Source organism: Chiloscyllium plagiosum, unplaced genomic scaffold, assembly GCF_037043375.1.
Source record: "Chiloscyllium plagiosum isolate Xiang-an unplaced genomic scaffold, Cpla_swu_hap1 HiC_scaffold_19, whole genome shotgun sequence".
NCBI lineage: Eukaryota > Metazoa > Chordata > Chondrichthyes > Orectolobiformes > Hemiscylliidae > Chiloscyllium > Chiloscyllium plagiosum.
This window is the reverse complement of record NW_028270157.1, coordinates 18,241,185-18,313,273: the sequence shown is the minus strand read 5'-3', so window position 1 is coordinate 18,313,273 and position 72,089 is coordinate 18,241,185. Positions and strand designations below refer to the sequence as shown.

The 72,089-nt window shown below is 45.0% G+C and overlaps 1 protein-coding gene across 1 annotated transcript; it reads right to left on the bottom strand.

The window, feature by feature from the left end:
* Positions 1–17,551: 17,551 nt before the first annotated feature.
* On the bottom strand, positions 17,552–51,312 carry tmem263 (transmembrane protein 263). Its single transcript, XM_087997553.1, has 4 exons — positions 51,292–51,312; positions 39,693–39,767; positions 32,526–32,595; positions 17,552–18,692 (listed from the first exon to the last, which is right to left on the bottom strand). Exons 1-4 carry the CDS (start codon positions 51,310–51,312, stop codon positions 18,406–18,408), a joined length of 453 nt encoding a protein of 150 aa, XP_087853679.1. The 3' UTR covers positions 17,552–18,405.
* Between the last annotated feature and the right edge of the window lie 20,777 nt (positions 51,313–72,089).

The following is a 72,089-nucleotide window of genomic DNA, read 5'->3' as shown; positions in this document are numbered from 1 at the left end:
GTGTTGGAAAGCTTCTTCAGAATTGCAAATTATTCACAAGGTCGGGAGCTAAACAACCAGAACAAACCAGGAAAAAATTCAAGTTTGAATTTCCAAAAACTATTCACGGGTCAGAATGAGGTGCACATGACTTACCATATAGCCAAGCCAATATATACCTTACACCAATAAATATTCCACATTATCGGCTAAAAAGGGTGAATCTGTGCTGCATCGGGGTTAATATCACCAGTAACATAGCCAATTATTGATGCTTAGGCATGGTTCCTGTACTCAAATCCAACAATTCACCATCCATCTGTGTGGACCTTGCACAGTTGAACACGATTATGAAAAGGGAGATCTAGCCCATGGTGTCTGCAATCAAAAGCCTCAGAAAGTTTACAAACTGTTCATGTCTTTACCAAGTTGGATGTAAACAGTGACTTCGAGCAGCAATGGTTAGAAGAACAATCCAATTACTAGTGACATTTATCTGACCCTTTGGATCATGTTTGGGCCACCACTGGGAATTGCCTCAGCCTCTGAGATTTTTCAATATACTGTCACCATCCTTTTGGAAGGCTTTGGAAAGGTCACCAATCACATGGACAATGTGCTCAATTATGGATCTAAAACTTTGGAGATTGAAAGGCAGTACTGAAACTCTTGCCAGCTGTGGGCCTTACATTTAAACACAGATATGAGTTTCCGAAACCTAGCTTCAATTTATTAGGTCACATAGTGTCAAGGCTGACTCCCAGAAAATCAGTGCAATGAAGAATATTGTACCACCCCTTCTCAATACAGAGCTTCAATGATTCATGGACAGGATCAATCAGTTAATAAATCAACAGGTTGTTTGAATAATTGCTCAAGCAAGACTAGGCCTGGTACTGGGATGAACACCAATCAAGTATTTCCAACAATCACTTCAACAGAAATGCTGGCCCACCGCTCTCCATACTTGTCCACCATTGTTACATCTGATGTGTCACCCATTGCATGATGGGGCCATTCTGGGTCCAAATTTGGCATGATGTTTCTAACAGACTGGTAAACAATGCATCAACGACACAGACAGATAGAGAGCAACAGTGTACTCTCATTGAAAAATGAGTCATTGTTTTTACCTGGACATAACTATTGCATTATGCCCTGGGACTCAGGTTTATTGTTCATGAAGTCAGACTTACCTTAGGTCATTAGTTACTCTGATAAGCACTGAAGAATGGATGAAAGGTGCCATCCAGAATTGAGGCTTTGCTTCCAATTCCTGAAATTTGATGCTCAGGGTACATCCAGAGTAAATAACAAGTGACTGTAGATGGGTAGGAGATTACACTCCTGCTGCTCCCATTTCTTCCATGGGCCCCTTAACCATGTCTCAAAGTGGTGGAGATCGAAAAGGTGAGGGAGAAAGACAGTCATTACCATGGCAACCGAGTCATGAATTACAATCATCAGCATCAAACACCAGAGCTACAGGTACTCCAGTCAGGACAAGTCAGTGTGAGTCCACTGTCAGTATCAGAATGACCAGGCTTTGAGCCCTAATTAGCTTTGATGAAGAGTTATCTAGACTTGAAACATCAGCTTGTTCCTCTCCATGGATGCTGTCTGACCCACTGTGGTCTCTAGCATTTGTCATTGTCAATGGGAATAGCTCGGCTAACACACTACATGGTTCCAGTGCCCCTCTGCATGAAGACAGTAATTCTCGGCCTCCTCCCAGGGAAATGGTAGCACCATCAAGCTGACTGGTCAACCATTCCTACAGTCTATCTCAATAAGTCAGGGATGTGTGGTGAAAGGGTTAAAATTGTGTCCCAATACATGTGTAAATCTAACCGAAAATGGAAGGTGTCGCTTAGTCCCGTGTGAATCTTATTACACACCTTCCCGTGTGAATCTTCTTATCTGTATGTGACCAGAATGGAATGTGTTTTTCAGCCTTGCTCTGCTGTTCACATGAATGTTTAGATCTCGAAAAGAGTATATCAGCTGGAAAAGTCTCCAGTTCGGTAGAGTCTGCTCCGGGGTTGCGTTTAACCGCCGAGCGTGGGTTGTTGGCAACCGCTCTACGAGAACTGACGGCTCCCAGTTCCGGTAACACGTAGAGTGAGTATAAACCAGACCCGTTGTAAGTACGAGACCTGGTTGTGGCGACGCTGCGGGGAATAAAACACTTATATTCTAGCAGACTCGCCTCTTGGCTGTTTGTTCTGTGTCAGACTACTTTCCTGCGAGCCTGGTCCTTGACCTTGAGAATTTTTTAAAACATTTTGGCGTAGTCGGCAGGATCAATCGCAATTGAGGAAAGATTTTGATACAGAACAATGTTTTGGAAAAAGGCTAAGAAACCAGAGGAACAAACTGTGGAGGTCCCGACCGTCCCGGGATGGCATGGACCGTGGCATGGCGTGGAAGTTTGTTTGAGAAATGGTGGGGGGCGACCGGAGAACTGGGAGGCCGAGGGCGTAGGAACCCCAGGGTCGCTGCTGTCCACCCTTGAGAGGATCCCAGTCCTGCCGAAGAACCCCTTGCCTGGGGTACAGCGGAGGATGTGGGCCTGTGCGGCGGCTTGTAGACAACAGTCAGACAAGCGCCAAAAAGCTGAAGCAGAATTAGCCCTCCTGAAACATGAGCAGGGACTCAGTTCGGGAGATGCCTCTATGTTGAGGCAGGAAATTATGAAGTCAAAAGCTGAATTGACAGCATTAACTGATCTAGCAGGACAAACTATTATGTATCTGTCTGCTAAGAAACGGAAAGAGAAAAGGAAGGTCCCTCGAACCCCGGACCCAGTACAAGTACGGGCGTTTGTAGCCCAGTTAAATAACGGGGATCGGTGGGATATCGATCATTGGGATGGGAACATTTGGGGAGATTCAGATGATCAGTACGAAGAGGACCCACCCGTACTCCAAGCTAAACCAGTGGTTAGGAGAAAGCAGGTTCAGAGACGTCTCCCAGTGCAACGGGAGGTAATGTTAGATGAGGAAGGAAACCCTATACGGAATGAACAAGGGGAGGCAATTATGCATGAATTACCGCGGGCTCAGCCTCCTGCAGAATTCTCTGAATTAACGGAAGACTTCACTACCGATGAGGTGCTGTTTATCACCCAGAAAACCCGACGTAATCCTGGGGAGCCGTTAGAGCTATGGCTAATTCGGCTCCTCGAGGAAGGGGGGCAACAAGTGCAGATAGACTATCAGGATGCTCCCAAGTTTGGTGGATTAGCAAAGGATGCTGCCATAGACCTGGGGTACCGCAGACAAGCCAAGGATATGGTAATAGATCGCAGTATGGGGACCTTATTTGGGATGTATGCCAGGGCAGTGGCCGAACAGTATCCCTTCCCGTCCGATTGGCCCCCCTTGGAAGGAACTTGGACAACAATTAAGGAAGGGGTTCAGAGGCTAACCCGTTTGTGTGTGCGGGATGCCCTGTTGCTGGGAGTGCTGGACGAGGTAGATAACACAAATGTTAGTAGACAGACTAGAGACCACCTAGTGAAGACTGCCCCCCCCCATTATAAACCACTGTTATTAACCATAATGTTGAGTGGACGGGGAGAAACCCTAGGAGATGCCCGTAGTATGATGAGGGAGATGGGTGGTTTGGGGGATTGGGGACCCACAACCCGTGCTTCTCAGGGGGGCACGGAGGGGCGTCGCCCTGAGGCTCGGGCAGGGGGAAAAGTAAACCCTAATCAAGGAAGTAACCAAGGCCCCTCACAGCGTGCTTTGTGGCAAGCTTTGATACGGGCGCAGGTCCCAGCATCGGAGATTGATGGCCTACCTACACTGGAATTAAAAGACTTATGCAGACGAAAGGGACTGAAGGTGTCCCGGGTAGAGACGGAGTCCCGACCCACTATGGAAGACCTAGTGGAATTACTAACACAAAAATGTCAGACACGGGGTCCGGTTGTTAATGAGCCTCGAAGGGGTAGAACTTCCACTTCCCAGCGGTGGGAATCCTCGGAGGACGAGGAGGAGGAGGAGGTACGGCCTCCCCTCCGAGAGTGTTATAAAGTGGATAGGCGTGGCCGGAAACCTAGTAAGAAAGACAAGAACAAAGAAGGGCGAGGCAAACGTCTTTACCCAGTGCTGTCTGGGGAAGGTGAATGGGAGGAACAATAGGAATCGGGCCAAGCCCCAAGGGTTTGCCCACGAACGAGCCAATGGTCAGCAGACGACATTCGACCTCATGTATCATTGACTATCTATTGGCGCAAATCCGTCCAAACCGTTATGGCTCTAGTGGACACAGGGGCGGAGGCCACCTTAATCTATGGGACGCCCCATAAGTTTAAAGGAACCCCAGTCACGCTGGTTGGGCTGGGAGGTAATCTGATTGAAGGAAAAACAGTACAATTGCCCCTAAAGATAGGTACAATGCCCATTAAAACTTATTCAATTATCATTACACCGGTTAGAGAATGGATCCTGGGAATGGACATTCTGGCCGGTTTAACACTTCACCTCCAACAAGGGAAGTTTGAATTTGGAATCACGAAAATGGCTTTGCGCTGTAGGACGGTGTTAGTGGGAAAGGTTAAAATGGACCCCTTCCCCATCCCGATCGCCGATCGCGTAATAAGTCTTAGACAGTATAGGATTCCCGGCGGACATAAAGAAATATCCGCCACAATTAAGGATTATTTGGAAGCGGGAGTGCTTAGGACATGCACCACGGCGTGGAATAACCCCTTATGGCCCGTACATAAAGCCGATGGGTCATGGCGGATGACGGTAGATTATCGGCAACTAAACCGTCACACTCCGGCCTTGACGGCAGCGGTCCCGGATGCCGTCACTATTATAGGACGAATCCAACATCATCCAGGGGTGTGGTACGGAGTAATTGATTTGGCTAATGCCTTCTTCACAATTCCTATTCCCGAAGATAGGCAGGAACAGTTCGCATTCACTTGGGAGGGTAGACAATTCACGTTCACGCGATTGCCCCAAGGATATCTGCATAGCCCTACTATCTGCCACCGGATAGTTGCAGAACACTTGGCTGCCTTTAAAGTGCCTGACGAAGTGATGATCTCGCACTATATTGACGATATGATGATACAGGGGACAAGTCAGAAGCAGGTTCAGGAATTGCTGGACCAACTGGTTCAACATATGCGAGGATATGGGTGGGAGATCAACCCAGCCAAAATCCAGGGTCCCTCACAAACGGTAAAATTCTTAGGAATCGTGTGGAACAAGGGGGAAAGGGAAATCACTGCGAAAGCTAAAAATAAGATTCAGGTCTTTGCCGTCCCTCACACCCAGAAGGACGTGCAGCAATTTATTGGGTTATTCGGATTCTGGAGACAGCATATTCCCCATTTAGGACAAATTTTAAAACCTTTGTATCGAGTTACGAGGAAAAAGGCAGCGTTCGAATGGACGGAGGTCCATCAAACTGCATTTGAAATGGCCAAGCAAGCGATACAGCAAGCTGTATCCTTGAGAAAGATACAGTCAGGACCTGTAGAACTGCAAGTCTCAGCACAGGGGGATTATGCCAATTGGAGCTTATGGCAAAAACAGGGAAGAACCCGTAAGCCATTGGGATTTTGGTCCCGAAAATTACCCCCGGCAGGGGAACGGTATACCCCCTTTGAGAAACAGTTATTAGCATGCTACTGGGGCTTGGTGGAAACCGAAGCCCTGACCATTGGACATGAAGTGATCATGAGAACAGCTATCCCTATTCTTCCGTGGGTACTTAGTGACCCCACTACCCACCGAATAGGAACTGCCCAAGAGAGCAGCATCATTAAATGGAAATGGTATGTGTCGGAGAGAGTGCGGACTGGACAGAAAGGAGTGTCAGTCCTACATGAGCAAGTGGCGGAGGCCCCTGAGGAAGGGGAAAAACGGTTTGAGGTGATTGAATACAAGGAATCACCCGTTAAGATGGGAAAACGGTATGATGAACTGACCCCGGATGAACAAGCCACGGCTTGGTTCGTAGATGGGTCAACCCAATGGAAAGCGGGACAGCGTAGATGGAAAGCTGCCGCCTTTAACCCAAAACAAGGCACTACCCTAGAAGAATTAGGGGAGGGAAAAAGTAGTCAGTGGGCAGAATTAAAAGCAGTGCATATGGTAGTCATGCAAGCAGGGGTCATGGGAGTTTGTTCTCTGACTCGTGGTCAGTGGTTAACGGCATGACACAATGGATGCCAACTTGGCAGGCCAATCAGTGGATGATCCAGAATAGGGAAGTATGGGGTAAACAGTTATGGGAAGATATATGGGAGAAAGCTCAATACCTGGTCATATACATCACCCACGTAGATGCCCATACATCTCGAAATGATGTGGAAGCTCTACATAACCGATATGTGGATGGTATCGTCCGAACCATGATTGTGCAAAGGGGCACCTCAGTGGACCTAGCTAGATGGGCACACCTTAAGGCTGGGCACTGGGGAGTGCAAGGAACCTTGCAATGGGCTCGAGACCGAGGAATAGATCTTATGGTAGATGATGTTAAGACTGCAGTAAACCAGTGTGAGCAGTGTCAACATCAGCGGCAGGGAGTGCCCCAACACATGATGGGACATATCCATCGGGGGGATGGTCCGGGACAGAGCTGGCAAATGGACTTTGTGGGTCCCTTACCCTCCTCACAAGGATGTAACCACATATGTACAGCTGTGGACACTATGTCTAGGGTTTTGGTAGGCCATCCCTGTCGTCACAACAATCAACAGGCTACCTTGTGATGTTTAGATTTGATTGAACAATTTTATGGATTGCCCATACAGGTCCAGAGTGACAATGGCTCCCATTTCACAGGAAGGGCGGTAAAGCAGTGGTGTCACGATAACCACGTGGAATGGGTTTATCATGTACCCTATCACCCACAAGCTGCGGGACTTATAGAACGAATGAATGGGCTTCTGAAGTCCTCACTACGAAAAGCAGGAGGTTGCAATGACTTAACAGGTTGGAAGAAGCAACTAATTCGGGTGGTGAAACAAATTAATAACCACCCATTAGGAAATGGGGTAACACCCTTGAATAGGATGATACGAGTATGTGATACCCCAAAGACTCAGCCTATTAAAATGGAAATTCGCTGAGGAAGCTGATATTCCCGTAAGGGCCACGCCGGCTTCGGCTGGACTGGACCTACGAGCAGTAACTGCCCAGACTTTGATCCAACAGAAACCTACGGTGATTAAGACCGGATTAGGATTGATTTGTCCCCCTGGAACCTATGGGCATATCCTCCCACGGTCGGGACTGTCACTAAAGGGGATTGATGTGATGGCAGGCGTAATTGACGCGGACTACCAAGGGGAGTTGGGGGTGGTCCTGGTCAACATCACTGCTGAACCTTACGTGATACAGAAGGGGGACAGAATAGCGCAATTGGTCATTAAGCCATGTAACCTTACAACGGTGGAAGAGACGGGAGCTCCCGTTACGGTTACTGAGCATGGGACGGGGGGATTTGGGTCTACTGACACTAAGGGGGCCAAGGTATGGGTGCGCCAGACGACCGGCCCCCCCAGGCCGGCCGAAATCATAGCACAGGGGAAGGACAGTCTGGTCACCATTATGTACCCCGGGGACCCGACCTGGGCAAACGTCCCGGCGAACCAGTGCTACTTACGTGAGACCTAAATAATGTTGTAATTGCTATGCACCCGCAGGCTGGCCCTCCGCCTTGAACATGGGGTGGTCATGGGGATTGCGACTCCTATTGGCGATGTTCGCGATCGGATGGCCACTCCAGGGCATCGGTATCACGGCCTGGACGCTGGTACCGGTCGCCCGCCATGAGGTGCGGTGGGAGGCCAGCAGCCAGCGACGGACGCAGGACAATTTTACATGTGAACCCGGTCAGCAGTGCGTTGTTCTGACTCTCACCAGCGACTGTCAATTGTACACGTGTGCACAGTGCTACATGCGCCGGGATGGGGAAAAATATGACATATCGTTCATACCGCCTAATTGCACCCTGGTGGTAAATGCCCAAGTCAAGACGTGTTTGTGGGACCGACGCACCCAGACATGCGGGACAACGGGGACTCATTGGAGCGTCACAGCTCGGGGGGAAGATCTGTGGCTGCGCAATGCCACCGATATTCGGAATCGTCATCGATTCATGTGGTTAATAATGGTACTGCCCTCGACGAACGCCCCGTCTGAGGCGTTATTAAACCCCACGCGGGGCGGGCCAGCACCGAAGAGGGGTGCCACGGGGGGCGTGCGGTCGCATCGAACACAGTTGGCCCCTATTATGTCAACTTGTCAACAGATGGCCCGGGCGGTACTGCACACTGATGTTCATTGGCGGGTACAGTTGCCCCTCATACCCGAGTGTCATACCAAGAGGCGGCGACGAGCGTGGTACGACACCCTGCTGGGAGGCGCAGGAACTGTTATGGGTATCTCGAATGCCATTGACTCTGAGGTAACCCGTACTAAATTATCTAACACGGGACAGGCCACCTCACAAGGACTACATACTATTGGAAGGTGGATGCCATCCGTAATGATGACTCAAGGAGAGACAGCTGAAATAATGATACGATCTCTGCAATGGGAACTGGATGTCTGGGGTGCCACTCAGGAACTGTTTGAGAACATTACGGCTCAGTTAAATTGGACTGCCTGTCATATTCAAATGTTGCATGCTCAAATACAGAAAGAACGCTTTTTGCGTGTGGTAACATCCCCCAATGTACAAGCGTGGAGGGGACTATGGAATGTATCTGAGAAATTGTGGATGATAACCCATCCAGAACGAACATGGTGTAACGCAACTATGTGTAACGGATACTTTGTTACCATGAATGTAACCCACACTGTTACGGTCTGTCGATATTATGTATTACCAGTGATTACATCTTCTGGATATTATTTTCTGAAGACAAGGGGACAGTGGTTTAGCCCAGATACCAATATTACCTATGATCTGTCCGCTTGTGAACAGACTGATCAGGGGAAAACTTGCCTACTGATGGACAGGTATCGGGACCCTTGCTTGACTAAGGGAACGGCCCTGTGCGAATGGACTGTTGAAACTCCAAGGGACATGATGTGGCAGATTGGGCCACACACGCTCTGTGTGACTACCAATAATCCACATCCTATGCTTCCCTCAGCACCGTTCTCGGGATGCCTCTCAAATGTCTATCAGTGGCACTGGCAGAATCAGACCTATTTGTTGACCACTTATAGCAGTGCTCGCCACTTTACCAAGGTGCAGTGGAAAGTGCTGATGAATCCTTGGAACATTTCCCTGGATCGGTTTAAGCGAGCATTGGACCGATCCGAGGAGCTTAAGCAGATATTACGAAAGCATCAAACCAATGTCACCAAGGTTACGGTGTCTACCTTTATACATGGACAGGAGGTAGTACATGCTGCCCGTGTAGTGGACGTGGAGTCAGCTCATCATTGGTGGGACATATTGAGTGGTATGTCCTCCACTGCGGGGACATTCCTGTTCCCACCCTTGTCGATCCTGGTAGCGGTCCTGGTGATTTTAACATGCTGTAATGTCCTGACTTGCTTGTATATTTGGCGTGTACGTAGGCGCTTGTTAGAAAGAATACATATGGGCATAATGTAACACATGTATTGGGCCAAGCAGTGGAATGTGGTGTAAAATTATGTTCCAATACATGTGTGAATCATAATGTAACACATGTATTGGGCCAAGCAGTGGAATGTGGTGAAAGGGTTAAAATTGTGTCCCAATACATGTGTGAATCTAACTGAAAATGGAAGGTGTCGCTTAGTCCCGTGTGAATCTTATTACACACCTTCCCGTGTGAATCTTCTTATCTGTATGTGACCAGAATGGAATGTGTTTTTCAGCCTTGCTCTGCTGTTCACATGAATGTTTAGATCTCGAAAAGAGTATATCAGCTGGAAAAGTCTCCAGTTCGGTAGAGTCTGCTCCGGGGTTGCGTTTAACCGCCGAGCGTGGGTTGTTGGCAACCGCTCTATGAGAACTGACGGCTCCCAGTTCCGGTAACACGTAGAGTGAGTATAAACCAGACCCGTTGTAAGTACGAGACCTGGTTGTGGCGACGCTGCGGGGAATAAAACACTTATATTCTAGCAGACTCGCCTCTTGGCTGTTTGTTCTGTGTCAGACTACTTTCCTGCGAGCCTGGTCCTTGACCTTGAGAATTTTTTAAAACAGGATGACATCGGTGAATTTGAGGGGTGGAGTTGGGTATTGAGATATGTAAATAGCTTTGCTCATAGTTTATGGGGCAGAGTGAAATTGGGAGGTGTAGTTATTACATGGAGCATAGCAACACCTTCGTCACTCAAAGCCAATTTGCCAACTAGTTAACACAGTGTGATCAGGCAGTATAAATTATTGTTCCCATTGAAATTTGGCATTCTTGCATCTGTCCTGATGAGACAAGATGCAAGGTTTTGAGGTTAGATTTCTTCTTTCAGCAATATTTAAATTAGTAAACAATATAATTGGTTATTGCAAGTAAATATCACATCAATACTGAACCCAATCAATCTTTGCAGTGAATATTTAATAGGACAATGTGTATAAAAGTATGAGGGGCACAAGCAGAGTAGAAAGGGAGGAACTTTTATCCTTTCGTAGAGGGGTCAACAACTGGGGGCCTCAGCTTTAAGAAAAAGAGGGTATTTGAGGAAAACATTTTTCACCCAAAAGGTGATGGGTAGTTGGAATTCGCTGCTTAAAAGCATGGTAGAGGCTAGAACTCTTGAGGCCTTTAGGAAAGAATTAGGTGAGCACTTGAAATACCATAGCATACAAGGTTAAGGGCCAAGTGCTGGAAAATGGGATTAGGATAGATATTTTATGATCAGTACAGATATGATGGGCTGAAGGGCCTCTTTGCCTATTGCAAAAACTCTATGACTCTTTGATTCTAGGATTTAGATGACTAACAGCATGGTGTCAGGTATCATTTTAGATGACAATCTTTTTTCAAAGTGTGATAAACTAAATTGATTAGCGCAGATAAATATTGATAAAATAGAGGTTATAGTGCAGTGATTTCCAGAGTTGTTTGATGAGCTTGTAAACAAATCAGAGGGCAGGAAGAGAGTCTTATTGATTGCCAGAATGCATGCACCTCTGGTGTTTATTGCTGCCGAGGTTGAATGTAAATATGTCTTGTGGACTGAGTGTTTCTGTCGGGAAACAAGCCAGATAATTTGTCACCATTCCCTGCCGTGAGACAAAATTCTGAGTTTGTTCGGCAATGTAGCTTTTCTCCCCCAAGGCGTGAAACAGAAAAAGGAAGAGCATGCATTAGAACTCTGCTTCATGAATGTTAAATTTTCCAACCTCTTAATATTTCTCTGTGCAATTAGTACAAGATTGGCACAGGGCTGTGAGAAAGTTGGACATTGAGATTAGTTTGTGATTGTTTCAGAGATGTGCAGAAAGAGCAGTACAGCAGGGCTAGTTTGACCTTAATAGGTAACTTTAGGAAGAGGGTGGATAAGCTTAGTATTGATCCAAGGCAATGGGGAGAGCAGGGCAGTAGCATTAGATTGGAATTGGTAGAGTTATGTGAGAATGTAGGTTGGTGGGATTGGCTTGGGATTGATTGAGGGTTATGAGAGAGAGAGGAGGTGGGTAGTGGGTTTAGCTTGAAATTGATACAGGGCTACAGTAGAGATCAGGTAATGGTATTGAATTGCAGAGTGGATAGAGCTGGCTTTAACATTATCGGTTCCAGTGCCTAAGTCAACGCCAAGTGGTCCATCCAGCTTCAATTCCTTTGTTCAGACTTTGTAACATGTGATACAACTGATTGACTTGCAGGGCCATTTTAGAAGGTATGTAAGAATCACCAAATTACTGTTGAGTTACATGTAGGCCAGAACAGGTAAGGGCGGCAGACATCCATCCGAAAGGACAATAGGAAACAGATACCCTTTAACTGTAGCTCAGTGCATGGCATTCTCAATTCTGAGTCACCTAGTTACCAAATCAAGCCCAGAACCATTCTTGATGAAGAGCTTATGCCCGAAATGTCGATTACTCTCAACCCAAAACCATGACAAAGATTAAGCTGTTGATATGGGATGATACTGATGGAGTACTGCATGTTCGAGGTTTCATCTTTCAGACTAACTGTTAAACTGAGACCCTGTCTGCCCTCTCAGGTAGGTGCAAAAGATTGTATGTCTCAATTTCAAAGGAAAACAAGGGAGTTCTCTCTTGTGGCCTGGTCAATGTTCAGTCATCAAACAAGTTTATTTAATCAGGATCATATTGCCATTTGTGGGAGCTTGCTATGTACAATTTTGGCACGTCTTGTACCACAGCACTCTAAAAGAATACCTCAGTAACAGAAAAATGCTTTGGGTCCTGAGGATGAGAAAGGCGCTTTAGAAATGCAGTTTAATACCTTCAGTCACATGTCAGTGGCTGGAACACACATGAAACCTCCAAAAATTCCAAGACTATTTGACAGATTTACTCTGGAGCAATGTCCCAGGACTGTAGGGATGAGAACCCACTAATGAAAAGTCCAGTGAGGTGTGAATAAATTTAACATTAAATAATTGCACAGTCACGCAAGATCACAAGGATTCACCACAGGAAGTAGAGGTGGGTTACAAATACCATATTTAAAAGACATTTGGACAGTTATGTGGATAGGAAAGGTTTAGAGAGATATAGGCCAAATGCAGGCAAATGCGACCAGTTCCGTTTGCAAAGCCTGGTCAACATGGATGAGTTGGGTCTGTTTCTGTGCTGTATAACTCTATGACTCTACAGCCTGGTATGACCTCAGTCATGGTGCACTGTGAGTTTATTCAGATTTGTCTGTTGATGACCCAAAGAAACGGACACTGTCCTGCAAATCTTCAGATCCACCTGAATACCTAGCCCTAGAGTGTAAGAATCCACAGCCAACTGGTCACTTTGAGCATCCAAGAATCCACTGCCAATCCTTGATTCCCAGAACTCCCAAGTTTGATGATCTACTCTCGATGCACAGAGATAGCAAGCGACAATTCACGTCTGACTCCCTGAACTGTGCTCTCGCACCTGATCCAGTGTGTAAGGAACTGCACCTGGAACTCAATCAGAAGGCTCAAACTGGGATATTTGCCCAGTTAAATATTGGGGTCCCTTAAAACATGAATTTTCCTCGTATTTATTATGTATTATGTATTTTCATTGAAATCTCAAGCTATTAACTTTGCAAAATTCTCGTATATGAAACTAGAGGGAAGAATTATGAAAGTATCTCACTTTGCCTGGTTACTCCACTGGTATGGACCAGGTGCTGGCAGGTGGGACTAGATTGGGTTGGGATATCTGGTCGGCGTGGATGAGTTGGACTGAAGGGTCTGTTTCTGTGCTGTACACTTCTATGACTCTATGGTTACTCCCGGTTACGTCCCTGGGAAACAAGGGGCCCTGTGACCCTCCCTTTCTATCCAATTTGTCTTTCCTACTGCCAGTGAGTGGGACTTTGTACTTTATGGCAGAGACCCCGCCCACCTGGCTGGAGACCCCACCTGCTAAGCTGGAGACCCTGTCCACCAGACTGGAGACTCCGCCCACCTGGCTTGAGACCCCGCCCACCTACCTGGAAACTTGCTAAGCTGGAGACCCCGCCTGCCAAGCTGGAGATCGCCGCCCACCAGACTGGAGACCCCGCCCAACAGACTGGAGACCCCGCCCACCAGCCTGATAGATCATAAAGAACAGAAGGGAATAGAGAAACTCCGTAGGTCTGTCGGCATCTGTGGAGAAAAAGAAACAATGTGAATGTTTCTCGTCCAGTCCTCCTCTTCAGAATTAGTAAGGCCTACAGAGAATCAGAAGGTATTGCTGTCCGAAAGTGAAACAAGGGAAACCACAATGTGTTATGTAAATTAAACAAAGCGGACACAATGGTTGAAGTCTGACATTGTTAAGCTCATGTTGTTAAACTCAATGTGGAGTCTGAAGACGACAAAGTGCCTGACAGTGCCTGTCTGCACAGGTATGTTCATAAACTGCTGAGTACTTCTAGCATTTTATGAAAGAAGACATGTTGGTCGAAACTATGACAACATTTAGCAGAATCACCTGCAATGAAGTTTGGGCTGACTGTGAGATAATGGTATGGTAATTCCATTGTCAATGGACTAGAGGCAAAGGCTAATGTTTTGAGGACATGGGTTTGAATCACACCTGATGCAATTGAAATTCAACTAATAAAAAATCTGAACTAGCGAGTTAATCTCAGCAATGGTGTTCCTGAAATTACCATTAAAAATCTGCTGCTGGCCTTACCAGACCCACAGTACTGTGGCTGACTCCGAAAGGGTCTGGCAAATCACTCCATTCAAGAGCAAATAGGTTTGGACAACAAATGGCCACATAAGTAGGTAGGATGTTAGAGAAGGTGTACAGCTTGCTTGCCTTTAATGGTCGGGGAATCAAGAACAAGAGTCAGGATGTCATGTTGCAGCTTTAAAAGACTTTAGTTCGGCCACACTTAGAGTATTGTGTTCAATTCTTGTCATCATATTATAGGAAGGATGTGGAGACTTTGGAGAGGGTGCAGAAGTGGTATACCAGGATGCCGCCTGGATTAGAGGGTATGAGCTATAAGGAGAGACTAGAAAAACTCAGGTTGTTTTTTCTGGAGCGGCAGAGGGTGAGGGGACATTGATAGAAACCTATAAAGTAGTGAGATGCATAGATAGGTTTGACAATCAGAATCTTTTTCCCAGAGATGAAATGTCTAAAACTAGAGGGTATGCATTTAAGGTGAGGGGGGCAAGTTCAAAGTAGATGTGAGGGGCAAGTTTTTTACACAGAGGGTGTTAGGTATGTGGAGGCAGATACGATAAGGGCGTTTCAGGGACTTTTAGATAAGCACATCAATATGCAAGGAATGGAGGAATATGGACCAAGGGCAGGCAGAAGGGATTAGTTTAATTTGGCATCAAGTTCGTCACAACATTATGGGCTGAAGGGCCCAGTTCTAAGTTTAAGAATGCCCACACCTCATAAATGAATTTTTTAAAAACTGAAGAGTAACGTGGACATACTGCATCTCAAGGATGAATTTGTTTTTGATTAGATTACATTACTTACAGTGTGGAAACAGGCCCTTCGGCCCAACAAGTCCACACCGACCCGCAACCCACCCCCCAACACCTAACACTACGGGCAATTTAGTGCAACACGAAATGTTTCGTTCTCCACAGTGCACTAACACTACAGGCAATTTAGCATGACCAATTCACCTAACCTGCACATTTTTGGATTGTGGGAGGATACCCGGAGGAAACCCACGCAGACACGGGGAGAATGTGTAAACTCCACACTGAGAGTTGCCTGAGGTGGGAATTGAACCCGGGTCTCTAGTGCTGTGATGCAGCAGTGCTAACCACTGTGCCAGCATATCGCCCTCTCTCCTTCACTGTAAACACCAATATCTTATGTAAAACTATGTATTCAGATTTGTACTACACAGACATAGCTGCATTGCAATGCTGCAATTCTCAAATGATATGGAGCTGAACTTCCCATTTTGTGTGAAAGCTGTCCCTGCTCACAGTGCAACACAAAATGTATTCTTCTCCACAGTGCACCTAACATCAAAAACATGCTGTCCAACTTCGTTTCAAACTTAGTTCCTTTTGGAACTCATTGCTATACAGAAGGCCATGGAGGCCGAGTCATGAGTGTGTTTAATACAGATCGGTTCTTGATAAGTAAGGGAATCAAGGGTTACAGGAAGAAAGCAAGAGAATGGGGTTGAGAAACATATCAGCTGTGATCAAATGATAGAGCAGACTCAATGAACTGAATGGTCTAAGTCTGCTCTTCTATCTTATGGTATTAAGGTTGTTTTACTTGAAGCAGAGAAGGCTGAGTGCGGAACTGATCGAGGTCTACAAAGCTGTGAGGGCGATAGATAGGGTCGATAAGAATACACCTTTTCCCTTAGTGGTGGGGATTACTAGAGTTCTAGTGGGCATTGATTTAAGATATTTTCACCTAGAGGGTGTTGAGTACCTGGAACTCACTGGCAGAAATGGTGGTAGAGGCAGGCATCATTCTGACATTTAAGAAGTGTTTAGATTCACACTCAAAATGCCATTTATGACAAAGCACCAACCAAGTGCTGGGAAATTTGATTAGATTATAAAGATGTTTGATGACCTGTATGGACTCAATGGGATGAAGGACCTCTTGCTGTGCTGTAAACCTCTATGACTCTATATCTCAGCCTTATTAAATTTCAAGTTTAAATTTCAGATACATTTCTGGAGAGTGGCAGCATCTTTTGGAAAGCTGTGATCTGAGACCATCCTCCGACAGGAAGCCTCACTTGGACCTCAGTACAACTCCATAATGAACCTCTGAAGAGACATAAAGAATGCTGGTCATTACTAAAGGAGTGTCCTCTCTGTATGGGGTTCAGCTGCTGCAGGCTAGTTAGTGATGTAAAATGATGCCAAGAGTGTGGGTTCAATTCCTGCACCAGCTGAGATTTACCAGGAAGGATTTTCCTTCTCAAACTCTCTGGGCTGTGGTAACCCTCAGGTTAAACTACTGCCAATAGGTCAGTGGGATTGCCTTGGGATTAACTGAGGGTTATGTTTGTGAGAGAGAGAGTGCAGCTGGTGAGTTAAGCTTGAAGTTGATACAGGGCTATATGTTAGAGTTCGGGTCATGGTATTGGATTAGATGAAAGTGGGTACTGAAGAGTTGGAGATTAGAGTCAAGACTAGAGTAGTGCTGGAAAAGCACAGCAGGTCTGGCAGCACCCGAAGAGCAGGAAGATCTACGTTTCGGGCAAAAGCCTTTCATCAGGAGGTATTGAATTGCAGAGTTGATAGGGCTGGGTTTGTCATTAGCAGTTCCAGCGCCTAAGTTAACATGGTCCATCCAGCTTCAATTCATTTGTTCAGCATTTGTAATATTTAATACAACTGAATGGCTTGCCAGGCCAGTTTAGAAGGTGTTTAAGTCATCACATTGCTGTGAGTCTGGAGTTGCATGTATGCCAGACCAGGTAAGGTGGCAGATATCCACCTCTAGAGCACATTAGTGAACTTTAGCTGTAGTTCAGTACATAACACTCTCATCTCTGAGTCACTTAGTTTTCAAGAGAACCTCAACACCAGGACAAAGATGAAGCTGTTGGTATGGGATGATACTGATGTTCAAGATCCTATCCTTCAGACTAACTGATAAATTGAGGCCATGTCTGCCTTCTCAGGTGGGTGTAAAAAAATTGTATGACTCGATTTCTGGGGAAAACAGAGAGTCTCTCTTGAGGCCTGATCAGTGTTCACTCATGTATTAATATTATTCATTCAGGATCATATTGGTGTTTGTGGGAGCTTGCTGTGTACAATTTTGGCAGACTTCTTGTACCACAGCACTCCAAAAGGGGACCTCAGTAACAGAAAAGCACTGTAGGTCCTGAGGATGTCAAAGGCGCTCTAGAAATGTAGGTTAATTCTTTCAGTCACAGGTTGGTGGCTGGAACACACATGAAACCTACACCAGACAAATTCCAAGGTTATTTTACAGATTTATTCTGGAGCAATGACCCAGGACTGTAGGAGTGAGAACAGGTTGATGAAAACACCAGTGATGTGTGAATAAGGATGGTGAGTATCTGGAACTCACTGGTGGAAATGGTGGTAGAGGCAGGAACCTTGTGATGACCCTCTTGTAAATTACGCTCTTTAATGAGAGAGCATTCAAATGGTCTGTTAGGACTATGGTAGGACCACTTCACCTGTTTACAGTAGGGACTGAGCACGTTAAACCCAGGATTTGCAATTCATAGATGGTAGATATGGTATGCAGGTAGATGGCAGAAAGACAGTAAATTGGCATCAAGGAATAGAATTGGTGTAGCACAATGGGCCAAATGGACTCTCTCTACTCCATAACAATTCTGTGAAATGGATGAATGAATCATGATTTTTTAAAAATACACAGTAACTGATCATTTCATTCAAATAGACGTATTAAAAATAAGACTGGCCACTTTGCAAAATGATTCTCTGGTGTGCTAAATTCACCCAATTTCCATTCACTTGTCAATTACCTTTTGGTTTGTATTAACAAGTTTAAATCTTGCCACCTTTTCGGCAAACACTGGGTGTACCCCCCTTAGACGGTGTCCAGCTTTCAATACTACACCCAACCATAGGGATTTGCAAAGTTTATGTTCCCTGATTGCATTTCCAATCACCAGTAACGTGAAACCGAGAGCGGGGGCATTTATCACAAGTGCTTTTAGCAGCATTTTCCACACAAAAGTAAAACACAAATCGCATTTGGGCGCGATTAACGCCAGGGAACAGAGCCCCTTTTCTGTTTGCAGTCCCAGGAAGACAATGTGCTGCCCCACTTTCCCTGGTTCCTGCCCCCGGAAGCGAGTGGGTCCCGCCTTCAATCCGATTTGTCTTTCCTCTTGCCGGCGAATGGGACTTTGTTCTTAACAGCGGATCCCACGGCGGAAGCCCCGCCCACCAGGCTAGAGGCCCCGCCTCTGATGAGGCCGATGCCCAATGAGGGCACCGCGGTGACGGTTGTCCTGGTTACGGTGTAGCCTTTGATGCCCAGCCAGGCCACTCCGCCCATCGTGGCCCCGACAGCCCCCTTGGTCGCTCCGAGAAAGCCTCCGGCCACCCGCGACAGCAGGCTGGCCTGAACCTCCACTTGGTCCTTCTCAATGTCTGAAAACGGCAAAAACAAAATAGACATCAAAACCTGTCAGCGCCCTCCGAGTCTTCCAGAGTTAGTGTACATCGATACTAACTCCCTACCAACCCCAACCCTCCCTACTCCCTCATTGTTCAAATGTTTGGACAGAGTGCTAGATAATTCCTGGGCATTGCTGCAGAACAATATCAGGATTGCAGTGGATTAAAAATCCCTGCCCTTTATTTTGGCAACGGTGCTATACAGTATCGCCAAATCTAAGTTAGTCATATATACGTTTATATATGAGATTGTCATTACATAGAGGTTGTCAGTATGTATTAGTTTGTCTATATATATATATATATGTCTACATATATGAGTTTGTTAGGTTCTTGGGTGCCCACGGGCTAACTCTTTCATCTCAACTAAACTGACAACAAGCTGGCATTCCACAGATCCCCAGATGCTTTGAATTCAATCATGCACTTGGTCCTGCCTGCAAAGCGATCTTGGAATCTCGGTGTAAATCCATCACCTTTCCCCGTGCTCTGGTTAACTGGGGAAACACACAGAGTGAAGAACGATTTTAATATAGGCACAATGCTCAAACACTTGTCAAAGTTCCTCCTGAGAGCTGTTTGGTGCATGGATATCACATGCCCAGTCATATATTTATATCCAGCTCTACCAAGATCATTCCACATCGCATTCTCTGCACAGATTGTGGCAGTCTTTCTATTCAATGTCTCAATTAGAGACGAAGAGTTCCGAACTGACAATATCTCAGGCAGCCCGTGGGGGCACTTAGCAAACCAGAAACTGGGAATGTGGAACTGAACAGCGTCCCTTGGTGCAGAGCCACGTGAAAATCTCCCAGCGCGTAGCCAGCTCTGCATCGGTTTCAATGGGTGACTATGGGGAATTGTTACACTTAACTGTCTACAGCAGTGCGTGCAGGACCTGGATCCCAGTCAGACAGTGGAGCCTAAACTCTACCAGTCAACTTGCCAGAAATCAAACTCCCTTTCAGGGAGTTGTTCAAAAGTTTAACAACAAGAGCTTGGACAGAATGCTAGATAATTCCTGGGCATTGCTGCAGAACAATATCAGGATTGCAGTGGATTAAAAATCCCTGCCCCTTATTGATGCTCTTTTGGCAACGGTGCTATACAGTATCGCCAGATATAAGTTAGTCATATATACGTTTATATTTGAGATTGCCAGTACAGAGGGGTTGTATTAGTTGTCTATGTATATATGTCTCCATATATGAGTTTGTCAGGTTCTTAAATAACCACATTTGCTCAGGTTATCCTACATTTGCAACATGCCACTGGAGCAGGGTAATTAAATGAAGCATTGAGATATTTATACAGGGCATCGGGATGGGATATTTAAACAGGGCACTGGGGTGGGGTATTTAAACAGGGCACTGGGGAAGGGTATTTAAACAGGGCACAGGGATGGGGTATTTAAATAGGGCACAGGGGCAGGGTATTTAAACAGGGCACTGGGATAGAATATTTAAACAGGGCACAGCGGTGGTGTATTTAAACAGGGCACTGGGGTGGGGTATTTAAACAGGGCACAGGAGCAAGGTATTTAAACAGGGCACTGGGATGGGAAATTTAAACAGGGCATTGGGATGGGGCATTTAAACAGGATACTGGGATGGGGTATTTAAACAGGGCACAGGGATGGGAGATTTAAACAGGGCACGGGGCAAGATATTTAAACAGGGCACTGGGATGGGAGATTTAAACAGGGCACTGGGGCAGGGTATTTAAACAGGGCACTGGGACAGGGTATTTAAACAGGGCACTGGGACAGGGTTATTTATGAATCCAACTGTATAGCAATGGGATGGAATGTTGATCTCCCTATAGTAAGTCATCCATTCAAGGATAATTTTGGATGAGCAAAAAATGCTGGCATTGTCAGCGATACTCAAGTCCCATGAAAGAATAAGCAATGGAGGGTTTAGTTGCTACAGCATGGCAATTAGAAGGAACAATACCTCTAGTGTCAACCTGAGCTCATTGGGAGCAAGAGTCAAAAAGTGTGGTGCTGGAAAAGCACAGCAGGTCAGACAGCATCCAAGGAGCAGGAGAGTCAACATTGCAGGCATAAGCCCTTCATCGTTCCTGACTCTTTTTGACTCTGATCTCCTCATTGGGAGTAAGTCCCATTTGACCTATGTTGAGTATGCAATCCACATTGAGCTGCCAGTGTTGAGGGAGGGTTGCATTACTGAAGGTGCCAACTTCTCAGTGAGGCATTCTACCAAAATCAGCTGCCTGATCATTTGGACATAATTGGGAGAAGCTTAAGGAATTTGTCTTCTATTCTGGGAAAGATTCCTCTTTTGTTAAAAGACTGCGGCACATCTTAAATAACCAAGTGCTAAGAGTGGGAGAGTAGTGTGGCTGATTTCAGACCGGGTCAAATGCCAATCCCAAGATCTCTGGGGACTGCCGAAATGGCATCTGTTTCAGATGAGAGTTTGAGGTTAGCTCCATATCTCATTTACAATCAGACCACAGGTCGCAGAAACTAGGCTCAGTGTTTTAATGAAGCATACACACAAACACTCACAGTCTGTCTGTCTCACACACACACCACAAGGTTATAGTGCAACAGGTTTATTTGGAAGCACTAGATTTTGGAGCGCCGCTCCTTCATCAGATGGTTGTAGAGGTTAAGATCATGCTCACAGATTTATCATCTTTAATCTAACATTGTTTATTGTATCACATCTCCATGACACTGGACTCCTTTGGCTATAAATTCTGTGGACATGATCTTATTCTCCACAACCACCTGATGAAGGAGCAGCGCTCTGAAAGCTAGTGCTTCCAAATAAACTTGTTGGACTATAACCTGGTGTTTGTGAGATTTTTAACTTTGTCTACCCCTATCCAACACTGGCTCCTCCAAGTCATGACAACTCAAACACACACTCACACCTACGCAAACTTTCACTCACCCACACACAACTAAAGCACATTCTCATACACATGCAATTTCACACAAAGACTTGCACACAACTTACAAATACACTCTCTAACACACTGTCACACAAAGACTCACACGTGCTCTTACATAACTGCACACACACGTTTGCACACAGACACACTTCACATATCACTCTCAAACAGACACACACACTTTCACACAAACAGTGTTGCTAAGGTAGTGAGCAGGTACAAGGTGAAGTTAAACTGTTAAGTGAGCTCTTTGAAGAGTGAGAATGTGAGGTTGGGCGGATGCTGGCTGTGGTGTGAATGCCCAGCAGACCAGGAACATTTGAGGACAGGAATTGCTGCCAGTTGCAAATTCCTGCAAGTAAAGAGAATGATCTTGTGGCCATCTGCAGATTCCCTTCAAGGGGTGCTTCAAACAAACTTTGCAAGTGAAATGAACAACCACTGCCTGAGACGCTTTTCAGGAGCTCATGTCAGAACTAAAATATAATCAAGCTAATGGCGCAGTTCACCTACATTTGACATTTCTTCAGGCGATGAGATGTTACACCATGGCTCCCTCTGCCCTTTCTGGTTGATACAGAAGACCCAGTGGTGTTAATTCACTGCATTATTACAGTACAGAAGGGGACCATTGTGTCTGCACTGGCTCTATGAGCATTTCACCTTGGCATCAGTCTCCTGCCCTTTTTCTGCAAATCTGCAGCCTCTTGAGTTGAATCTGCCTTAATTGCTTTTCCAGGCAGTGTATCCCAGATCCCAACTACATACTGATGAGGAAGGTTGGGGCAATCTCCCTGCCCAAGGTTTATTGTTACCAAAAATGACTAAGATAGATCATCTGAGCGTTTACAAACTGGCTGTCACAAGAACGCAAGTAATAGAAGCTGGAGAAAATTATTCAGCCTCTTAAGCCTGGCCTGCTATTCGAAAAGATCATGCTAATCTGTCCTGAACCTCAACTCCTGTTTTGTGCTAGCTCCTCATAGCCCTCAACTTCCTGATAATTCATAACTCTATCTACTTCACCTTTAAATACTTTCAGTGTAGCCTCCCCAACTTCCTGGGGTAGAGATTGCCAGGTATTCACTATCCCCTGGAGGAGATGAAATCCCTTCGCATCTCAGTTTTAAATGAGCATCTCCTTATTTGTAACTAGATTATCTAGCGCAAGATTCACCCGCAAGCAGAGACATCTACTCTATCAAACCCCCTCAGAACCTTAAATTTATTTCTGCAATTTCCTTATTTGATTTGCTCTTGGGACATGAGTACCAACATTTATTGTCCATCCCTAACTGCCCTAGAGAAGGTGGTGGTGAGCTACTGTCTTGAACCACTCAGTCCATGTTGTGTGGAGACAGCCATAATACTGTTAAGAGTTCCAGGAACTTGATCCAGCGACACTGGAGGAGGGACACTATATTTCCCAAGTCAGGATGGTTTGTGACTGTGAGAGGACCTTGGGGGTGGTGGTGTTTCCATGTATCTGCTGTCGTTGTCCTTCCACCTGGCAGAGTCTGTGGGTTCGGAAGATGCCATCAAAGGAGCCTTCATCTGATATACCAGTTGTTATAACAGCAGCTTTTCAAGGACTTGATCAGATGCAAAGCATTCCGGGGCTTCCCAAGGTTACATGCAAGATGTGACATTTCTTTGCAAAGTATACCTGCAAGTTCATTCTCAAGGGTTTCTGCAAAAGTTAGCAGCATCGACGTTCTAATGAAAATGGTACTACTTAGTTCTGAAGTGCAGTGGCAAACTAAAATAAAACTAATAAAACACTTTGGAACGCTTTTTCTCCCCCATCCAAGTAGCTTCCATTTGAATGTAGCACAGTACTGAAAGTGCACTGGGCAAATCAAAATAGGAGAGCAATTCATAATTTATAACTGTACGGGGCATACATGTGCACCACAGAGATTTAACAAGGCACCTTGATTGTCAGACAGTTACCTTTCTAAACCATCTGAAATATTTATTGAGAACAAGGGAACAGAACAGTGGTTAGTGAGGATTGTTCTTTCCACTCTGCAGTCTCTCCGCATTATAATTGGAGTCTGCATTGCAGGATGAGTGCTGCACCGGATGCTCACTATTGTTTTGAAGTCAGATGTCTGCTGTGGAGCAGAGTGCAATTAAAGTTACTTTGGTGTTCCCTGTTGTCATGCTGTAGCTTTCAGGCTAGATTTCTCAATTCCCAGAGTGTTCTCTGGACGGCATGCACTTCCCTGACCTTTTGACAATCCCATGGATTGTCTGGTTTCCAGAGTGACTCCCAGCTTAGAGCCATAGAGGTTTACAGCATGGAAACAGGCCCTTCAGCCCACATTGTCTATGCCGCCCTGTTTTCATTTAGTCCCATTTAGCGGTGTGATTTTCCGTGTACTAATCCTAGATTGGCTTGATTCACTGATTGTGGCTGTAATGAGCCTGATGATCAAGCTGAGCGTTTGTGAAATTCAACTGAAACATTCAACAGTCATACAGCATGCTACTGACTAATAATCCAGAGGCCCTGGCCTCGTGGATTCAAATCTCACCATAGGATGGGCAACAGGTGGAATATTAATTCATTGAATTATAAATCTGACAGATCACAGACTGTCCTAAAAATGTCAGGCTGACTAATATTTTTGAAGGAATCATGTCTGCTATTCTTACCTGGTCTGGCCTACATGTGACCCACAGTGATGTGATGGCCTCTTAACTGTCCTCTGAAATTGTTGATAAAGCTACCCTGTTGAAGAGTAATTAGGGATGGGCAACAAATCCTTGTTTTATGGATACTCCACATTCCACAAAAGTATGAAGTCCACAGATTTAATATATCAGGAATCTTCACTGGAGATTATAATCATGTCAATCCTATACTTAAAGAGTCTCTCTAATGGGGAACATCACTCACCGTCCTGACTCGGAAATATACTGCTGTTGTTTCACTTTGGCTGGGTTGAATTCCTGGAACTTCCCTCTGTAACAGTACAGTGAACATAGCTACTCCAAATGGACTGGGGCAGTTCAAGAAGGCAGCCCATCACCACCCACATTCTCAGAACAAATGACAAAATGAGCACTTTAGTTGTATGTCTCAAACGTGATAGTCAAAGTTATTTGATTTTCTTGACTTTGAATTAACAAAGTGGTGAAAACGAGAAGCTGCTTCAGTCTAGATTTCCCAAGTTTCTTCACATTGTCTGACTCTCTCCTCAGTCTGGGTCACTCTCAGCTGTGAGCATCAATTCCCTCCAGACTTGGAATCAACCACCTTACAAACTTTTTCTACAAATTTTATAGATGGTGGGAAGTATAATCGGTAATCAGATTCCAGACAGCACAGATATTGGTGGCAATAGGCGTTGGCAGAAAGATGTCCATGTTTTGAGTTCATTGTTTGTTTTCTTTGTCCTTTCATGGGGTGTGGGTGGCATTGCTGGCAAGGCTGGCATTGCGTCCTATCTCTAACTGGCCTTGAACTCAATGGCTTGTTAGACCATTTCAGAGGGCACTTTAGGGTGAGTCACATTGATGTGGGTCTGGAGTCTGATGTTGGGCCTGGGAGTCCAGGGGTTTTAGGGCACTCGCTTTTTGGGAGGTTGCGCCAAGAATCTGTGATTTCTGTGCCTGGTCATACATCAGTCAGATCAGGTAAGGATGATAGATTTCTTTCATGAAAGGACATCACAACAATTAATGAAAGCTGACATGATTGCCATTACTAACACTAGCTTTCCTGATATTTTTAAATAAATGAATTTAAATTTCACCAGTTGCCGCGGTAGGATTTGAGTCCATGTCCCCGGTACCTTAATCTGTACCTCTGGATTACCAACCTAGTGATATTACCATTACTCTTCCATCTCACCCTTAATCTTTATGATCAGTTCTTGCAGACTACAATTCACAGGTGGAGGTATTTACATCGAGTATTGTGGTTAGTATCAAAGTAACTGACAGTGTATGGTCAGCAAGTTTCTAACCCTGCTCTGCATCAGCAGACAGCAATGACCATTCTCAAGATCCACCATACCACATCAAATTACTCAATTTAATTACACACTGTTTTAATGGATAGCACTATCGGGCAGCAAGAGGCCATCTTACTGAAACATTCTGAGGCTGGGAGGATGTTTTCCCTTTTTGGGAATCTAGAACCAAATGAATATGTTTCCAAATAAGGCCGCTCCCATTTCACATGGGAATGAGGAGGAAACCTTCCTTTCCAGAAGGTCATTATTCTGAAGAGTTTTTAGCCCCGAGTACAGTCAAGAATGAGTTAGACAGATTGCTGAACTCAAGTCGGGGGGGGGGGGGGGGGGAGTTATGGGAAACAGGCAGGAGCATAGAAACATATGAAATAGGAGCAGGAGAAGGCTGCTCAGCCCCTCAATCCTGTCCCACCATTCTATAAGATCATGGCTGGTCTGGCCAAGGCCCCAACTCCTCACTCATGCCAATTCCTCAATCACTCGATATTTCAAACATCTACCTCCCTCCCCTTTAAACACTTCCAGTGAACTAATCTCCAGAAGTATGCAGGGTAGAAAATTGTAGACATTCACTACCCTCTCTGAGAGAAGAAATTCTTTCACATCTCAGTTTTCAGTGATTATCCCATTATCGCTAGTTTGTGAAACAGGCCCTTTGGCCCAACAGGTCCACACTGACCCACCCAGACCCATTTCCCTGCCCTATTACTCTACGTTTATCCCTGACTAATGCACATAACCTACACATCTCTGAACATTATGGGCAATTTACCATGACCAATTCACCCTAACCTGCACATCTTTGGATTGTGGGAGGAAACCGGAGCACCCAGAGGAAACCCACGCAGACACGGGGAGAATGTGCAAACTCCACACAGACAGTCACCCGAGGCTGGAAATGAACCCGGGTCTCTGGTGTTGTGAGGCAACAGTGCTAACTACTGAACCACCATGCCACCACCTTCTGAACATCTAACCTGTCAAGCCCCCTCAGAATCCTCAGGAGAAAGTGAGGACTGCAGATGCTGGAGATCAGAGTCGAGAGTGTGGTGCTGGAAAAGCACAGCAGGTCAGGCAGCATCCGAGGAGCAGGAGAATTGACGTTTGGGCATAAGCCCTTCATCAGGAATGAGGGAGGGCTTATGAAGGGCTCTTGCCTGAAACGTTGATTGTCTTGCTCCTTGGATGCTCCCTGACCTGCTGTGCTTTTCCCAGCACCACACTCCTGACTCCTCAGAATCCTGAATGTTTAAATAAGATCATCCCTCATTTTTCTAAGCTCTAATGAATACAGGCCCTGCCAGTTTAGCTGTTCTTGACAAGTCGTCCCAGAAATCAGCTTAGTGAATCTCTTTTGAGCCACCTCCAATGTTAGTGTATCATTTTTGTAAATAATGAGACCAAAACTGTACACAGAATTACAAGTGTGGCCTTATCAAACACTGTACAGGTTTAACAAGACCTCCTATTTTTAAACTTTAACCCATTAGCAATAAAGGCCAGTATTTTCTTCTTAATTATTTGCTGCACCCACATTGCTAACATTTTGTGTTTCATGCACAAGGAAGTCCAGATCCCGGACCATATGAGCTCCTCCACCATGCCTTGCTTAGTCTTAAACTTACTTCATTAATTTCACTCTCCTTCCCTTACCTTCCTTGGGTTTACTTGTATTACTATATGATATTGGTCTGGACTTTTACTTATTTTTGGTGCTAAATAACATACAGTTATAGAAATGATACTGCTTTATACTCTGCCCCATCCTCCAAATCATTGATTATAGATAGTAAACACTCCAAGGCTTAGAACTGATCCTGATGGCACTCCCCGAGCAACATCTTTCTAAACTGAAAAAGATTCATTCATCCCGAATTGGTTTTCTGTGTGCCAATCAATCCTCAACCTGTGTTAATACAGAGGAACCTCAATTATCCAAATGAGATGGGCGGGCAGTATGTCGTTTGGATAATTGATTATCCGGTTAATTGTTTCAATGCCTCTCCTGGGGCTGGGAGTTTTCTGGTTTCCTTTTTCCTTGCTGTATCTGCCTTGCTCCCTCTCTCTGGCTCACAGTTTGTTTCTGAGCAGACACACACTTGTGTGTAAGGGACCTGCAGCATTGCTCAAGCCCCCCACTCCCCCACCCCCTCCCAATCAGTTCAATGGGACTGACACAGCGAGCACTTGATAAGTCTGCTCCGCCTGTTCAGGAGACTAGGCAACAGCACACTGCGCACGAGTCCCCACTCTCCTGTCTATCCCCACCCTACCCCCGCACCCCCCCATCCGCCAATCCCGTCCAACTCCCACCCACTGTCCAACAACCCCATACCATCCGCGCCCCCACTGTCAGCATCCCCCACCTCTCTTTCCCCGCCCCCCCCCCCCAACCCGGGGGCAGATGGACTGGACACCGACAGCAAGACTACTGCTGCCTTTTTGGGGTGAGTCTCATCAAAGTAGCGCGCACACACACAACGTTTTACTGCAACGTTTTGACAGGTTCCACCTTTGCCCTGTACAGGACAATATTGGAGAGATTATCTGGGGAAGAGGGGTTTAGGTACACCTCTGTGTAGAACTCCAGGGAAAGTGTGGGGAGAGAGAGGGAAGGTGGGCGGTCAGTCATTTGGAGATGGTACCTGGGCTCCCATCAATGTCCAGGACTGTTCTCGGCAGCATTTCAGTAAGCTGAGCTCGTTTTTAAACATTGTAAACAAAAGGCGAGATCAGTGTTAGAAACACCTCTTTGATGTAATGTTTCTATCGGGACCTCGAGATCTCCTTCAGATAATCCGAAATTCGGATAATCGATATTCGGATGATCAAGGTTCCCCTGTACATCACCCCAATCTCGTGTGCTCTTATCCTCTGCAATAACCTTTTATATGGCACATTTTTCAAATGCCTTCTGGAAAACCAAATGCTCTAAATCTAATTGGTTTCCCTACATCAACTCACACATTATATCCTGGAGGAAACTGGAGGTGAGGGCAAGACAGGATCAGCCTCTTGCAGACTGGCAGTGCAGGCTCACGGAGCTGAATAGTCCACTCCTGTTCTTATTTCTTACGTTCCCTGGATCCAAAGTTTGGGATTCAGACCGTACTCCAGAGATGTGGACACAATATCCTGGCCAGCTCTCCCATTGCAGCACTGACTGATTACAACCCACATGGAGATAGCATCACTCTCTGCTCCCATCCAAGGAAGGATTGGATTTAACAAGTCTATTTGAGAGAGAGAGATTCCAGGCTTCTCTCCCATGCCACACAGACTGATATTGTCCAAAAAGCACTATCTCACAGTAACAGATCCGTGAGGCAGCCTCACCGAAAAGCAAGTAAGAAAGGGGCTTCCCTCACATCCAACAATGTTCTGTACCCTTCTATGAAGGTCTAAGTGGCCCTGTGCATTCCTCAACAACGATCAGCCCAAGACTCAAACCAATCCCCACTGACTGTTAATTCATCAACCCCGAGCTAAGAATCGAACTAAACAGATTCACGTCACCCTGGATCCTGCTGGGCCAGACCCAGAGGAGCTGGGAACCTGAGGAATGCAGGGATATTTGTATTAGGGGCAGCACAGTGGCTCACAGCGCCAGGGTCCCAGGTTCAATCCCAGCCTTGGGGAACTGTCTATGTGGAGTTTGCACATTCTCCCCGTGTCTGCGTGGGTTTCCTCCGGGTGCTCCAGTTTCCTCCCACAATCCAAAGATGTGCAGGTTAGGTGAATTGGTCATGCTAAATTGCCTGTAGTGTTAGGTGTAGGGGAATGGGTCTGAGTGGGTTGCTCTTCGGAGGGTCAGTGTGGACTTGTTGGGCCGAAGGACCTGTTTCCACACTGTAAAGAATCTAATCTAATGTTCTGGCAGAGTGATGGCCCAAAGTAAAACAAACATTGTGGTCCAATGGCTCCCTCCGGTGGAAGTAAAGGCACTTGCCCAGCACAGAGCCTTTGATCATGAATGAGACCTCTCATTGTCAAACTGATTCCAACACTAACACCACGGATTTCCACATACACTCAGTGAGGAAGACACTAACACTTCACTAATCCTGAATCTCTGATGGCGCAAAGGGACTGGCCAAAGTCGAAATGGGTAGAGAGGTTGCTCTGGTAAAGAACTTTTGGCCAAATGCAAACTTTTGAATCAGACGCTCATGGGATTCAAATGCTAGTACAAAGATTTGTCCACAATCCAGTACACGCCACTGCACTTTCCTAACCAGGGAGTGTTGGAAATTGGGGTCCTCTAACAACTGAATTTTCTTATGTATTTATTGTGTTGCAAGGGATTTGATTTGAGAGCTATGTTCACAGGAATTAACTTTCCAAATTCATGGCGTGGGAAAACAAAGGGAAAAATACAACAAAATACAAAGGTCACAGTGCCCATTGAGCTTGCTTCAACAACTGATCTGGCATAAAACATACCCTGTTTTCTGTGTGTTATTGTTTGGGAAACTGAGAAGGTTTTGTTCTCAGAAGGAATGAAAAGTAACCTTCAAATGGAGGTGGGCAAGGGGACAGGGGTCACCCTGGCATCATGAGTAACTGCCCATGGGCATTGACCAAAAGGTGGACTGTGGATTGAGAAAAGATTTACAAGGATATTACCAGGATTGGAGGGTTTGAGCTATAGGGAGAGGCTGAATAGGTTGGGGCTGTTTTTCCTGGAGCGTTGGAGGCTGAGGGGTTTATAAAAATCATGAGGGGCATGGGTGGGTGAATAACCAAGGTTTTTGTTCCCCAGGGTAAGGGAGTCCAAAACCAGAGGGCATAGGTTTAAGGTGAGAGGGGATAACGTTTTTCACACAGAGGGGGGTGCGTGTATGGAATGAGCTGCCGTACGTGGTGGTGGAGGCTGATATAATTACAACATTTAAAAGGTATCTGAATAGGTATATGAATAGGAGGGGTTTAGAGGGATATGGGCAAAAAGCTGGCATATGGTACTAGATTAATTTATGATATCTGGTCTGCATGGACAAGTTGGATCAAAAGATCTGTTTCTGTGCTGCACAATATATCTCTATGACTCTATGACATTGCATAGATGGCCAGCATAGAAGTGCCTCAAAGCAGGGGTGGTATGGTGGTATAGTGGTTAGCATTGCTGCCTCACAGTGCCAGGGACCTGAGTTCAATTCCAGCCTTGGGTGACTGTTTGCATGTTGTCCTTTTGTCTATGTGCATTTCCAGGGATATGCACATTATGTGGACTGGCCATGATAAATGTGGAGTTGGGAAGGAATGGATCTGGGTGCGATGCACTGTGGAGAGTCTGTGCAGACTTGATGGGACAAATGGCCTCTTTCTACACTATAGGATAGTTCTGATTGTGGGGGTTGGTGTGAGTTTTATGGTGAGGGGATAAAAGGTTTTTTTTTAAGAGCAAGAGTGGGGGGGGGGGGCGTCTTCCATTGAGCAGGAGGTGCAAAAACAAGAAGCAGAATAAGATCTTCAGGTTATCCCAATGGATGCCTACTCCTTCAATGTGCCATCATGAGTAAAATCCCACGGGCAATATCACAACTTTGGCACCAAAATATTACACTCCCCAAGCACCACACCTCAACCAACCCAGTACAGGGAGTAATGGGCAGATCTGGCCCTAAATGCAGGATAACCCAGCTTCCTCCATGCTCTCAGGGATCACATCAACCCCACATTGAAGAAGTTGGGACTGTTCTCTTTGGAGAGAAGGTGGCCGAGAGGAAATCTGAGAGAATGGGGAACAGACTGGATAGACCGGACGGGGAGAAACTGTCCCCTGCTTATGAAAGGAACAGGAACAGGAGGGTATAGATTTAAAGATATTTTAAAAAACAAAAATGAGATTTGAGAAAGGAACACTTGATCACGCAGTGAGTAGTTAGGAATTCACTCTCTGAAAACTTGGAGGAGGCAGGTTCAATTGTGACGATCAATAAAGTATTAGGTGATTATTGAGATAGAAAAATATGCAAGAGATTGCATAAAAGGCAGGAGATTGTCTCTAGGCAATGATGCTCACTGATAAGCTAGTACAGACACAATACGTAGAATGGCCTCTGTAACAGTTCGATGATTCTGTGAACCCATGGGAACAACTTTAGATTAAAGCTGAAAATTCTCATGCTTTATCTCCACCTTTCACGAGATACCTATCAATTACTCAGCTCTGATCTTGCAGCAAATATGTTTGAGGACAATACCCAAGAACATGGAAACACGAGGAGACCATTCAGCCCCACTGAGCCTGTTCCACCTTACAGTTGATCCAAATGCCCCAGTTTCACTCCACATCCCTTGACATCATTATCCAACAAAATTCCATTCTGCAAAATTAGTTAAGCTCCAGTTGAACCCCATATCCAAATCCTTTTGAGGGGACAGAGCTATTTAGATTAGATTAGATTAGATTACAGTGTGGAAACAGGCCCTTCGGCCCAACAAGTCCACACCGACCCGCCGAAGCGTAACCCACCCATACCCCTACATTTACCCAACACTACGGGCAATTTAGCATGGCCAATTCACCTGACTTGCACATCTTTGGACTGTGGGAGGAAACCGGAGCCCCCGGAGGAAACCCACGCAGACACGGGGAGAACGTGCAAACTCCACACAGTCAGTCGCCTGAGTCGGGAATTGAACCCGGGTCTCTGGCGCTGCGAGGCAGCAGTGCTAACCACTGTGCCACCGTGCCGCCCACTATTTCTGGGACTAATTCCAAGTTTATTAACTGAGTTTAAATTTCTCCAGTTGCTGTGGCACCAGAAAATTAACTTGGGTCTCTGGATGACACTTCCACTGGCATTACTGCAATACCACTGCATTCCCTTCAACTGTGTACTATCAGTACAGCAGCATGCTCATGACCCACGGTCACTGTACTCACCTTCTGTTGGCAGCTCCCTTAGATATGAAGAGATGTCCTTCTGATCACCGCTTGCTTGTTCCATTGGCTTCTATCAAGAGCAAAATGCAAAGAAACATTTCCAATGGATTGAATGTTCTTAAGTTTAGCAGAGCTCCAGTGACAAGGGGGAGGGTTGATAAGGGGGAGCCAGTGGATGTTGTGTACTTAAACTTTCAAAAGGCTTTCAGTAGGGTCCCACAACAGATATTAACATGTGAATTGAGGGTAGTGTACTGACATGTGGAGAGAACCGGCTGGCACACAGGACACAGAGTAAGAATAAATGGGTCTTCTTCCAGGAGGCAGGCAGTGCCTAATGAAGTGCCACACACAGATCAGCACCTGAACCCCCAGCTATTAACATATACATTCATGATGTAGAGGAGGGAACTAAATGCAAGTCTCTTATGAATGACACCAAGTTGGGTGGAAGGCTGAGCTATGAGGAGTATACAGCCACACTTCAGTCTGGTTTGATCCAGTTAAGTGAGTGGGCAAGTGTATGGCAGATGGAGTATAATGAGGTTAACATGAAGTTATGAGGCTGAGGGGTGACCTTATAGAGATTTTATAATTGAGGTGCATGGATAGGGTGAATAGCCAAAGTCCTTATCCAAAGATAGGAGATTCTAAAACTAAAGGGTGAGAGGAGAATGATTTAAAAGGGACCTGAGGGGCAATGATTTCATGCAGAGAGTGGTGTGTGTATGGAATGAGCTGCCAGAGGAAGTGGTGGAAGCTGGTACAATTACAGCATTTAAAAGGCATCTGGATGGGTACATGAATAGGAAGGGTTCAGAGGGATATGGGCCAAGTGCTGGCAAATTTAGATTTAGATTTAGATTACTGTGGAAACAGGCCCTTCGACCCAACAAGTTGACACCGACCCACCAAAGCGCAACCCACCCAGACCCATTCCCCTACATTTACCCATTCACCTAACACTACGGACAATTTAGCATGGCCAGTTCACCTAACCTGCACATTTTTGGAATGTGGGAGGAAACCGGAGCACCCGGCGGAAACCCACGCAGACACAGGGAGAATGTGCAAATTCCACGCAGAGAGTCGCCTGAGGCGGGAATTGAACCCAGGTCTCTGGCGCTGTGAGGCTGCAGTGCTAACCACTGTGCCACCGTGCCGCCCATAAAATTAATCAGGTATTTTTGCACAAGTCAAGTTAAGAAACACGGGCTCGTCCAGGATTTGAACCCAGGACCTCTCGCAAGTCAGCACAGTAGATGAGCCTAAGCGAGAATCATAGCCCGAGACCAACGAGCCAGAGTTATGGGACTAGATCACTTAAGATTGAGGTAAGGAGGAATTCCTTCACCCAGAGAGTAGGAAGCCTGCAGAATTCTCTGCCACAGAAAGCAGCTGAGGCAAAAACATTGAACGTTTCCAGCAAGGAACTTCAGGCTTAAGAGATGAAAGGGAATTGGGAGAAAACACAAAAAAGGACAGGGTTTGAATGATCAGCCACAATCATATGGAATAGTTGAGTCGGCTGAAAGGGCTGCAGAAACTCCTCCTGCTTCTGTGCTGCTATGAGAACCCACTCAATGGGGTGAGAGGTATTTGGATGCAGCTTTGTTAAGGGGATAGTTAGGCTGAGCCATCACGCTAGGAGAAAGTGAGGACTGCAGATGCTGGAGAGTCAGAGTTGAAAAGTGTGGCGCTGGAAAAGCACAGCAGGTCAGGCAGTATCCGAGGAGCAGGAGAATCGATGTTTTGGGCAGAAGCCCTTCATCAGGGCATCACGCTGTGTTGTGCCGTGCTAGATTTTGACTCTATATAATGTTCTCAAACAAGGAATTATGAATTGCTATTTAAGCTGAAGAATTAATTTCTGTCTGGTCTAATTTTTGCTTATGTTTAGCAATTGCCTGCTGCCAATTGTCCAATGATATCTCGAATGCCTCAGTTGAACCCTCCAGCTGTGACATTATAGAATGACAGGGCAAGTTTAAGGAGCTGAAAAGCCTATTCCTGCTCCTAACTCATATCTTCTTTTGTTTTTGTGTTCTTTGTGCTGAATGGTCTCCTTCTATCCTGTATCATGCTGAATCTTTGATTCTCATCCTCCCTGTGTTGCGTACAAGTCAGCTTCCTTCTTATGTGGGAAAGATGTGTAGGGCAGGAGAATCTTGCTTTAGAAGTCAACTAAAGACCATCGTAGCTGGTGACTTCAACCAGGTCCACCTCCAGAACATGGTACCAAAATACCACCAACACATCTCCTGACCCACCCGAGGTTCGAACATTCTTGACCATTGCTGCACAACCAGAAGTGTCTGCCACTCCATCGCTCATCTGCATTTTGGAAAATCAGATCTAGGGCCAGTCATTACAGGGATCATGGGGGAGTTCAATACACAGATAAACTGGGAAAATCAGGTTGGCAGTGGATCATAAGAAAAAGAATTTGAGGAATGTCTACAAGATGGCTTTTTGGAGCAGCTTGTGGTGGAGCCCACTAGCGAACAGGTGATTCTGGATTTAGTGCTATGCAATGAGGCAGACTTGATAAGGGAGCTTAAGGTGAAGGAACCCTTAGGAGGCAGTGATCATAATATGATAGGGAGGAGGTGGAATCAGGTGTAACAGTATTACAGCTGAATAAAGGCAACTACAGAGGCATGAGGAAGGAGCTGAGCAGAATTGACTGGGAGAGGAGCCTAGCAGGAAAGACAGTGGAACAGCAAAGGCAGGAGTTTCTGAGGGTAACCTGGGAGACACAGCAGAGATTCATCCTGAGAAAAAAGAAGCATGGTACAGGGAGGATGAGGCAACCACTGGCTGACTAGGGAAGCCAGGGACAGCATAAAAGCAAAAGAGAAAACATATAATGTGGTGAAGGGCTGTGGAAACCAGAGCATTAGGAAGTCCACAAAGGCCAACAATGGACAACAACAAAAAAGGAAATAAGGAGGGAGAAGATTAAATATGAAGGCAAGCTAGCCAGTAATATACAGGAAGACTGTAAGAGTTTCTTTAGAAAAATAAAGGGCAAAAGAGTGGCAAAAGTGGACAATGTGCCACTGGAAAATGATGCAGGAGAGATAGTAGTGGGGAACAAAGAAATGACTGAGGAACTGAATAATTACTTCGCATCAGTTTTCACGGTGGAAGACATGAGTGACATCCCAGAAATACAAGAGAGTCAGGGGCAGAGGTGGGTATGGTAGCCATCACCAAGGAGAAGGTACTAGAAAAGCTGGAAGGTCTGAAGGTGGATAAATCACCTGGACCAGATGGACTATACCCTAGAGTTCTGAAGGAGATAGCTGAAGAAATAGTGGAGATGTTAATGGTCATCTTCCAGGAATCATTGAAGTGAGGGAGAATGGAAAATTGCTAAATGTAACCCCCTGTTTAGGAAGGGAGTAAAGCAAAACATAGGAAATTACAGACTGATTAGCCTGACCTCGGTAGTTGGTAATATCCTAGAATCCATTGTGAAGGATGAGGTTTCTGAATATTTGGAAGCGTATGGTAAAATAGAGCAAAGTCAGCATGATTTCATTAAGGGGAGGTCATGCCTGACAAATCAGCTAGAATTCTTTGAGGAAATAACGAGCAGATTAGACCAAGGAAACCCAGTGGATGTTATATGTCTGGACTTCAAGGCAGCCTTTGACAAGGTGCTACACAGGAGGCTGCTGGGTAAGAAAAGGGCTTATGGTGTCAGAGGCAAGGTACTAGCATGGATAGAAGCCTGGCTGTCTTGCAGAAAGCAGAGAGTGGGGATAAAAGGGTCCTTCTCAGGGTAGCAGCGGATGACTAGTGGTGTTCTGCAAGGGTAAGTGTTGGGCCCACAACTTTTCACTTTATACATTAATATCTAGATGAAGGAATTGAAGGCATTCTGACGAGGTTTGCAGATGATTACAAGGTAAGTAGAGGTACAGGTAGCATTGAGGAGACAGGGAGGCTGCAGAAAGATTTAGACGTGGTTAGGAGAGTGGGCAAAGAGATGGCAGATAAAATCCAATGTGGGAAAGTGTGAGGTCATGCGCTTTGGTAGGGAGAATAGAGGCATGGACTATTTTCTAAACGGGGAGAAAATTTAGCTCTTTGAAATGCAAAGAGACTCGGGAGTTCTAGTCTAGGCTTCTCTCAAGGTAAACTTGCAGGTTGAGTCAGTAGTTAGGAAGGCAAATACAATGTTGGCATTTATTTCGAGAGGACTAGAATATAAAAGCAGGGATGTACTTCTGAGGCTTTATAAAGGTCTGGTCAGACCACATTTAGTGTATTGTGAACAGGAAGGACGTATCAGCCTTGGAGCAGGCCCAGAGGAGGCTCACAAGAATTAAAGGCTTAGTGAACGAGGAACATTTCAGTACTCTGGGTCTATACTCAATGGAGTTTAGAGGGATATGGGGGGATCTAACTGAAACTTACAGAATACTGAATGGCCTGGACAGAGTGGATGTTGGGAAGATGTTTCCATTGGTAGGAGAGACTAGAACCTGAGGACACAGCCTTAGTATAAAAAGAAGACCTTTTAGAATGGAGATAAGGAGCAATGTCTTCAACCAGAGAGTTGAATCAACGGAATTCATTCCCACAGAAGGCTGTGGAGGCCAGGTCATTGAGTATATTTAAAACAGAGTTGGATAGGTTCTTGATTGTAGAGGGGATCAAGGATTACAGGGAGAAAGCGGGAGAATGGGGTTGAGAAACTTATCAGCCATGATTGAATGGTAGAGCAGACTCGATGGGCTGAATAGCCTAATTTCTGCTCCTATGTCTTATATTCTAACGCTGTGTTCCTCCTACCAGCTTACAAGCAGAAAATGAAGTGTGATGACCCAGTATTAAGAAAGTAATGCTGTGTTGACCTGAGGAAACTGAAGGGCTTCTATGGGACTGCTCAGAGTCGATGGACTGATCTCAATTCCAGAACTCAGTGGCCAACCTAAACAAGTATGCAGACCTCATTAGTAAGCCTGTAGATGACTGGGTGCTCAAGACTGTAATCCGAATGTTCCCCAATAGAAACCATGAATAACTGGGAGATCCACTTCTTACTGAAGACCAGGTCTGAGGCATACAAAGCGGTTGCCATTGACCTATACAGGAAACCCAGGTACGACCTTCATAAGGGCATCAAAGATGCCAAGAGGCAGTACCAAAGTAAGCTCAAGACCCATAGACCAACCACACAGACACCCATTGTTTCTGCAAGGCTTACACGACATTACACAGCAAAGTCAAACAGAATTGCGGGTAACAGTATATTCATCCCCGATGAACTGAATGCACTCTATACTTACTTTGAACAGAAGGTCAGTGAAACAATGTCACCTATCCCAATAGCCTCAGATGCACACAGACCCACGGTCTATGCCATCAACATTGGATAAACCTTCTTGAGAGTGAACCCATGGAAAGTGACTGGCCCGGGTGGACTCTCTGGCCATGCACTCAGATCCTGTGCGGACCAGCTGGCAGAGTACTCACAGACATCTTCAACCCCACCTACTTCAGGAAGACTATCATCATCACGGTGCCAAAGAAAAATCAGACAGTGTGCCTCAATGATTACCGCCTGGTGGCTTTGACATCCATCATTATGAAGAGCTCCAAGGTCATTCCTCACAAAAGTTCCAGCCTCCCAGATTGCCTGGATTTCTAACTGGCCTACTGGTGCAACAGGTCTTCAGCAGACGCCACCTCCCTGGCCCTACATTCATCCGTGGAACATCTGGACAACAAGCATAACTATGAGGAGAAAGTGAGGACTGCAGATGCTGGAGATCAGAGCTGAAAATGTGTTGCTGGAAAAGCGCAGCAGGTCAGGCAGCATCCAAGGAACAGGAGAATCGACGTTTCGGGCATAAGCCCTTCTTCAGGAATGAGGAAAGTGTGTCCAGCAGGCTAAGATAAAAGGTAGGGAGGAGGGACTTGGGAGAGGGGCGTTGAAATTGCAATAGGTGGAGGGAGGTCAAGGTGAGGGTGATAGGCCGGAGTGGGGTAGGGGCGGAGAGGTCAGGAAGAAGATTGCAGGTTAGGAAGACGGTGCTGAGTTCGAGGGATTTGACTGAGACAAGACTGGATTCTCGACTTCCTGACCAACAGACTGCAATCAGTAAGGTTCGGTGACAGCACCTCCTCCACTATAATCCTCAAGGCCAATCCTCAATCCCCTGTAAAGCTGTGTACTCAGCCCCCTATTATACTCCTTATAGACACACACACACACACGACTGGGTGACCAAATCTGCACCAACTCCATTTACAGGTTTGCTGATAACACAACCATTGTAGCTTGGATCTCAAACAACGAGCAGAAAGAGAGTGAATTAAATCAAATGAGGTATAGGAGGAGAGGTAGACCATTTGGCCCATCAAGTTTGCTCTGCCTTTCAATGAGATTGTGGCTGATCTGATAATCCTCAAACCCACTTCCCTGACTTCTCCCAATTACCCTTAGGCCTTTCCTGTTGAAAATTCTGTCCAATGCAGCCTTGGAAATACCCAACAATCCACCCTCGACAGCCCTCTGTTGTAAAGAATTCCACAGATGCACTAAACTCTGAAGAAATTTCTCCTCATCTTAGTCTTAAAATGAATCAGCTACTTATTCTGACATTTTGGCCTCTGGTTCTCGACTCTTCCACTAAGTGGCACGGTGGCACAGAGGTTAGCACTGCTGCCTCACAGCACCAGAGGCCTGGGTTCAATTCCCGACTCAGGCGACTGACTGTGTGGAGTTTGCACATTCTCCCCGTGTCTACGTGGGTTTCCTCCGGGTGCTCTGGTTTCCTCCCACAGTCCAAAGGTGTGCAGGTCAGGTGAATTGGCTAAGCTAAATTGCCCATAGTGTTAGGTAAGGGGTAAATGTAGGGGTATGGGTGGGTTGCGCTTCGGCGGGTCGGTATGGACTTGTTGGGCCGAAGGGCCTGTTTCCACACTGTAATGTAATCTAATCTAGGGTGAAACACCTTTTTGTATTTACTGTGTGAAGTTCCCTCAGAATATTATGTGTTTCAGTAAGGTCACTGCTCACTGTTCTGCTTCTAATGAGTACAGGCCTCATCTAAACATTTTCTCACAAGACAGTTACTTGTGGTGTTGGGAACAGATCAGGGGTAGGGCGGAGAAGGAATTTCACAGGAGATTTCATTGTGAGGTAACCTCAATATATTTGCGTCGTCTCTGCAGGGCATCCTCCCTCCTTTCGCCAATGTAGTAAGAGTCAGTTGGAAGATCCTGTGTGGGAATCAATGGAAATAAAGACTTAATGACTGAAGTTCACGCTCCAAGACTGAACTCACCTCAAAACGTTGGCTGTCCAAGCATCTGTGTGCCTCAGGCCCCTCCCCAGAAAGTCAGGACTTGGGAGTTGATGTTCAGCCCAGCGATGATTGCCACAAACACCAACGATGGGAGCTACAGGGGAGTGGCAGCCAGGGTACCTGGGATAGTGGAGAATCGCCAACATTCACCTTTCCTCATTATCTCACTGAAAGTGATTTTGTCCGTGGCCAATTGATATACTTGGGCCTGGGCTTTTCCCAATTATTTTAAACTGCTCCCTGAGTTTCTTAACCATCTCTGGGTTAAAATCACATGCAATGGTTTCCAAAGAGGTGATTCATGCAGAACTGAAGTTTAACCTCCAGAAACATTGAACCATCTCAATTAGGAGTGTGTGGAGGCCACTAAGCCCCTGTTCCACTATTTAACAAGATTATGGCTGATCAGATTATGGCCCATTTCTGCTTACCTTTGATAACCTTTCACTTGCACACTTATCCAGAATCTATCCCTTGTCTTGCAAAATATTCAAAGACTGTCCTTCTATCACCTTTTAAGGGAGAGAATTCTAAAGACTCAGCCCTCTGTGAGAAAAGAATTCCCACCTTTGTCATAAATGGGTGATCCCGTATTTTTGAACAGTGGCCCCTAGTTCGAGACCACGCTGGAGTTGTTGGGGTGGGGTGAGGGCAGAAGAACCAAGAGATTAATCATTGGGCCAAAACAAAAAGCACTTTCTTTCAACACTTCATTAAAAGGGCAGAGTAGGGGGAAATAAAGGATCTTGGAAAAAACACTCAGGAACAATCCAGTAAAGAACATGTTTGCTTTCTAATAGGTTACAAGAAGGTATCATACTACAATGTCAGACAACCAATTTGAGAGAGAGTAACAGCAGAGCAGTTGGCAGAAGACAGTCCACATGATGAAAACTCCAGTTCACTTCCCTGCTGCTGCCAGGGCTGGCAACTCTTTGTTACACACTGACCATGTCAATGCAATCATTACTTCAATAAAGCTTTGCCTTTTCACCAATCTTTTCTCACAATGTTCACCTCCTACACCAAATGGACTGCAAACAATTCAACAAGGAGGCTCACTATCACCTCCTCCAGGACAAACAGGGAAGGGCAATCGATGCTTGCTTCACTAGTGGTAGTCCCATAAGTGAGTAATGTTTTAATAAAGTGGACAGGCAGAAGGCTGGAAGAACACAGCAAGTCAGGCAGCATCAGAAGGTGCAGAAGTCAATGTTTCACGACACCCAAAATGTCGAAGGGTTACACCCGAAACTTTGACTTCTGCACCTCCTGATGCTGTCTGGCTTGCTGTGTTCTTCCAGCCTCCTGCCTATCTACTTTGGATTCCAGCATCTGCTGGATTTTTTTGTCTCTTAATAAAGGAAAAGCAGATGTTGGCAAATTAGAATTGAGGACAGGAAATGGTGGAAGAGGAAAGAAACTCATCAGGTCAGGCAGCCTATATGGATAGAGAGGTTCCTGAAGAAGAGCTTATGCCCGAAACGTCGATTCTCCTGTTCCCTGGATGCTGCCTGACCTGCTGCGCTTTTCCAGCAACACGTTTTCAGCTCTGATCTCCAGCATCTGCAGACCTCACTTTCTCCTCCTATATGGATAGAGAAACAGAGCTAATGGTCAGTGACCTTTCATCAGAACTGGGATAGGTTACAGATGGAGTGAGTGGGACAAGACAAAAGAGAGATATGCGAGAGAGAGAAAGAGACTGAATGAATGAAGAATTACTTTTACATGTGTTATGCTCCCAGATCACATTATTGCTCAACAAATCAGATCCCAGAGTGAAATCTGGCTTGGTAGATTGTACTTTTTAAAAAATATTTGGTCTTTAACAAGCATTTTGGTGATTTACTGAAACACAAACATGCAATGCTGCAGGTTCAGGTTTAACAATAAAACTGAAGCTTATGAAACAATTGGTTGATGCTCTTCCTACATTAAGTAACTAGATTTCCAAAATATTTCATCAACTGTATTGAGAGATCAGGTGCTCCTGGAAGGTGCTGTACACATACCCTGCCTTTCTTTGTTAGAGCCGCCACAGTCCATGGATTGTAGATTTGCCTGTGATGACATTAGGGGTGGAATTCCCTGTTTCTGACTCAGGGATCAAAGGAACAGGGATAGGGGAGGAATAGCAGATCCGGTCCTCACTAAGCAGCAATTATCAACTTCAAATGTGGAGCAAACAGAGAAGCTGTACAAACCAACTGCAACATAGAATCAGTACCCCTTACAATATGGAAGCAGACTACTGTACTTTATCTACTGAGTCCACACAAACACCCAAACAGCATCTCACCTATATCCCAACCTCCATTTTATCCGTGACCCTGCAATTCGCATTGTTAACCAACCTAGCTTGCATCTCCCTGGATACAATGGGCAATTTAGCATGGCCAGTCCACCTAACTTGCACGTCTTTGGACAGTGGGAGGAAACCCCCCTGAAACAGGGAGAATGTACAAACTCCGCACAGGCAGTCGCCCCAGGGTGGAATCGAACTCAGGTCCCTATCGCTGTGAGCCACCGTGCCATCCTAATTGGATCCTAAAATCATCAAGGGAACGGATAGGCTAGCAGAGTGGGCAGACAGTGGCAGATGGAGTTTAATACGTGGAGTATGAGATGATGCAGCTGAAAATGTGTTGCTGGAAAAGCGCAGTAGGTCAGGCAGCATCCAAGGAGCAGGAGAATCGACGTTTCGGGCATGAGCCCTTCTTCAGGAAGCCCTTCTTCTCATGCCCGAAACGTCGATTCCCCTGCTCCTTGGATGCTGCCTGACCTGCTGCCTTTTTCCAGCAACACATTTTCAGCTCTGATCTCCAGCATCTGCAGTCCTCACTTTCTCCTATGAGATGATGCATAAAGGACTATGCAGGGAAGAGGGATCGGAGGGTCCATGTGCATAAGTCTGAAGGCAGCAGCAGAAGTTAGTTAGTATTAAGGTCAGCCGTGATCTTATTGAATGGCAGAGCAGGATCGAAGGGCCAGACGGCCTGTTCCTGTTCCTAGTTCTTATTACAATGAGTCAACAATTTGATACATGCTAGCATGTTTGATTAATTACATAGAAACCACAAGACTGAAAGAGTCCATTCAGCTCAATGTTCATGTTTGTCCTTAACATGAGCAATATTTGGATCCAATGCACCTGCTTTGTTCCCATATCCACTTTCCTCAAACACCTTCTCTCAGAGTTTTGGGGTTGTACTGATAACGTCACTGATCCATAATTCAAATCCCACCACAGCAGCTGGTGGAACTGAAAGCCAGTCATCAGTTGTTGTAAAAGACCATCTGGTTCACTAATGCCCTTTAGGGAGGGAAGTCTCCTGCCCTTACCCAATCTGGTCAAGGGTTTGAGCTTTCGGGGGATGCTGAATAAGTTGGGGCTGTTTTCCCTGGAGCGGCGGAGGCTGAGGGGTGACCTTATAGAGGTTTATAAAATCATGAGGGGCATGGATAGGGAGAACAGTTAAGGTATTTTTTTCCTGGGCAGGAAAAAGTCCAAACCGAGAGGGGCTTAGGTTTAAGGTGAGAGGGGAAAGGACCTGAGGGGTAATGTTTCTCACGCAGAAGGTGGTGCATGTATGGAACAAGCTGCCAGAGGAAGTGGTGGAGACTGGTACAATTACAACATTTAAAAGGCATCTGGATGGGTATATGATTAGGAAGAGTTTAGAGGGATATGGGCCAAATGCTGGCAAAAGTGGGGCGAGGTCAGTTTGGGATGTCTGGTCAGCACAGACAAATTGGAACTAAGTATCTATTTCCATGCTGTAGGGATTCTATGCAACTCCAGGAGATAGTGAGGACTGCAGATGCTGGAGAGTCAGAGTCGATAAAGTGTGGCGCTGGAAAAAGCACAGCAGGTCAGACAGCTGCCAAGGTATTCCTGATGAAGAGCTTATGCCTGAAACTTCAACTCTCCTGCTCCTCAGATGCTGCCTGACCTGCTGTGCTTTTTCCAGCACCACATTCCTGACTCTATGTGACTCCAGATCCACAGACCCTTAACTGCCTTCTGAAAATGGCCAAACAATTCATGGGCAATTAGGAATAGGCAGCAAATGCTGCCCTTGCCATCCATGCCTACAGCGTGTACAAGTAAAAATATGTTTTATTGTTCGCATGGTTTTTGCATGAATCACAAAATCCAGCAGTGAGGTTATCTCAGCTACAGTTTGTTTCCAACTATTTGTATTTCCTGACATCAGGCAACACCCCAAAAAACCTGTGCCCTTTTTATAGGACAACATCCAAACTACACAGAATTTTCAAATGTGGTCTTATTAACTTTTGAGACACATCCACTGTTATAGTTTAAGCTTTACACTGTGTACTAACTGCCTAGTGCGGGATCTCAGGGACTGCTGTCTCTCAATCTCTGAATATAATCACTGACTCGCCTGCACTATGTATCGGTCATTCCCACGTGAAACTGAGAGATCATCCTTTCAAAGGTCTGTCAACTTGTTTTAAAAGCATCTGCACACTTTCTATAAAGCAGTCACGTGGTGCATTGGATGCAGTCCCTGACTCCATTCATGACATGGGGAAACAAATGCCAATTTGTCAATCGCACACCAGCGGCAGGTATTAAGGGAGGGAGAAATTCCGAGTCAACTACATGTTGGATGGAAATTGGAAACTGCAGTAGTGGAGGCTATCATGTCATTATCCATAGCTCCAGGCCATAACATGAGAGGGAAGGTGGGTGTTGGAAAGACTGTAATACACAATGCAGTATGCACACAAGGTACACTCAGCAGTGGATACAAAAAAGCCAGTTCTCCAACACAGAGGGCAGATCACACAGAGTATAATTCACTCTCATGGTATAACCAACCCTCTCACTCAAAATGTAACTCCCACAGTGTAATTCAGTATAAATCATTAAGTGACTGATTCACACAGTGTACTTCACACAGACACACGGGGTAATTTACTCTCAGTGAAACTCACACAGAAACACACAGGTAATTCACTCTCAGTGTAACTCACACACACAGACACACGGTGTAATTCACTCTCAGTGTAACTCACACACAGGCTAATTCACTCTCAGTGTAACTCACACACAGACACACGGGGTAATTCACTCTCAGTGTAACTCACACACACAGACACACGGTGTAATTCACTCTCAGTGTAACTCACACACAGACACACGGGGTAATTCACTCTCAGTGTAACTCACACACACAGACACACGGTGTAATTCACTCTCAGTGTAACTCACACACAGGGTAATTCACTCTCAGTGTAACTCACACACAGACACACGTGGTAATTCACACTCCGTGTAACTCTCACACTGTATAATTCACTCTCAGTATAACTCACAAAGACACACGGTGTAATTCACTCTCAGTGTAACTCACACACAGGCTAATTCACTCTCAGTGTAACTCACACACAGACACACGGGGTAATTCACTCTCAGTGTAACTCACACACACAGACACACGGTGTAATTCACTCTCAGTGTAACTCACACACAGACACACGGTGTAATTCACTCTCAGTGTAACTCACACACAGGGTAATTCACTCTCAGTGTAACTCACACACAGACACACGTGGTAATTCACACTCCGTGTAACTCTCACACTGTATAATTCACTCTCAGTATAACTCACAAAGACACACGGTGTAATTCACTCTCAGTGTAACTCACACACGGGGTAATTCACTCTCAGTGTAACTCACACACGGGGTAATTCACTCTCAGTGTAACTCACACAGACACACGGTGTAATTCACTCTCAGTGTAACTCACACACGGGGTAATTCACACACAATGTAACTCACACACGGGGTAATTCACTCTCAGTGTAACTCACACACGGGGTAATTCACTCTCAGTGTAACTCACACGGGGTAATTCACTCTCAGTGTAACTCACACGGGGTAATTCACTATCAGTGTAACTCACACACGGGGTAATTCACACACAATGTAACTCACACACAGGGTAATTCACTCTCATTGTAACTCACAACACAGTCACACAGAGTAATTCATTCTCAGAGTAACTTACACACAGACACATTGGGTAATTCACTCACAGACCCACAGGGTAATTCACTCTCAGTGTAACTCACACACGGGGTAATTCACTCTCAGTGTAACTCACACACAGACACACGGTGTAATTCACTCTCAGTGTAACTCACACACACAGACACACGGTGTAATTCACTCTCAGTGTAACTCACACACAGACACACGTGGTAATTCACACTCCGTGTAACTCACACACTGTATAATTCACTCTCAGTATAACTCACACAGACACACGGTATAATTCACTCTCAGTGTAACTCACACACGGGGTAATTCACTCTCAGTGTAACTCACACACGGGGTAATTCACTCTCAGTGTAACTCACACACGGGGTAATTCACTCTCAGTGTAACTCACACACGGGGTAATTCACTCTCAGTGTAACTCACACACGGGGTAATTCACTCTCAGTGTAACTCACACACGGGGTAATTCACTCTCAGTGTAACTCACACACGGGGTAATTCACTCAGTGTAACTCACACACGGGGTAATTCACTCTCAGTGTAACTCACACACAGGGTAATTCACTCTCAGTGTAACTCACACACAGGGTAATTCACTCTCAGTGTAACTCACACACGGGGTAATTCACACACAATGTAACTCACACACGGGGTAATTCACTCTCAGTTTAACTCACACGGGGTAATTCACTCTCAGTGTAACTCACACACGGGGTAATTCACTCTCAGTGTAACTCACACACAGACACACGGTGTAATTCACTCTCAGTGTAACTCACACACGGGGAAATTCACACACAATGTAACTCACACACAGGGTAATTCACTCTCAGTGTAACTCACACACGGGGTAATTCACTCTCAGTGTAACTCACACACGGGGTAATTCACTCTCAGTGTAACTCACACACAGACACACGGGCTAATTCACTCTCAGTGTAACTCACACACACAGACACACGGTGTAATTCACTCTCAGTGTAACTCACACACAGACACACGTGGTAATTCACACTCCGTGTAACTCACACACTGTATAATTCACTCTCAGTATAACTCACACAGACACACGGTATAATTCACTCTCAGTATAACTCACACAGACACACGGTGTAATTCACACACAATGTAACTCACACACGGGGTAATTCACACACAATGTAACTCACACACGGGGTAATTCACTCTCAGTGTAACTCACACACGGGGTAATTCACTCTCAGTGTAACTCACACACAGACACACGGTGTAATTCACTCTCAGTGTAACTCACACACGGGGTAATTCACACACAATGTAACTCACACACGGGGTAATTCACACACAATGTAACTCACACACGGGGTAATTCACTCTCAGTGTAACTCACACACGGGGTAATTCACTCTCAGTGTAACTCACACACGGGGTAATTCACTCTCAGTGTAACTCACACACGGGGTAATTCACTCAGTGTAACTCACACACGGGGTAATTCACTCAGTGTAACTCACACACGGGGTAATTCACACACAATGTACCTCACACACGGGGTAATTCACTCTCAGTGTAACTCACACACGGGGAAATTCACACACAATGTAACTCTCACACACAGGGTAATTCACTCTCAGTGTAACTCACACACAGACACACAGGGTAATTCACTCTCAGTGTAACTCACACACAGACACACAGGGTAATTCACTCTCAGTGTAACTCACACACAGACACACGGTGTAATTCATTCTCATTGTAACTCACAACACAGTCACACAGAGTAATTCATTCTCAGAGTAACTTACACACAGACACATGGGGTAACTCACACACAGACACACAGGGTAATTCACTCTCGGTGTAACTCACACACAGACACATGGGGTAATTCACTCTCGGTGTAACTCACACATGGGGTAATTCACTCTCTGTGTAACTCACACACGGGGTAATTCACTCTCAGTGTAACTCACACACGGGGTAATTCACTCTCAGTGTAACTCACACACAGACACACAGGGTAATTCACTCTCAGTGTAACTCACACACAGACACACGGGGTAATTCACTCTCGGTGTAACTCACACACAGACACACGGGGTAATTCACTCTCGGTGTAACTCACACACAGACACACGGGGTAATTCACTCTCGGTGTAACTCACACACAGACACACGGGGTAATTCACTCTCGGTGTAACTCACACACAGACACACGGGGTAATTCACTCTCGGTGTAACTCACACACAGACACACGGGGTAATTCACTCTCGGTGTAACTCACACACAGACACACGGGGTAATTCACTCTCGGTGTAACTCACACACAGACACACGGGGTAATTCACTCTCGGTGTAACTCACACACAGACACACGGGGTAATTCACTCTCGGTGTAACTCACACACAGACACACGGGGTAATTCACTCTCGGTGTAACTCACACAGACACACGGGGTAATTCACTCTCGGTGTAACTCACACACAGACACACGGGGTAATTCACTCTCGGTGTAACTCACACACAGACACACGGGGTAATTCACTCTCGGTGTAACTCACACACAGACACACGGGGTAATTCACTCTCGGTGTAACTCACACACAGACACACGGGGTAATTCACTCTCGGTGTAACTCACACACAGACACACGGGGTAATTCACTCTCGGTGTAACTCACACACAGACACACGGGGTAATTCACTCTCGGTGTAACTCACACACAGACACACGGGGTAATTCACTCTCGGTGTAACTCACACACAGACACACGGGGTAATTCACTCTCGGTGTAACTCACACACAGACACACGGGGTAATTCACTCTCGGTGTAACTCACACACAGACACACGGGGTAATTCACTCTCGGTGTAACTCACACACAGACACACGGGGTAATTCACTCTCGGTGTAACTCACACACAGACACACGGGGTAATTCACTCTCGGTGTAACTCACACACAGACACACGGGGTAATTCACTCTCGGTGTAACTCACACATAGACACATGGGGTAATTCACTCACAGACCCAAGGGGTAATTCACTCTCAGTGTAACTCACACATAGACACATGGGGTAATTCACTCACAGACCCAAGGGGTAATTCACTCTCAGTGTAACTCACACATAGACACATGGGGTAATTCACTCATAGACTCAAGGGGTAATTCACTCTCAGTGTAACTCACACATAGACACATGGGGTAATTCACTCATAGACCCAAGGGGTAATTCACTCTCAGTGTAACTCACACACAGACACACGGTGTAATTCACTCTCAGTGTAACTCACACACAGACACACGGTGTAATTCACTCTCAGTGTAACTCACACACGGGGTAATTCACACACAATGTAACTCACACACGGGGTAATTCACTCTCAGTGTAACTCACACACAGACACACAGGGTAATTCACTCTCAGTGTAACTCACACAGACACACGGTGTAATTCACTCTCAGTGTAACTCACACACAGACACACGGTGTAATTCACTCTCAGTGTAACTCACACACAGACACACGGTGTAATTCACTCTCAGTGTAACTCACACACAGACACACGGTGTAATTCACTCTCAGTGTAACTCACACACGGGGTAATTCACACACAATGTAACTCACACACGGGGTAATTCACTCTCAGTGTAACTCACACAGACACACGGTGTAATTCACTCTCAGTGTAACTCACACACAGACACACGGTGTAATTCACTCTCAGTGTAACTCACACACAGACACACGGTGTAATTCACTCTCAGTGTAACTCACACACGGGGTAATTCACACACAATGTAACTCACACACGGGGTAATTCACTCTCAGTGTAACTCACACACAGACACACAGGGTAATTCACTCTCAGTGTAACTCACACAGACACACGGTGTAATTCACTCTCAGTGTAACTCACACACAGACACACGGTGTAATTCACTCTCAGTGTAACTCACACACAGACACACGGTGTAATTCACTCTCAGTGTAACTCACACACAGACACACGGTGTAATTCACTCTCAGTGTAACTCACACACAGACACACGGTGTAATTCACTCTCAGTGTAACTCACACACAGACACATGGGGTAATTCACTCTCAGTGTAACTCACACACAGACACATGGGGTAATTCACTCTCGGTGTAACTCACACACAGACACACGGTGTAATTCACTCTCAGTGTAACTCACACACAGACACATGGGGTAATTCACTCTCAGTGTAACTCACACACAGACACATGGGGTAATTCACTCTCGGTGTAACTCACACACAGACACACGGTGTAATTCACTCTCAGTGTAACTCACACACAGACACACGGTGTAATTCACTCTCAGTGTAACTCACACACAGACACACGGTGTAATTCACTCTCAGTGTAACTCACACACAGACACATGGGGTAATTCACTCTCAGTGTAACTCACACACAGACACACGGTGTAATTCACTCTCAGTGTAACTCACACACGGGGTCATTCACTCTCAGTGTAACTCACACACGGGGTCATTCACTCTCAGTGTAACTCACACACGGGGTCATTCACTCTCAGTGTAACTCACACACAGGGTCATTCATTCGCATTGTAACTCACAACACAGTCACACAGAGTAATTCATTCTCAGTGTAACTCACACATAGACACAAGGGGTAATTCACTCTCAGTGTAACTCACACACGGGGTAATTCACACACAGGGAAACTCACACAGAAACACAGGGTAATTCACACTCAGTGTAATTCACACACAGACCCACGGGGTAAATCATTCTCAGTGTAATTCACACTCAGATCCATGGGGTAATCCATTCTCATTGTAACTCACACACAGGGTAATTCATTCTCATTGTAACTCACACACAGGGTAATTCATTCTCAGAGTAACTTACACACAGACACATGGGGTAATTCACTCTCGGTGTAACTCACACACAGACACACGGGGTAATTCACTCTCGGTGTAACTCACACACAGACACATGGGGTAATTCACTCACAGACCCAAGGGGTAATTCACTCTCAGTGTAACTCACACATAGACACATGGGGTAATTCACTCACAGACCCAAGGGGTAATTCACTCTCAGTGTAACTCACACACAGACACACGGTGTAATTCACTCTCAGTGTAACTCACACACAGACACACGGTGTAATTCACTCTCAGTGTAACTCACACACGGGGTAATTCACACACAATGTAACTCACACACAGGGTAATTCACTCTCAGTGTAACTCACACACAGACACACGGGGTAATTCACTCTCAGTGTAACTCACACACAGACACACGGTGTAATTCACTCTCGGTGTAACTCACACACAGACACACGGGGTAATTCACTCTCGGTGTAACTCACACACAGACACACGGTGTAATTCACTCTCGGTGTAACTCACACAGACGCGGGGCAGCTCCATGGTCCCGGCACAGCCTCAGCATCGCCTCTCGGAGTGAATCTGTGGGAGTCCCACTTCGGAGCCGCTACATCACGTCGCCATAGAAACCAAACTTTCAATTTCATGTGTCAACATTTGGACAGGTCACTTCCGGTCAATACCCACGGGATCCACTCAGGGGGAGGCGGTAGGAGTTATCCCCGGGGTCCCCTGGATGGGAGAGAAGGAGAGTTACCCCTGGGGTCCCTGGGAGGGGGAGAGAGGGAGAGAGAGGGGGGAGGAGGAGGAGGAGGAGTTCCCCCGGGGTCCCCTGGAAGGGGAGAAGGGGAGAAGGTGGAGAGTTCCCCCGGGGTCCCCTGGAGGGGGGTGAGTTGTCCCCGGGTTGGGGAGAGGGGGTGAGTTATGCGCGGGGTCCCCTGGAGGGGAGAGTTACCCCTGGGGTCCCCTGAAGGGGAGAGGGGGGAGAGTTACCTCTGGGGTCCCCTGAAGGGGAGAGGGGGGAGAGTTACCCCTGGGGTCCCCTGGAGGGGAGAGGGGAGAGAGTTATCCCCGGGGTCCCCTGGAGGGGAGAGTTACCTCTGGGGTCCCCTGAAGGGGAGAGGGGGGAGAGTTACCCCTGGGGTCCCCTGGAGGGGAGAGGGGAGAGAGTTATCCCCGGGGTCCCCTGGAGGGGGAGAGTTACCCTCGTGGTCCACTCGAGGGGGGTGGGAGAATTAATTGAGATATTCCCACTTATCTTCCAATTGCTAAAATTTCTGAGAGATTATTGATAATTTATTCATCCAACTAGCTATAATTAATTTGTGACCGGTAAAGGTTTGTTTGTGACTCCCAGAATCACTGATTCGTCAAATTCTGACAGATTAAATAAGTTAGATCTATTTAGCACCTTTAACATCCAGAAAACATTCCAATGTGCTGCACAGAAGTATCATACAAAATTTCACAAAGTACATAAGTTTATTCGGATAGGTGATTTATAGATGTTTTGAGTCAATCTATTAGGAAGTGTTACAACCTCCCTCTGGTGCAGGTGAGGTTTGAACTGAAACCTCAGAGGTAGGGGCATTATTACTATGCAACAAAAGCCCTTATAAATTTGGTCAAATAAATAGGTTTCTTGGGGAATTAGAGGTTCAGAGAGTAGCTGTCAGAACCTGAGGTCTGGGTGCGGAAGACGCGATGATTGTATGTGTTTACTTGAGGGGCTGGAGTTGGAAGACCACAGATGTTGGACGATGCAGAGCTGGAAAAGATTACAGAGAAGTGGAGAGACAACACCATCTGAGGGATTTGTAAAAGATCAGAACTTTAAAACCGAGGAGTTGTTTATCCAACAAGGCCATGATGTCCTGATCATCCATTCCTATACAACAATGATTATGAATGTGTTAAAGACCATGAGATCTAGGAACAGAAGAAGGCCATTCATCCCATCAAGTCAATTGTGGCCTTCGATGAGATCATGGTTGATAATCCTCGACACTTTCATGACCTTTTTCCCCAAGAACCCTTGATTCCCTAACTGATCTTAAAAGCTGTCCGTCCCAGCCTTGAATGTACTTAACAACCCAGTCTATCTTCCACTGAGCTGTGTTTCCATGTTTAAACTTTATGTCCCTTATGTTAACTTTATTCTGCTCTGCATTACTTTATCCTGTTAGTACTGACTTTCCCTTATTCCTGGCATTTCTCCGTTAAATCCAAATATAGTTACTACTTTAAAAATAAAACATGTCTCTCGCTTACAACAATTTAAAACAAGAGTCTCTAATGGCAGTTTCTGACTAACCAAAGAATTTACTGAGAAAGAGTATGAGAGAAAAGCATCCTCATCCCCACTCAGCACACTTTACTTCTTGCAATAAAGTTTACTTTCCTTCTTACACAGTAGTTCACTTTACCCTCTGCACCAGGTTCTCAGCTTGAACCACATTTCCAGATATAATTAAAGTTGTTTGTTTTGTCCCTGTCTCACTCAGGCAAAGTTTCCCTTATCAACTGTACACTATACCTGCTTCAGTTCTGTAAAAAGTTAAAAATCCCACACCAGGTTATGGTCCAACAGGTTTAGTTGGAAGCACTAGCTTTCAGAGCGCTGCTCCTTCATCAGGTAACTCGTGGGGCAGGATCATTAGGCACAGAATTTATAGCAAAAGATCACAGTGTCATACAATTAAAACGATATATTGAACAAACCTAGATTGCTGTTAAATCTTTCATCTTTTAGAATGGGTTGCAGGTTTCGGTTCATTAATATGTAAATCCCAGAGCTTCTTTAAGTTACATTCTCGAGATAACTTAAGGTTTTATTAAAAAAAGGTGACATCTCAGCAAATGTGTTTAAGGTCTGAGGTTAGATTAGATTAGATTCCCTACATTATGGATTGACTGTCTGCAGGTTGTGCACTTTTTGAGCAAAAATAGAATGTATCTGCAAATACAATTCTGCAAATGCAAATTCAACCCATCGACATATCTGTGTGTGTGTGTGTGTGTGTGTGTGTGTGAGGGAGAGAGAGAGTGTGAGTGTGTGTGTGTGTGAGTGAGGGAGAGAGAGAGTGTGAGTGTGTGTGTGTGTGAGTGCACGAGAGTGTGTGTTTGCATCTGCATGTGAGTGTGAGCTAAGTATAAGCTTATGAGAGGGTGCATGGGGGTTGTATGTGATGTGTGTGTATCTGAGCGAGCATGTGTATGAGAGAGGGTCTGAGTGTGTGAGTATGTAAGAGTCCTCCAAAGTGGACTTCGGGATATGCAACAATGCTGAGCAGAGGCTGATAGCCAAGTTCAGTACCCATGGGGATGGCCTCAACTGGAACTTTGTGTTCATGTCACACTACAGGTGACCTCACTACACTATTCACTTTCACACACACACACAAGCATACATGCACACTCATGTAGATTTTCTCTTATCCACACACTCTCTCTCAGACACTTACACATACACCCCACCCCCCCACCCCCAACACTCACACCCACGCACACATCCTCTTACAGGCTTATATTCAGGTCACACTCTCTACCAAACATCCATACATGCAAACACACACTCTCTCACGCGCACCCACACTCACGCACACACTCACTCTCTCTCCCTCACATGCGCACACACACACAAGTCTGTGGAGTGAATTTGTATTTGCAAGTACATTCTATGTTTGCTCACAAAACACACAACCCTCAGGCAGTCAATGCAGACAATCAATCCATATAACATTTTATAAATTCCTACTTTGGAAATAGAACCAATCTGACTCAAGGTGAGGTTACAGACAGACTCTAACCTCAGACCATTAACGCACATTGTCAGAGCTGAGATGTCACCTTTTTTTATAAAACCTTAAGTTATCTCGAGAATGTGATTTAAAAGAAGTTCTGGGATTTACATATTAATGAACCGAAACCAAACCAATTCTAAGAGATGAAAGACTTAACAGCAATCTAGGCTCCTCGGAAGCTGCCTGACCTGCTGTGCTTTTCCAGCACCACACTCTTGACAGCAATCTAGGTTTGCTCAATATATCATTTTAATTGCATCACACTGTGATCTTTTGCTATAAATTCTGCATCTAATGATCATACCCCACTAGTTACCTAATGAAGGAGCAGTGCTCTGAAAGCTAGTGCTTCCAAATAATCTTGTTGTTATGTGATTTTTAACATTGCCCACCCCAGTCCAACACCGACTCCACCCCATCAGTTTTGTAAGACAATTGTTTGGTGAAAACTGTGTTAAGCATCACCTGGTGTGGCTCGAGTGTCCCCATGCTGACACAGCAGTCTCTGTTGTATTTGCTGCACAGGGTGACTGTCCTTAAGGAGGTACACAATTCACTGGGTTCTGTCTTCTCAACCAGCTGAGTTTCTCACTTCTGCTCACCTTTTCCAATACTCTTCCAAAGAGACAGCTTTTTTTTCTCTGTCTTTCATTCTTGGCAAGTATTGCTAGCCCAGGCTAGCAATTTGTTCGACATTTTGTTGATCAGAGAGATCTAGGGGTTCTTTGAGATTTGCGTCACAGGTAGTCGGCATGGTTAAGAAGGAACTTAGCTCACTAGTCTTCATTGTTCAGACCATTGAGTATAGGAGTAGGGCTGTCATGTTGAGGTTGTACAGAACATTGGTGAGGCCTCTTGTGGAGTACTGTGTGCAGTTCAGATTGTCCTGTTATAGGAAGGATATTATTAAATTAAGGAGGGTTCAGAAAAGATTTAGCGGGATGTTGCTGGGATGGCGAGTTTGAGTTATAAAAATAGGCTGGGACCTTTTTTCACTGGAGCTTAGGAGGTTGCAGGGTGATCTTTATACAAGTTTATAAAATGAGGGGCAGAGTTAAGGTGAATAGCAAGAGACTTTGCCCTAGGGCGGGGGAGTTCAAAACGAGGGGCAATATTTTTAAAGTGAGAAGAGAAAGTGTAAAAAACAAAAAAAAAGTTGCCCCTCATTGTCCTTTTTAAAACTGAGAGTCATTCGTGTGAGGAATGAGCTGCCAGAGGAAGTGATCAATGCAGGTACAGTTACAACATTTAAAAGACTTTTGAATATGTAAACAAATAGAGAGATTTGAGGGATATGGGCTAAATGCAGGTAAATGGGACTAGTTCAGTTTGGGTATATGGTATGGATTAGTTGGACTGAAGGGTCTGTTTCCGTGCTGTATGACTATCTCTGATTGTCCTCAAGAAGATGGTGGTAAGCTGCCTCTTTGAACGACTGCAGTCCTTCAGGGGTTAGGTGTTAGGGAGGGAGTTTCAAGACTTTGACTGAGTGACTGTGAAGGAATGCAGATATACTTCAAAGTTTGCAAGAAGGCGATCAATGTAGTTCTTGGGGCTCAAGGCATCAAATTGTACCAGGAGAAAGCAGCAACAGAGTACAGAGTTGGACGGTCAGCTGTGATTGTGTTGAATGTCAGAGCAGACTCAAAGGGCTGAGTGGCCTACTCCTGTTTCTGTGTCGGGATGGTGAGTGACATAGAGGGGAATGTGCAGGGAGTGCTGGTGTTCCCCTGTATCTGTCACACTCCAGGTGGTGGAGGTCACGGCTTTGCAAGGTGCTGTCAAAGGAACCTGGCGAGTTGCTGTATTGCGTCTTATTGTCTCTTTGTCAGTTGCTGTCTCCCAGTTTTCAGTGTCGACATCTGCCATCCTCATATCTTGCTTCCTGGTGTCCTTGTAGCAGGCATTCATAATACAATAAAGCACAGTCCATACAGCTTCATGAAGGTGAAATTTTATTAGAGTTCTTTTGAAGAAATAACAAGCAGGATAGATAAGGGGAAACAGTGCACATAATATATTTGGACTTTCAGAAGGCATTAGATAAGATGCCACGCATTCGGCTACTCAATATAAGACCCCATGATGTTGGGGGTAGTATATTAGCATGGATAAAGGATTTATTCACTAACTAACAAAAGGCAGAGAGCTGTAATAAGGGGGACGTTTTCAGAATAGCAACCTGTAACTAATGGAATGCCACAGAGCTCAGTGTTGGGGCTACGATTGTTTACAGTATATATTAATGACTTGAAGAAAGTGTATACTGTCACCAAGTTTGCAATGATACAAACATAGGTGGGAAAGCAAGTGCTAAGGATAACAGTCTGCAGAAGTGAGTGGGCAAAAACTTTAAACAGATGGAATATAATATGGGAAAATGTGAGGTCATACATTTTGGCACAAAGAGTAGAGGAGCTGAAGATTATTTAAAAGGAGATTGTGGAAAGCTGCAGCACAGAGAGTCTTGTGCAAGGATCACAAAAAGCTAGCACATAGATTCAAGGTCTTCTTCCTGGGGTGGGGAGTTCAGAACTAGAGGGCACAGGCTTTGGGTGAGAGGGGAAAAATTTAGAAGGGACCTAAAGGGCAACTTTTTCACACAGAGAGTAGTGCATGTATGGAATGTGCTGCCAGTGGAAGTGGTGGAGGCTGGTACAATAACAACATTGAAAAGGCATCTGGATGGGTATATGAATAGGAAGAGTGTAAAGGAATATGGGCCAAGTGTTGGCAAAATGGACTAGATTAGGTTAGGATATCTGGTCAGCATGGACGAGTTGGATTGAAGGGTCTGTTTCCGTGCTGTACATCTTGATGACTCTATGACTTCAGCAGGTAATAGGGATGGCTAATGGAATCAAAGGGAATGGAATATAAAAATGGAGAAGTTTTGCTAAAATTGTACAAGGTTTAAGTCAGACTGCAGCTGGAATACTGTGAACAGTCTTGGGCCTCTTTATCTAACGAAAGACATACCAGTTTTGGAGGCAGTCCAGAGAAGGTTTACTCAGCTGATCCATGGTAGAAAAGGTCTGCCTTATAAGGGCAGGTTAAATAGATTGGGGATGTATTCATTGGAAGTAAGAGAGGTATATTATTGAAATACAAGATTCTTGGGAATCTTGCCTGGGTAGGTACAGAAAGGTTGTTTCGCCTCATACAAGAATATCGGACCAGAGGACATCATCTCAGAATAAGGAATCACACATTTAAGACGGAGATGAGGAGGGATTTCTTCTCTGAGGGGAGTCAATCAGTGGAACGTGTGGCCTATCATATACATAGAATCCCTACAGTGTGGAAACAGGCCCTTCGGTCCAACCGAACCTCCCAAAGAGTAACCCACCCAGACCCATTCCCCTAGAGTCTTCTCAGTTCCAGAGACAACTGATTGTTCTAGGCCTTCGCACTCTGGACCTAATTGGAGTGAAGGCAGCAGGTCTTGCCCTGGCATCACCTTAGCCCAATTAAGCACGTTCCCGGTGTTGGTTCACACTTAACCTTGAGAGTAGGATATTGTATTCTGCTGATGGGCTCAGACCCAGTTATGAAGTTGTTGTGTCCTCTCATTCAAATGGCCTTTAATACGCTGTTGCACTGGTCTCGCCGCACTTTTCCCGGCAATGTTAAGCAGTTGGCTTAAACTCTACTAGCAGTTAAAGCAAGGTAATTTTAATTTTAATTGTTACATTCCAATTTTCTGGTGCAGTTCTCAATCTGGGCACTAGAGGATGCTCAAAGCCAACAGGATGCTTCAAAACTTTTCTGATTCAAAGCTGCATATCAAGCCAAATGTTTTACTCCAATCCCCAGTCCACAGTCCAATTGAAGACTGGTATTGCATCCATCCAGGGTTAAAGATGCTCCTTTCTCAGGTTTGCATCGCCCTGTGCATTCAGATATCTCATTGTGTTGCTATATAAAAGTGCCTTGAGATTTTTAAAATGTAAATAAAATATCTCTTGTAAAGTTCTTGAAGTTTTACCTAGAGGAGTTGATGAGACAGACCATTTCCTCTGTACTTAAAGGGAGAATTATCTGAAAATCTAGCCCATTTGAGGATAACATCAAGTGAAATGTTTACATAGAGGGTAGAATGGGCCTTAATTAGCCTCCGGTTACTTTAATAAAATCCCTACAGTGTGGCAGCAGGCCATTTGACCCAACTGGTCCACACCTACCCTCCGAAGAGCATCCCACCCAGACCCAATCCCCTTACCCTACTCCTGTACCCCTGCATTTCCCATGGCTAACTTACCTAACCTGCAGGTACCTGGACACTATAAATAATTTAGCATGGCCAGTCCACCTAACCCACACATCTTTGGACAGTGGGAGGAAACTGGATCACCTGGAGGAAACCCACACAAACAGGGGGAGAATGTGCAAACTCCACACAGATAGTTGTCTGAGGATGGGATCTCACCCGAGTCCCTGGTGCTGTGAGGCAGCAGTGCTAACCACTGAGCTGCCAATACTTTAAAGTCTAGGTGTGAGTTGTTCTCTCCATCTAAAATGAATGGTTAACTGTGAAACCTGATAACCTGAGCATTAATTAAAGGTTTCTAACAACTGCAGCTCAGTGAGTAGCACGTTTGCCTCTGAATCCAGAATCTTTAGGGAAAAGGCCTTGGCCAATACTCCATTGTGATACAGAGGGATGTCATATTAGTAGTTTCCCAATCCTTTGGTACATCTCCAGAATCCAACATTGCATCCATTATCTTTGTAGCTAATTCTTTTAGGGTCCTAGGTTTCAAGACATCAGGGCCAAGGGACTTATCTGACTTTAGCCCCATTAGTTTGTCTGATAATACTCTTCCAGTGATGGTGATTTAATTCTTATCCTATATTCTTTAGTATTAATGGGATGATCGAAGTACCTGCCATCATAAAGACTGATGTGAAATATTTGTTTAACTCTCTACTATATCCTAGTTTCCCAAGACTGTCTCCCCAGATTCCTTTTATAAGGAGCCAATGTTAATTTTGACCTCTCTTCCTTTTCATAAATTTAAAGAAACTCTTATTATCATTATATCCCTCACTAGTTTGCCCTTGTAGTTTATTTTCTCCATTTATTACCTTTTTAGTCAGATTTTGCTGGGTTCTGAATTTATCCCAGTCTTTTGGACTTTTTTTGACATTTGCATCCTTTTTTATGCTTTTTGTTTTCAAATTAATACTCTCCTTGGTTAGCCTCCTTACTGGGATGTAGTTTTGCTGACAGTCATGAATTTCCTTCTTAAATGTCTTGCTTACTGTCATTCCTCCTAATCTATCTACCCAGGAAGGAGATAACACCTCCAGGGAGAGTACACAGGAGATTTAAAAGAATGTTGTCAGATGTTGAAATTTGCTGCAATGAGGAAAGGTTAGATAGGCTGAGGTTCTGCATCTGATACACTGGATCCTACAAGGCTACTGACTGAGAGCTGGTGAGTGGCATTGGAATAGGTTAATTCAGCCAGTGCAGGTATGATGGGCTGAATAGCCTCTTTCTGTGCTGTAACCGGTTTCTGCTTCTGTGATTCTAAACCAGTCTGGTAGCAACCTTGGTGTCACATTTCACCCTGAGGTGAGCCGTTGCTCAGGTATCTATGCCATTACTATGACTGCCCATTTCCATCGTATTACGATGTCTGACTTTGTCTCAACCAATTTGCTAAAGTCCTCTCGACTTAGCTATGCCAAAACCTCCTGGCTCCTCTCATTTTTGTAACTTTGACGTCATTCAAACTTCTGCTGCCTATTCCTTGACTTGTTCCCAATCCCATTCCCCATTGAGTATTGACTTGTTCCCAATCCCTTTCCCCATTGCATCTTGACTTGTTCCCAATCCTATTCCCCACTGAATCTTGACTTGTTCCCAATCCGATTCCCCATTGAATCTTGACTTGTCCCCAGTCCCATCCCCATTGCATCTTGACTTGTTCCCAATCCTATTCCCCACTGCATCTTGACTTGTTCCCAATCCCATTCTCCATTGCATCTTGACTTGTTCCCAATCCCATTCCCCATTGAATCTTGACTTGTTGTCAGTCTCATTCCCCATAGCATCTTCAAGGAGAAAGTGAGGTCTGCAGATGCTGGAGATCAAAGTTGAAACATTATTGCTGGAACAGCACAGCAGGTCAGGCAGCATCCAAGGAGCAGGAGAATCAACGTTCCTGAAGAAGGGCTTATGCCCGAAATGTCGATTCTCCTGCTCCTTGGATGCTGCCTGACCTGCTGTGCTGTTCCAGCAATAAAGTTTCAACCCCATAGCATCTTGACTTGTTTCCAATCCTATTCTGCATTGCCTCCCACTTGAACAACATTTTGATTTTAAAGTTCTCATTCTTGGTTTCAAACCTTTCCAATACCTCATCCCCTCCCATCTCTGTGACTTGCTCCAGCACCCACAAGTCTCCAAAATATTGGCTCTCCTCTCTGCAGTACAGCATAGCTAAATGTTGTGGTATACACTTCAGTGTGCAAAACAAAAAAGCAGAGTATTATTTAAACGGTGATATTTTTGGGGACTATGGTTGTGCAGTAGGGTGACCTTGTACACCAGTCAATGAAAGTGGCCTGCCAGGTGCAGCAAGCAATTAGGAAGAGAAATCCATTGACAAAGGATTTGAGGTCAGAAGTAAGGATGCCTTACTGTAGTTCTGTAGTCCACACCATGCGGTTCTGGCCTCCCTACCCTAGAAAGGATAGACCTATCACAGAGGGAGTGCAGCAGAGGGTCTCTAGACTGGCACTGGGGATTGCAAGACTGTCCTGTGAGGAGAGCTGAAAAATGTGTTGCTGGAAAAGCGCAGCAGGTCAGGCAGCATCCAAGGAGCAGGAGAATCGACATTTCGGGCATAAGCCCTTCTTCAGGAACGTTGATTCTCCTGCTCCTTGGATGCTGCCTGACCTGCTGCGCTTTTCCAGCAACACACTTTTCAGCTCTGATCTCCAGCATCTGCAGTCCTCACTTTCTCCCTTGTCCTATGAGGAGAGAGTAGTTCAGCTGATTTTTGATTTGATTTTTGAAAGAGGAGAGGGGATCTGAATACACATTCAATTGTAATAGGGTTGGACAGACAGAATGCAGGGAGGATGTATGTACTTCATGGTTGGAGAGTCTAGAACCAGCGGTTGCAGTCTCAGGATATAGGGTACCATTTGGAACTGAAATGAAGCAATATTTCCAAACTTAAATGACTATGAACCTATAGACTTCTCTACTGCAGAAGGCTGTAGAGGCTAAGTCACAAAATATATTCAAGAAAGATATCTTTTTTTTTCTGAGATATTAGAGGCTTCAAATGTTATTGGGTGATCAATATGCCATTGAGAGAGAGGATCAGTGTGGTCATATTCAGTGCAGAGCAGGATCGAAGGGCCAAATAGCCTATTTCTGTTCCTAGTTTCTTTGTTTCTCATTCAGGCCTCTTAAGGACCCATCATCAGTGACTGCACCTTTATCTGCCTAGATTTCAAACTCCCTTTCCTCTTGTGATGAAATATATGTGTCTTCTGTACATTTAATATCATTTTATTTTAAAGTTTGAATTTTGAACTAGTGGCATGTAGGTTTTGGTCTAACAGGGTTTAATGATTAAATTGTCAGTATTTCTGCAGCCATTTTCTTTGAGACCAGTGTGTGTAAAGGGGGAGAGACTGTGTTCCTGGGAAATCATCTCCATTGTGCCAATTTTATGTTCAGAGTAAATATTGAATAGCATTAGCCTGTTTTCAGTTAGAAGGATCAGGAATTGACTAGATTCCCTCTTTTTGATAAGAGGAAAACATCCAAAGCTTGGAAAGCTTTTGTTTTCATGGTCACAGATGTTCAGGTTGAGCATTATTTTCCTCCTTTAAGACATTGCTTAAAGCCTATCTCCTTGACCAAAACTAGTTCTTACCTGTCAATAATATTTCCCTATGCAACTCTGTGTCACGTGTTATTTTAAAACACTCCCAGTGAAATGTCTTGGAATGTTTTATGATGCTAAAGGTACCATGCGAATATTTGTTGTTATTGCAAAAACAGTCCTTGCACTGATAAGTACACACCCTAATTTTCTGCAGCAAGTTTATTGGATAATTAAAGTGCAACATCATGGAATTGACTGGGGATGGCAAGACTGTCTTATGAGTAAAGAGTGGCTCAACTGGACCTGTATTCATTTGATTTTCGAAATAGGAGATGGGATCTGAATACACATACAGTTGTAATAGGGCTGGACAGGCAAGATGCAGGGAGGATGTATGTAACTTGATGGAGGCTGTGCTGGAGTGTTTAGTTTCACCAGGCTAAAGGTAGAGAGGCACAAATTGTCTAATCTCTGTCCCCTTCCCAGCAAAACCTGGGACACACTGCACAGCAACATGATACTATCACAAAACCAGCCGGGGTACCCGAAAGCAGGAACGTGTGCAGGATGTGCTGTGGAATTCAGGGAGGTGTGAGGGGCCTGAGACAACAGGAGACGGGGTGTGGATTGGAGTCACTGTGACAGTTTTCATCTCCCCATTCAGCTGCTTCCTGGACTGTGTCAAACTGAAACCACTTTTGTTTCTGCAAGTGCTTCAGTTAAAGGGATTACTCTATGCTCCGGGTTTGGGTGGGGAGAGAGCGGGGGGGGAGCTCCAATCCAAAGCTGGCAAGTGAAGGCTGCCTGTGAATGAAGGGTAGCTGTAATGAGATTACTGTAAGCACAATAAGTAGTTTAGCCTGGTGGTCTGGAGGTCCCAGAGCGGACACAGATTGCACTCTCTGGGTCTTTGGCTGCCTGACTGAATGCGGAGGGACAATCCTTTTTAATCTAGTTTGCAGTTCTCTTGGGGGATTTATTTGTCATTAAGGAACAATCAGGGAGATTTCACCAACATCAATCAGGATAATTAAACCAACAATGTGAGTTCCTGGTTTCAGAATCCAATATCAAGGCAGGAAAGAAATTAACCTCTCAGAGTGTTGTCAAAGTCATAATATTACACTTGTAGCTATTATCTCATTTCTTGGTTCAATTATTGTCATCAGGTAGGTTCCCCCTTTTTTTGTTCTTTTTCTTACTATTTTTCTCTCTCTCTCTCCTTTTTCTCTTTCTCTCACTCTCTCAATCTCCTTTTTCTCTTTCTCTCTATATCAGTCCTTTTCTCTCTCTTTTCCTTCCTCAATCCCTTTCTCCACCAGCCCCCATCCCCCCCCCCACGCCTACTCTCTCTCCCTCCTTAATTCTCCCTCTGTCTCCTCTCTCACACACGCTCTCTCTATCTCTCTCTGCTGTTGCTATGTTGCATGACTCTGAAACCTTAAACGTTGCCCAGCCGGTGCTAAACTAATTTGAGTCAATTAGTTGACATCCTTTTAACAATCACTCAAAGCATCGCGAAGTGAACATAGATGGTGACACATTGAAAAGCTGCTAGCTCCTCATTCCAATCTGCCCTCTCACTTGCCAGTTCTTCACCATGGTATCGGAACTCCCTGGTCACAATTGCATCTCTCCACCATCCGTTAACAACCAAGACTGGCTAGTTATCACCAAGGCCATAAAATCATCACCTTTACCCCAGGTATTTCAGTCCTTCATTTAATTTTAAAAGAATTCAATAAACAGGGGAGCATAACTGTTTTGATCTTGCTCAAACTTGAACCGGGCAATTTTATTCGGTGTCTTTGTGCTGTTCAGAAACTAGGCTTATTGGCTGTCACCTTTGGCAGTCTTTCATCTTGTGTGACTGTGACAGTCAATCTGGTCCAGGAGCCCCTCTCTGATGTGAGGGTCTCTGCCACATTTGCTGCAGAGGGGGACAGTGGCCAGAGGAAGTGTGCGATTTGCTGGCCTCCGTTTTCCCATCACCCTCCTCCGGCCTGGGTTAGAGAAAGGAAGTGAGAGATGTCTTTCTGAACAGCCAGAGGTCACGGTCACCATTGGCTGCCTCGTGTGATCTCACATCAATGTGTGCCATCTCCTCCCTGCAATGATACATGCAGGGGAGGGCTGTATACCCCCATTGGTCATGGCTTTGTTCATGCTGAGTTCAGATACAGACCAGGAGCTGAGCACCCAATCTGCCATGGGTACAATGGACCAAATGGCTGGGAATGAATGTTTTCCTGTTCCCCTTGCTCTAGAGAGCTTATGCTCTGCACAAAACAGCCATTCTATAACATCTTGACTTTGACTTTCCTGGGTCCACTTCAGAATCCCAGCACCCCTTTCTAACATAGAGAAACCATGGAGTAGGGAGAGAGACTTACAACTGAAGGTGGACAAAGACCAAGAGAGAAAGAGGAAGGGGTAATGTGCATGTATCTGATAAAATCTTCCATTGTCCGTATCCACTGTTTCTATAACCACACCCTGACCACCCACCACCTTCCTTCAGCCTTGACTTGCCTCCTCAGGCCTGTTCTGAAATATTGAACTACTGAAATATTCTGAAATAATGTGTTTTATGTGATGACATTAACGTTTAGTCTCTGAACAAAGTGGATTCAGAAAAGGGCTGTTGACTATTTGGACTTAATCTTGAAAAGTGTCCTAGGTTGAATTAGTGTGATGTTTGCCACAGGACAGCCACTCCCTGTAGAAGGTAATCTCCCGTTTTCAATGTGAACAGTGGTATTCGGGGTCATCAAGCTGGAGATTGGTGACAGCAATCCCTGTCTGTTGAAATTGTGACAGTGTGATTTAAATAAAATGTACTGAGAGAGCTTTTTGAGTAAACCCCTGTGCTCCTTTCAGATTTGAAATAGAAAATGTCCAAACATGGGGTCAGGAGTAGGGCATTTTCACCTCTCGTGTGGATCCACTCGATTATCCTGTGGTCCCAGCCTCTGAGCTCTGTTAACACCCTGCACACAGCATCCTTAGTCTCGTCTGTTTGTTGCTGTCTTGTTGACCTCTAGTTACAATCCCATTCATCCATCAGCAAATGTCGTCTCCTCTTCCATTTAATTGGATGGAGCAGATATCTGTCAAAGCCGCAATTTTAGAACTTTCTCCCCATTCTGTTACCCAATCCCCAATATATTGGGTTTTCTCCTGAACTGGAGAGGACAATAAAACTTACCACCCACTTCATAACCTCGAGCGTGGAATGGAGCTTTCCTGGTGGCAGTGCTAACTGCAGTGTGTGAAAACCCTCAGTACCCAGGGCATTCACAGACAAAGCAGTTAACAAATGGACACCAATTCTGCCAGTGTTATGAAGGTGACTTTGCAATGAGTGTGTGCAGCCTGTTTTTCAAGCTTTCACAGTTCTGCATTTTAAAATGTTTAATTCTTTCAAATAACATTTCTAAACGGGTTCATTAAATTATGACACATGCCTCTTGAGCGGGCGGGACCTGAACCTTTCAGCTCAGAGGTAAGGACACTACCACTGTACCATATGAACACTGTTTAGGTCCTTTATAGAGCAACTGATTCATAATAAAATAGGTTTTGATTTTCATATTAATATTTCATTATTAATATTAATAAATTAAGTGGTCGAGTTTGTTTTATCATCAAGTTGGGTCAGGTGGGGATGCCAGAGAGCAATTGGAACTAGAACAGGTGATGATTATCTGTTAAGGGATAACTGGGTAGGTGCATGACTGGGTAATTTTTATGGGAGAAAGTGAGGACTGCAGATGCTGGAGATCAGAGTGTGAAGAGTGTGTAACTGGAAAAGCGCAGCGGGTCAGGCAGCATCCGAGGAGCAGGAGAGTCGAAGTGTCGAGCATAAGCTCTTCATCAGTAATTTTTATATATGTTTATGTCTATACCGGAAGCAAATAATCAATGTGTGCAGGTTTTGTGATGATTAGAGAAAGTACATTGCCTGGATTCTGTCCATGCAAGTTTTAATCTGTGGTGTTCAACAGTGACTACTGTCTGATCATTTTTCTAATTAACTACACCTCCTTCCCCCACCTATAAGAAATGACTTCTCAGCATCAAAAGTTTTTCAGATTTGATTTTGGGATATAGGTGTCACTGGCTGGGCCAGCATTAATTGCCCATTCCTAGTTGCCCTTGAGAAGGTGGTGGTGAGTTGTCTTTGTGCTATTGGTTGACCCACAATGCCCTTAGAGAGGGAATTCCAGGATTTTAACCCAGCGACAGTGAAGGAACGGCAATATATTTCCAAGTCAGGATGGTGAGTGACCTGGTGGGGGGGAGCCTGGTGTTGCTCCCATGTACCTACAACCCTTGTCCTCCTAGACGGTGGAGGTTACCAGTTTGAAAGGTGCTGTCTAAACCATCTTGCTGATTGGTGCAGTGCATCTTGTAGATGGTACACACTGCAGGATGGGATTCTCATAAGGCTTCTGATTGGTGTTGAGCATTTTCAGGATCTGCTATTTTCTTCTTCCCTCTTTTGCTATCTGGTCTATTTATTTTGGGTTCTTGAAGTCTTAAATCTTCCTTTCTGTATGAATGCGGCACTGCTGATCATTTTGGCTCCCGCTGTTGCCAAGCGTTTTCAGAGGAAGAACCCAATTGTTCTTGAGTGAAAAAAAAAATCCAGGTTTCACCATCAAGAACTCAACGTTTCTTTAAGTTCACTCCTTGGGTAAGTCACTGAAAAGGGAAAGTTTACCAGACTGTGATGAAAAAGCATTGGAGAGGGACCAAATGGATAAATGTTTCAAAGTATTGGCACTGACAATGATGGATTAAATGATCTCCTTTTGTGCTCAATGATTTTGGATTTTTTAAAAAAATAAACTTTTTCATGGACCAATATTTATTGCTCATCCCTAATTAACCTTGAGCCTGGTGACTTGTCGGAGCATTGCGTAGAGCAGTTAAGAGTCTACTACATTGCTGTGGGTCTGGAGTCACATGTATGCCAGATGTGAAGGCTTGGTAGATTTTCCTCCGTAAAGGACAGTCGTGAACCAATGAGATTTCAGGACAATCAGTCTTTATTTGATGGTTTCAATTACTGAGACTAGTTTCAATTCCAGAAATGTTTGATCCAATTTTAAACTCCTCCACGACATATCCCCAAGGCACTCACCTGGGGGTCTGACATTAGCAGGATGGCATCATCTCCCCAGTCATATGTATGTTGTCATGTTATTTTTCCAAAATATAGTCTTTACTCAAATTGTCAAATGCATGATATAAGTTTTTAATTTGATTTGACATAAAGTGCAATGCTGTTCAATTTCTTTCAATACATAACACACTTACACATCTTCTATTTCCAATATTTGTTTTCATTTTATATCAAAGACCTCGTGCTATTATCGCTGGACTGTTAATCCAGAGACCCAGGTCATGTGCTGGGGACCCGGGTTCAAATCCTGCCACGGCAGATGGTGGAATTTGAATTCAATAAAAAAAATCTGAAATTAAGAGTCTAATGATGACCATGAATCCATTGTTGATTGTTGGAAAATTCCATCTGGCTCACTAATGTCCTTCAGGGGAGGAAACTGCCATCCTTACCCGATCGGGCCTGCATGGGACTCCAGTCCCACAACAATGTGGTTGACTCTTAACTGCCATCTGGGCAATTAGGGAAGGGCAGTAAATGCTGGCCTAGATAGCATTGCCCTCATCCTGTGAATGAAAAAATAACATTCACTGGTGTATACAGAATGAAGAGCTCTGTGTTCTTCCAAATTACACAGGCTGTGACCTCTCCCCTTTGTAAGACTGATTCAAGCTTTTGTATATCCTCAGCACATAATCCTGGACTTTGGATTGTTTCAGTCTGTAACGCTTGGTCATAGATGGCTCATTGTACTGGAAGACCAACACATTTCAGACAAGAGAGAGCCTTTCACTAATTTGATTTGATTTGATTTGATTTGAGTATTGTCACATGTACTGAGATACAGTGAAAAGTATTGTTTTGTGTGCTATCCAGGCAAATCATACCTTACATAAGTACATCCGGGTAATAGAACAGAATGCAGAATATTGTGTTACAGCAACGGAGAAGGTGCAGAGAAGGATCAACTGTAATATATGAGAGGTCCAATCATAAGTCTGATAATAGCAGGGAAGAAGCTTTTCTTAAATCTTGTTAGGATGTGTTTTCAAACTTTTGTGTCTTCTACCCAATGGAAGAAGGTACAAGAGAAAATAACTGGGGTGGGAGAGGTCCTTGATTATTTTGGCTGCTTTGCTGAGGCAGTGGGAAGTGCAGATGGAGTTGATGGAAGGAAGGCTGGGTTTTGTGATGAATGGGGCTATGTTCACAACTCTCTGTAATTCCTTGTGACCCTGGGCAGAGCAGTTATCATAATAAGTTGTGATACATCCGAATGCTTTCTATGATGCATCTGTAAAAATTGGTGAGAGTCAATGTGGACATGTTGAATTTCCTTAGCTTTCTGAGGAATTAGAAACGTTGATGTACTTTCTTGACTGTATTATTGATGTGGATGGACCAGGACAGATTATTGGTGATATTTCCTCCTAGGAACTTGAAATGCTTGGCTATCTCTACCTCAGCACCATTGATACAGACAGGGGTGTGCCCTCCACTCCGTATCCTGAGGTTGATGACCAGCTCCTTCATTTTGCTAACATTGAGGGAGTGATTGGTTCTCCAGGTGTACCTGATGTGTATGCCTGTGAACAACCACAGAGCATAGAGTCCTGAGTTACAGTGCTGCTCAGGATGGACCTCCATAATAACCACAGCATTTTTTTCTTGATCAGCTCTGCAAAGACACTGTGTATGTTATCGCATTGGAAGTTCTTGGAAGGTGGAGGAACTGGAATAGCTGATAACAGTCTTGCTCCATCCTTCTGGTATGCATTGGCTGCAGGTGTCTGTAGGGCGACTGGTAAATCATTACAGTTCTATTCATGTTCTCCTCAGGCCTGTGCCTCCTCTCCTTTATTGACGGTAGATGCTCTGTGACCCAATATGGCGATGTGTAGCTTGTCCAATTCCCTCATCCAAGCAAATTACCATGGTTTGGTTTGACCCAACAATATGAGAAGAGATTGGTGTTTTCAGGAGTTTGTTTTAATTCATTCATCGGATGAGTGTATGGCTGCCCAGTTCATCCCTAATTGTCCCAGAGGGCAGTTGAGTTAGCCACCTTAATGTGGGTCTGGAGTCACATGTAGGTCAGACCAGGTTTCCTTCCCTAAAGGACATTAGTGAACCAGATGGGTTTTTCTGACAATCAGCAAAGGATTCACAGTCATCATTAGACTCTTAATTCCAGAGTTTTATTGCATTTAAATTCCAGCATCGGCTGTAGTGAGTTTCGAACCTGGGTCTCTGGATTCCTGATGAAGGGCTTTTGCCTGAAACATTGATTTTCCTGCTCCTCGGATGCTGCCTGACATGATGTGCTTTTCCAGCACCACACTCTCGACTCTAATCTCCAACATCTGCAGTCCTCACTTTCGCGTCTCTGGATTAATAATCCAGCAATAATTCCATTAGGACGTCACCTCTCCTTTTAGATGGGACTAGTTTATTGCAGTCAAAAGAAGAGGGGATATGGGGGGGGGGGGCGGTGGGGCAAGATATTTTCTTTGGGTTTCACCTTCTCCCAACCCTCTGAGGAAGAGGTCCCTCTCGTCCTGGCCTTAAATGGCTGACCCCCTTTATCCTGAGACTACAAGCTTTCGTTCTCAACTTTGCACAATGCGTTGATGGTCCAAACGTGGTTAACCAGGACTGGAAGAGTTAATGCACTTCACTGTTTTGTGAGATTCCCAAACATTTTACTGGGAGGTTCCTTTGTGCTTCGGCTTGGCTCCTGTATCCTTTATTCTTTGGCTAATTTTGCTCATTTCTCTTATAAGCTGTCTAGCAGCAAAGAAAGGCTTTGGGTCTGGTAATGCCCTGTAGTCTGTCTTTATTGAATTCCACGTCATCCTTTTAAATGGGAGCATAATTTATCTTGTTTTCTTTAAGCACCGCAATGAAGGCTTTCAAAGGGCCGCTGCTTTCTTTCCCAGCTGCATTTGTTGATGGTACAGTCAATCTGCGTCCTCTCTCTCTCTCTCTTCCTCCCGTCCCTCCACCCACTCTCCCCAATGGGCCATAAAGCATCTACAGCTGTGGTCATTATCGGCTGAGATTTTCTGAATAAAACACTTTGGGGACTTAAATATACCGCTCTTCCAGTCCCCCTTGTCAAAAGGTGACAGTTATAAAACATCTCAGCTTTTCACACAGCAAGCGAGGAGAAGCTGTGAAAAGCACTAATTTAATTGTAAGTATTTTTAAATTATAGATCAGGGGCAGGGTGGAAAAGTTCAAGGCTCAAAGAGCAGTGTCTCCACCAGGACGAAGGTAGTGTTTCAGGGGGCAAAAGAAAGATAAGACGTCTCTGGAAATAGGCAGCATTTATACAGTTGGAACCTGTTAAAATTTTCACTGAATTAATTCAAATGCTGTCCACTGTTTGCTTTAATTTTACTGGCAAAGTTAGACAGATTCCTGCAATAAAGTAGGATTATACGCAGATGTTTGTTAATAATATAACTACAATAACTTCCTTTGTTTGAGTCGTGACGTAAAATTTCATTACTAAATGACTTATCCAGAGAGTTAGAAATCACACAACACCAGGTTATAGTCCAACAGGTCCAACCACCTGATGAAGAAGCAGTGCTCAGAAAGCGAATGCTTCCAAATAAACCTGTTGGACTATAACCTGTGTTGTGTGATTTTTAACTTTGTCCACCCTAGTCCAACACCAGCTCCTCCACATCACGGTTGTCCGGAGAGAGTGAACCTGGGCCTGGGTCTTGTGACCACAACTCAAGCAGCCTCTTCCAAATCCCCTCCAATAAATCGTTGGAAATGATCGATTTTTTGTTTGCACCCTAACCCCGCTCCTGCCATGGATTTTGTGACGAGTGGTTATATTCTTGTGTCGGGATGTGGGGGGGTAGGTCAGGGGTTTGAGACCCAGCTGAGGACCAGGCATTATTGAATGGTGGAGCAGACACAGGGCTGAATGGCTACTCCTGCTCCTATTTGGTATCCATTTGTGATCGCCGTGAAGGTATGTCACATTAGGTTGACATTTTTAAAAACAGAAACCCTCTCTTGCATGATGTCCTGCCATTCTGAACATAAATCGGCTGCTTTTTTTGGCGTGTGAACTGAATTGTTTGCGTTGCCATGCCAACACGAATTAGGACCATCAACCTTTTACACTGCAACAGAGAGGCTTTATTTACTTTGTGCACTCCTCTTCATCTCAGGGTGATGTTAAGCTGCAGACCCTTTTGTTCATCCCTAAGGGGTTTGCTGTCATTGGTTTGTCATCCCTTCCCAGAATCCAGTCAGTAACCAGCTGATGATGTCACACAGGTTGTTTAGAAACTTCTGTCAAGTCTCCATTTGTATCTTGGATTGTTGTGGCTCCCAAAGGATGTGTTTTCATGTTCATAAACCTAATCATAAGTGTGTCAAGGTTAGAATCATAGAATGGTTACAGCACAAAAAGTGGCCATTCGGTCCATTGTATCCATGCTGATTCTGTGAAAGAGTTACGCAGCTAGTCCTACAGATCACATACATTTCTCCTCAGATTAA

Coding starts and splice junctions, on each gene's coding strand:
- tmem263 (XM_087997553.1), bottom strand. CDS start 51,312: ATGGAGCTGCCCCGCGTCTGT. Junction 32,596..39,692: donor GACGACGCAAATATATTGAG/GTTACCTCACAA, acceptor TGCTCTTGATAG/AAGCCAATGGAACAAGCAAG. Junction 18,693..32,525: donor AAGGGAGCTGCCAACAGAAG/GTGAGTACAGTG, acceptor TGCCGTTTTCAG/ACATTGAGAAGGACCAAGTG.